At 37.4% G+C, this 72089-nt stretch overlaps 4 protein-coding genes, 1 non-coding gene and 2 pseudogenes across 6 annotated transcripts in view; 4 read left to right on the top strand and 3 right to left on the bottom strand.

Annotated features, from left to right (window-relative positions):
• The first annotated feature begins 1083 nt into the window (after window positions 1-1083).
• Window positions 1084-4884, top strand: LOC101293358 (probable acyl-activating enzyme 1, peroxisomal-like). The gene is made up of 3 exons (XM_004290462.1): window positions 1084-1164; window positions 1729-2063; window positions 3200-4884. Exons 2-3 carry the CDS (start codon window positions 1866-1868, stop codon window positions 4664-4666), a joined length of 1665 nt encoding a protein of 554 aa, XP_004290510.1. The 5' UTR covers window positions 1084-1164; window positions 1729-1865; the 3' UTR covers window positions 4667-4884.
• Window positions 4885-8109: 3225 nt separating this feature from the next.
• On the top strand, window positions 8110-11285 carry LOC101312412 (UPF0695 membrane protein C977.11/PB8B6.06c-like). Its single transcript, XM_004292474.1, has 6 exons — window positions 8110-8496; window positions 8679-8756; window positions 9115-9213; window positions 9423-9615; window positions 9814-10229; window positions 10648-11285. The coding sequence occupies exons 1-6, from the start codon at window positions 8110-8112 to the stop codon at window positions 10852-10854; spliced, it is 1380 nt and encodes a 459-aa protein (XP_004292522.1). The 3' UTR covers window positions 10855-11285.
• Window positions 11286-29597: 18312 nt separating this feature from the next.
• Window positions 29598-30947, bottom strand: LOC101293154. The gene is made up of 2 exons (XR_183970.1): window positions 30517-30947; window positions 29598-29972 (listed from the first exon to the last, which is right to left on the bottom strand). It is a non-coding gene; the product is annotated as an uncharacterized LOC101293154 (transcript).
• A 493-nt stretch (window positions 30948-31440) lies between these two features.
• On the top strand, window positions 31441-41737 carry LOC101292856 (sterol 3-beta-glucosyltransferase-like). The gene is made up of 15 exons (XM_004290461.1): window positions 31441-32027; window positions 32110-32217; window positions 32573-32721; window positions 33473-33715; window positions 34278-34389; window positions 34860-35030; window positions 35746-35809; window positions 36481-36538; window positions 36646-36823; window positions 37416-37546; window positions 37797-37899; window positions 39056-39132; window positions 39414-39461; window positions 39829-39978; window positions 41211-41737. Exons 1-15 carry the CDS (start codon window positions 31958-31960, stop codon window positions 41409-41411), a joined length of 1863 nt encoding a protein of 620 aa, XP_004290509.1. The 5' UTR covers window positions 31441-31957; the 3' UTR covers window positions 41412-41737.
• Window positions 41738-42548: 811 nt separating this feature from the next.
• Window positions 42549-43417, bottom strand: LOC101312121 (annotated as a pseudogene).
• Window positions 43418-65926: 22509 nt separating this feature from the next.
• LOC101292562 lies at window positions 65927-68846 on the top strand (annotated as a pseudogene). The gene is made up of 4 exons (XR_183969.1): window positions 65927-66000; window positions 67417-67496; window positions 68474-68580; window positions 68674-68846. The product of XR_183969.1 is annotated as an uncharacterized LOC101292562 (transcript).
• A 2750-nt stretch (window positions 68847-71596) lies between these two features.
• The window catches only part of LOC101311829 (citrate-binding protein-like), a 909-nt gene continuing 416 nt past the window's right edge, over window positions 71597-72089 (bottom strand). Inside the window, exon 2 of the mRNA XM_004292473.1 lies at window positions 71597-71989. Within this exon, the coding sequence (XP_004292521.1) occupies window positions 71597-71989 (393 nt within the window). The remainder of the gene's footprint in view (window positions 71990-72089) is intronic.

The raw sequence follows: 72089 nt of genomic DNA, 5'->3' as shown, positions 1-72089 counted from the left end.
ATGTTATCAACGAAACCACATAGGTAAGATAAATAATTATTATTTTTTGTCTCAAAATTGGAAAGCGCTGGACTACGCCTGAGTGCAGTATGCCAGGAGTGGGCTCGACCACGTGGCAGAATTTAGTCCATATAATTCAAATTTGAAGGTCAAACAAGTAAATTTCGTATTTAACCTCCGTTAACTGTAAAATCCCCTCGTTTAAGATAAACCTAAGCAAACTACTCCTCATCCCTCTCTCTCTCTCTCACGTCACGTCAAGGCTGGAGTTGGGAGGTTCTTGCCGACCATGAAGGAGCAGGTGGAGTCGGGGTCAAAGATTGGCTCGTCGAAGAAGATGACGATCGGGTCGACACGCAGCGGAGGAACTCGGTCGATTTCGATCCCGATCGAGATTCGACACGCGACGGGGAGGTTGGACCCTGCCTCCCGACGAAGCAACGATGAGCTCCTTGTTTTCGTCGCTAGCTATATATAGCTATAAGGATGGGTTGTTCAAAATTTGGAGGAGGGATGCATTCTGAGATAAACGAGTGATGGACTGATGGTGTAGGATTCTTGGCAACCGGTGGAGTAATGGTTGTGTTTGAAAGTTGAAACTTTGAAGTGGTTGAATCAGATTATTGGCTTGAGGAGATTGAGCCATTGAGTTTACAACTTGTGCAGGCGTGTAACAGTGATCGTAAACTCGTTTATCGATGATATAGAGGATCACGTCTTGGCCACGTATAAGTTATGGTGTGCTCTTTAGTGGGTTTGAAATTACTTTGTTACTGTCACTAGTTGATCATGGTGAAAACTGTTGTTTCCTCTGCAATTGAGTTTACCGGTATACCCTTCCGTTTTGACGGTGCCTTCGGCGTTAGAATTTGGGGCGTTCTTCAGCTTTTGCCCTCAAAATTTATCTTTTTCCAAATTCAAATAATATTATAATAAAATAAATCATATATTTGAAAATATAATGTGAAATCATATACGATATTTGAAAGTGCTAAAATTTGGCCCTCTCCTCGGTAAGGCCTCCACCGCTCATCTAGACTCCCACTTCTTCAATATCAACAGATGTTGATCAGATTTAAATATTGAATCTGGATTTCTGGACTCTCAGCTCAGCTCATCCAAACTCTACATGCAGCATCCGACTCTGACCCAGAACCAACCCAGGTAGCTTATCTCCTTCTAGTTCTTCATTTCTGATCACCTTCATCTCCATTCTGTTTTTTTTTGGTCAAATAAACTTCATTAAGAGACCCAAGGCCTGATCTCCATTCTGTTCTATGATGAAAGATGTAGGTGACCTTTGTTTTCATTGATTTGGGTCCTCAATTGAAGATGTGGGTAATGTATCAGTGGAAACACTACATGGATTACGTTATAAAAAAAATGAACTGTAGCTAAACCTTCCATTTTGTTGTATAATTTCATGTCTTCAGTTTTATGTTTTGCTGCTGTTGAATGGTTAATTGGTATATGTGGAGCTTACTCTTGGTGATGGACACAGTTGCCATTTACAAATGATGTTTCCAATGTCCGAAGCAGTATACGAATCGGAAAATCTACAGATTTTTTGGGCAATGACTTTAACCTCCAGCATATTATAGTCAACATTCTTTGTTGTTTTTGCCATTGCACCTACCTCCAAAATTTTGGACCGTTTGGTATACTAGTCCAATACTAACTTTATTGTTTGTTGTGTTAGTTACTTTCCTGATATTGGTCTTTGTGCAGCTATTCTAGCTAATCTCACAGTGAAGAGTTGGATAGTTTGCGTAATTGATCCTTATATGAGTCCAGATTCCTGAAGGACCAAAATCTCAGATAAAGACGTTATATTTGGTTTGTGGTTCTGCCTGATTGTGACATTGATGGAGGGTGCAATTAGGTGCTCCGCCAACTATGTTCCTCTTTCGCCTATCAGCTTCTTGGAGCGCTCAGCCATAGTCTACAGAGACAGACCATCTGTTGTGTATGGAGACATCATCCACACTTGGAGAGAGACACTTGAACGATGCACCAGACTTGCTTCTGCTCTTGCCCAACTTGGAATTTCCCGAGGCGATGTGGTAAGAAACATAACTTCTAATTTTTTTTCTCTGTTTGTTGCTATTATTGACTTCTTTGCAATTGGATGTAACTGTTTTTTTTGAGTTTGGAAGTGTTGGCTATCTCTGAATACTATGTAGTTGTACTCCTAATAGATTGCTAAGATGGGGTTTTTTCTTTCTCTTTTTTCTATCCTACTTCTGGAAAAGATTTGAAATTTTGTAACATCCCATTTGTTTATTGCCACTGTGACTGAATGAAAGCTGGTTGTGTGTCCTCCGTATATGATCTTTATTTTTTGGCTAAACTCATTCGCATGTGATTGGACTTTGAATAACATGATCAGAAACGAAAAAAGAGGCTAATCAAATGAGAAAAAAGCCACAGGACAAATACAAAGTAATAATCATGAAGCTTGTAAGATGTAAAGCATACTTAGATCAAAGGTTCAATCTCACAGTTTGCCTCGTACTTTGGATAGGATAACGAACACGCATGCTGAAGCTTGTGAGCTTGGATTAGATAGGGTTTATCCCTTGTCTATCTCTTTTCTGTTCATATTTTGTTTGGGAGTGATACAAAGTTGTGTACATCCCATTCATAGATTATCACAGTGATTGGTAGATTCCTGGTCTTGTTCTTCAATACGATTGAGCTTTGAAGACCATGATGATGACTTGCATCTGTATCACCATGTTCAGCCTACTTCGAATAAATGCAGCTGAGACTTTTGTCTTTTAAATTATCTCTGTAAGGAATGTCTGACTAATTCACAACCCCAAAATCTTACAGATAAATAGTTGAGCCCTAAATCGAACTTTTGGTGCCAAGTTGTTTGTTTGCTAATGATATCCCATCTTCGAATGGTTATCTTTCTGTGTCTTATAACATGACTACAGCTAAATGAACCTATATGCATGTTGTCAAGTATGCCTTACCAATACATGGCCATAGTGTAAAATTCCTTTGTCCTGATTTCCTTTTCTGATTACTATTTCTCCTCAAGGGCTTGAGATAAGAATCCCATTCACCTTTTCTTTCCTACACTTAGAGTCCTCTTTTCCATATTCTTGAAGCACCAATGCACATAATTGTACTTAAATAGTGATATCTCTCTTCATCTGTGCTCAGAAAGAGCTTTTGTTGATTTTCACAGGTTGCTGCATTGGCTCCAAATATTCCAGCAATGTATGAGCTCCATTTTGGTGTTCCAATGGCTGGTGCAATTTTGTGCACACTTAACATACGTCATGATTCAGAAATGGTGTCAGTATTAATGAAGCATTCAGAAACCAAAATCATTTTTGTAGACCACCAATTTCTCCAAGTTGCAAAGGGAGCAATTGATATCTTATCCAAGACCGGAACCAAGGTGCCCCTCCTAGTCTTGATTCCAGAGAGTGATCAGTCATCCCCTGACTTCTCCAAATCCCCTTCAGCAAACTTAGAATATGAGAGCCTGTTAGGAAAGGGAAATCTCGATTTTCAGATCCTACGGCCGAAAGACGAATGGGATGCAATTTCGCTTAACTACACATCAGGCACTACTTCAAGCCCAAAAGGTGTCATTTATAGCCATAGAGGTGCATATATCAATTCCCTGTCTGCAGTTATTCTCAATGAGATGCTATCAATGCCTGTGTATCTATGGTGTGTTCCAATGTTTCATTGCAACGGATGGTGCCTCACTTGGGCTGTTGCGGCTCAGGGTGGCACTAATGTCTGCCAAAGAAATGTTACTGCAAAGGGAATTTTCGCCTGTATCTCTCAGCATCAGGTGACCCACATGGGTGGTGCACCTACTGTCTTGAACATGATTGTAAATGCACCGGAAAATGATCGGAGGCCACTTCCAGGAAAGGTAGTGGTCATGACTGGGGGTGCACCACCACCATCCCAGGTACTGTTCAAGATGGAAGAGCTAGGGTTCAGTGTTACACATTCATATGGTTTGACAGAGACTTATGGCCCTGGGACAGTTTGCTCTTGGAAACCTGAATGGAATTCTCTACCTCGAGATGAACAAGCAAAAATAAAGTCACGGCAAGGGTTGCAACATATCGGAATGGAGGAACTTGATGTTAAAGATCCGGTCACGATGAAGAGTGCCCCTTTTGATGCAAAAACCATGGGGGAGGTTATGTTTAGGGGAAACCCTGTTATGAATGGATATTTCAAAGATAATAAATCAACACAGGATGCATTTAAAGGTGGATGGTTTCGCAGTGGAGACTTGGCAGTCAGACACCCAGATGGTTATATAGAGCTAAAGGATCGTTCCAAGGATATTATAATTTCCGGGGGAGAAAATATTAGCACAATAGAGGTGGAATCAGTGCTTTTCAAGCATCCAGAGATTCTTGAGGCAGCTATCGTAGGAAGGCCTGATGAATATTGGGGGGAGACACCCTGTGCTTTTGTGAAATTGAAGGATGGTTGTAACGCTAGTGCAGAAGATATCATTAAGTTCTGTAGGGGTCGGTTACCCCGCTACATGGCTCCTCGAACTGTCATATTCGAAGATTTACCAAAGACTTCTACTGGGAAGGTGCAAAAGTTTGTACTGAGAGAGAAAGCTAAGGCCATGGGAAGTCTCTCCAAGAGTAGCATCAGCAAACTGTAAAGGTTAGTATTGTAAGTTGGTGATTTCATATCACTTCATAGCAATTCAAGTTGTAAAATTGTAGCATTTACAATTTTCCTATAAAATTGTAAATGCTAAGTACCTCAATACCATAAAATTAAGTACCTCAATACCATAAAGTCCAGTGAACCTGTTGAAAGAAATACGTAGACAGGTGAATCAGCCCCATGCACATATATATACAATTGTTTTCCTTCATGAATCTTCTTTCGTTGCTTCAGTAACTGTTCAATGATTTAGCTTGCTCCTAGTTTGGAATAACCAATCTGATCCTTCAAGATTCAGTTGGATCTTGATTAGATTAAGTAAACACTTTATTTTGGTTAAAGCCAACCATATAGTAATTGTCCAAAACTCGTAGAATGAACCTATGGTGGCCTCATGTACTCAAACCACACACATCTCATGTCAATAGAAGACAGTCAGAAGACTAGAACCTGGATCAAACAAGAAGTTGGCGATATATATACATGTTTCAGACATTGAGGGTGAATGAAGGCAACACGATCCTTCTGTATTGCCTGTGTTATATTGATATAAAAGAGCAGTATAGGAGAGGCATCTCCATCTCATGGAAAGGGTTCTTGAAGACGACCTAATCAGTGTAGAACTCATAGATGTGTTTCAAGAGCTAGACTTTCCATGTGCTGTGTGACCCTGTCCTGGGTTACTGACGACCAAGAATTTTGTCCCCGACTCCCTGTACAAGTTAAAATATCTTAGTAAAACAGCTTAACTTTACAATTCAAGGCATTTTTATTTCTAAGGATAAATTGGACAGCCATAGGAAACAAAGGGCAACCAGCAGTCCCCTTAAAAAAGAAAGCCCTCCATGCCAGAGGCAAGAAAGCGAATGCAGCCTAAAATAACAGATGCAAGTAATCTGTAAACAGAAACGTAAAGCATGAACAAACGTTAACTTAGTGCTAGGAAAATTCAGGCCAGGCAGATGAATCTGATATGAGTTAAAGGACAACAGAAGTGAAGACCTATGTGCCTTGTGCAGTTCCACTTCAGCAGTTGTCAAGATGTTATATATAGTGTTGACATCTAGCATTTTGCACATATACCTTGTATCATTGTCTCTCATTTTTCATTGAAAACAAAACAAAGGAGTGACATGTAACATTCTGGAAGAAAATTAAGAACTTAATAATCAAATCTTGACCACAAGAATATGGAGTGCAGGGTGAAAGAGTGAAAAGATAACAACATAAATCACTTTCAAGCAGTTTGTGAAATCTCTCCCAAAGTCATCACATCACGCACAACTCTAATTTCTCTTGTCTCACCACCATACTTTTGCTTGATTTTGGGAGGACATGCAATGGAGTGAGAGACATGAATTTCGACGATGGCTCATAGTGTTGGCTTTGATTTTGAAACACCCTATCACCCACTTCAAGCGCCTCCTTCCAGAACCAAATTTTTACACCTTCAAAAAGTATCATGCTACAGTTTCCAAAGAGGAAGAAACATGGAAAGGAGAAGAGAAATCAGTGAACCTGCTTTCATTTGGTTTATTATTTCATGGTTTTGATTGTAAGTTTTTCAGTGATTGTAAGTTTTACTTTCTTTAGCTTTGAGGGATCTTAGGTTGACCACATGATCTGAAGTCTGAACAATTAGTTTTCGATATGGATTCTCAAGTTTGTGAATTCATTCTCATATCAGTTGTAGCTAGCTTGGTTTGTAATTCCTTCATCATCTGTGAAAAGATACAACGATTTAATATTTGTCAATGTTTCAAGTGTTAAAGATAGCTAACATATCAACCCAAAATTGATTAAAAATACCACGGGTCTATTTAGGAACCATCTGCAGATTGTATAGAACATCTGCATATATGGTAGCATTGAAAGACGAATCCGGAGGGCCACGGCCAAGGGCTGAGAACAGACATTTTTTCAGTGCTATCAAGAATGAAGAGGACGTTATCAATATATTTGTACACGACGCAGTAATCAGTAGTTGATTTTCTGATTGAGTTTCTTAACTTCGTAATGTTATATTTTTGCTGTGCAGAATCTTTTAGTAGATGCAAGTGTAGAACGATCAGTGGACGAACAAATCAGCCTAGGCTTGCTAGCTCCACCACTCTTCTGAAACATTGTAATACTATGTCATCTACGGCAACATCAAATTGTCACGCAATAAATCTTGAAAACGAAGCAAGCAAGCATGCCATTACCTACACCTGTAATAGCCAACCAGGCATTTTCACCTCTTTAACCAAACCCATGAGCCATGACACTAAGAGGGAGGGATTCGAGCTCCCTCCGCAATACTTTCAGAACCACCCTGCGCATTGGGGATCTTCCTCAGGACCGTCACCCCACATTGATAAAAAACAAAATGTCAAAAATAACATGACTACATGAGCTTTGTCATGATATGGCACATAACACTGCCTCCAAGAAATTAAACCAAGTTGTGATATATGTAGCATCAGTGATCAGTCAAATTTGAAAACCCAGTTAAACCTGGTCCATGTATTCAAAGACCCCCTTTTTTTAGAAGGCAAAACTAACCTCTCAATTCCACATTCATGAAGCCATTTTTCGAAGCTATCAAAGTTTGGCACATCCCAAGATTAGGGTACTGATCATTGAGGCCGAGTTACCACGAGTGGTAGCTCTGCCTCTCCCAAACGTTCGCCCTGAGGAATTGGAGAAGTATTGACTCGACATAAGCTTTCTTTCTAGAGAAGACCATGGCTTTTGGCCGCTGATAGTTTTCTTCTCCACAACTTTGGTATCATACTATTCCATTATTTCAATTTGTATCCCAAGTTTGACCAAGTTAATGGGTAACTGTACTGCTTGAGGCTTTGTAGTTGGTTTTAATTTTCTTCAACTTTATTAGCTTGTTCAGAAGTTATATGATACCTATTTATCTGTTACAGCTAGAACTTGTAACTTTGATGGCAGTCCCTGTTGATGGAAATCTGTGTGTAGACTTCTCCATGTTGTTAAACATATCAATGACATCATTCAATATATCTATTATCCTAATCTACAAAGTAATAGTTTAGATTATCTAAATGGATTTGTTCAGGGTTCTAGCTTGTATTATTGTTCTATGATCTGTGCACATCTTGAAGAGTCGGTTCGGCTCTCTTTCTCCCATGTCACAGCTTTCAATTATCATTTTTTAATTCCTTAGATCTGACTTCTTCTTCACATAGCTGAAATAATTGTCAGCATTTGTTCATGTACAGATGTTTGTTTGTGTTTAAACAGTAGAGCAGGTGGGAAACTTGGCATTTTCTTACAAGGAACGCATTATGACATTTCAGTATGAGAAGCAGTAGTAGTTTGGTCGATTTGACTACAACGTTTGTTCTTCTTTGTCATATCTGTTTTTTTCTGAATCACATTGTGCTCTTTAAGTTACTGAAATAAGAATCAAGCCCTGTGATCATGGAGGGTGGAGGGAACCGTGGGACTAATGACTCTGAACTCAGAGCAAGAGTATCGATCGATATAACAAGAAGTGCCAGTTCTTCATTAAGGTTTCTCTCTTTAAGTTCATTAGGTGCTCATTCATCTCAAGTAGATGATGAAACTGAAAGTGAGAGTGTGTCAGAGGTGGGAGATATTGGGGATCGAGCTCTTCACAGCAACAGGTACAGTGCAAGTGGCAGTTTCAACTTCTTGTCTGCAGAGGATATGAAATTGCAATCCTATGGATTCTGGGGTCGTGATCCTGCTGCATCTCATGCAATCTCCACGGTATCGCCTTTGCCAGAGCAAATCATTTCTCCCCTGTCAGCTAATGCAATAGTATGCAACGAGGAGAAAAACCAAGTGAGATATTGGTGATACTTTTACTGCATAAAATCTTTGTTAGGTCGAGAACTTGGATATGGTCTATGTTCTTCATGTCTCTATTGAACAGGAAACCAACAAAAGTAAAGATGTTTACATTTTATCTTTTTCTCTGTCAGATCATGCTTGTAAGAAACACTCACGGTTCTTTACATGTGCAGGCAAGTACAGCAAGAATACCAAAATTGTTGGAGTATGGTTCATGTATGACTCATCTAGCCGTCTTTGGCATTTTAGGGGTAACACACTTTAATATTGCTCAGTGTATATACTATTCAGTGCATCTTATTGCATTGCTAATACCATTTAAGTTTTATAGCTGTTAGGACTTAGGAGCATTCATTTCAAAAAAATTGGATAGTTGCATTAGTGAAACAATCTACACTTTTCATAGCTCTTATTCGTTCTGATGTACTTGAGAGAACCATCTCTTATCATATATCATGGAGAAAAGTACTTCTGGTAGAAAATTTTGTATAAAAAGAAAACGAATTATGCTGTTGTAATATACTTTCTGAGAGAACCATCTCTTTTCATAGCAGCAACTCAGCAAGCCCTACTTGCCAGATATATTATTTGACATGTTACAGTATGCAGGTCTTAACGAGATATCTACTGCAAAAATTGTTCGGCCCTGGAGTTGCAGGTGTGACAAGTGACCAAACAGTTCTCTACCTTGACCTTCCTTCTAATATGGTAGTAAGCCTCATTGTTTGTAGTAACTTATTGACAAACATGTTTTCCCATAAGATAGTTTAATTACATCAAGAGGAACTTTTATTGAACATGGTCTATAGGTTTCTATGATCTTTGGTTCCGTATTCCTTGCTCTTCTTCGTATCATTTTGAGATCATACTTGCAGGGCATTGATGTGCATAATAATTTTGTTCCAATGCATTTGTAGGTTGGCTCCTTCTTGATGGGATGGTTTGGTGTTGTTTTCAAAGCAGATATATCACATAGGTCAGAATTTTTGGCAATTGGATTGACAACTGGTTACCTGGGAAGTGTTACAACTTTTAGTGGTTGGAACCAGAAAATGCTTGAACTGAGTGTTGAAGGCCATTGGGTTTTTGCTGGTCTCGGTTTTTTGATAGGTAAGATGGAAAACTTTAACTATTATGCCACAGTAGACATGTTGATAGTTGCTGCAAGTATTGTATTTGAACTTCACAGGTATCTGGTGGGGTTCCTGCTTTGGGCATTTATAGAACTAAACCCTAAACCAAATCAAAATGTAGCTTATTAACTGACTCGGCTAATATCAGCTACTCTTGGATGTGATTGGTGCTCAGGACTGTTTCTAGCTGCCTACTCCATCATTTTTGGGGTAGAGACATCCAAGCTTTGTAGGCAGCTTCTTGTAAGGAGTTCAGGGTCTGGCAGTGCTAGCTCTGAAAAGAGCTGGAGGGTTGACAACACCAAGCGTCACTTGACAGTTTTGGCATTGTTTCTGCTCTTGCTAGCTGGATTATGGAGTATGAGTGGAATATTGATGAGGCAGGAGTTTAACAGAAAAAGCAGTGAGACACAACTATGGTTGGCTTGCATCGTTGGACCTCTAGGTGTCTGGATCAGGTGGTTCTTAGCTCGACTCAATGGACGTGGATTAGGAAAGACAGGGTTTTTGAAATGGATTCCATTCGGTACTCTAATTGCTAATGTTTCTGCAGCTTGTATCATGGCGGCACTTGCTACTGTGAAGAAAGGGGTAAGATTTATTCATCTGATATTCTATTCGGACCCCATACCATGACTACATCAGGATCCAAGACTTTTTATGTTTTATATGTCATCCTCTCATATTCGATAGGAACTGTTAAGCTGCAGTCATTTGCAATTGTAGTTTTATCTTATTTTTGTTTTAGTTTTTATATTTTTTTGTTCTTAGATGTTTAGGGCCATTCTTGAAGCTAGTTAGTTCTCTTCCAAGAATATCCAATAAAATATAGTTTATGGTGCCTATAGTTGAGCATCCATGGTGCCAAAACCATGCGAATTTCATAGCTGCCTGCATTGATATACCATGCTAGCTGGATTAACCTGGTCCATCTGCTTTGACATTTTGAACTGCATGACATAATCTTCGCAAAGCTAACGACTGAGATTATTCTCTTTGTTCTTACTAGGTAAATTCCAATACTTGCGATATTGTTGCAACAGGCATACAATTTGGATTTTTGGGTTGCCTTAGTACTGTATCTACTTTCATTGCTGAGTTTAATGCAATGAGAGAAAGTAAATACCCCTGGAGAGCATACATATACGCCTTAGTCACCATTCTCACCTCATTCTGTTTGGGGACCCTGATATATTCTGTACCTGTTTGGTCATAGGGAGACAATTAAATAGAACACTTTGGTGCTTCTCTAGTGCCCTATGGTCTTGCAGAAGAATTTTCTACAAACCACCTGCAGCCAGTTCCCTTGCCTGATCAAACTTTCTATCTTTTCACCTTTGTTTATTTTCCTCTACCGTTTCGTTGCATATTACTGGGATGCATATTATCAAGAATACTGCAATTAACAGATGAATGCTGTAGTCTACCTTGGAAGTAGTTAGCTAGGCTCTTTTTTATCAAATGAGGACGGAGGACTTCCAAAGTCAGGGTTATTAAAAGATCAAATATTCAACACAAGGAATAAGGGATCAATTCTTTGCTATAGAAGGTATATGCTTCTTCAAAGGTTTGCAGTCACACCATGAAGTCATTGAGTTTTTTGTGTTTCTATTGCATGAAACATCCAATAAAGCATGGAATTCTTTTAGTTTTGTATAATTGTGTTTAGAATGGTATCTGAGTCGCATTTGGTAATTTTGTTTGGATCATATAGTTGCAGAATTTAGAATGAACATTTTCACTTGACTCAATTATGTGCAAGTATCATACACAAAACAGATGCCATATGCTCCCTGCAGCGGTTCTTGTGATTACAAGAGTGGAGCGTGCAGGTGATGGCGTGCAGAATGGTGATTGTTACGAATAGTGGCCTGACAAGTTAATTTGGTATATGGCGGTCAATTTCCAAAGAGTAGTTCTGAATGTAATTGATAGAAAAAATAAAAATAAATAAAGGCTCTCTCTCTCTCTCTGAAATCCTTCAGTGATATCCACCAGGTTGGTATAACCAGAGCTTTGAATGACATTGGCCTTACTCTAGTTAATCTGCTATGGTCAAATCGATTGATTCTAGTAACCACGGAATGGCTTATGGTATAACCAGAGCCTTAAATCTGTGGAATAATTGCTAGTCTAGTTTTATTTTTTCTGAATAAAGGCACTCAGTTCAATATCTTAAGTTCTGAACCATTTGGATAGCCGATGTATATACACCATTCGCATCACCATTTGTTAAAATGATGCATGCATTAATATTGTGGCAACAGGGTTACTTGGTTTACAACACAGAATGAAGATGTCGAATTATATTTTCAGAAAACTAGATGGATATGAGACGAGACACTTAGATTCTATTTCGAAATTGTCTATTGATACATATGATGGAAAAAACTAATTATTTAAGATTGAAGTACACAATTCTAATTAATCATTAATTAAATCTAGCACAACGTGTGATGACACTACAACCACGCCTATAAGGATTAGCCTGCCCAGGAATACCACAATAGTAATACGAACTGCCTCGTTGACCACAAGGAACACGATTTTTCAGGAGGGCATCATAGCTTATATACCTTTTGGTTCTTCTTCTTTGGCTAGTCACAATATCCTCATCAGAATAGTCACTGAAGTCATCAAAGAAACCATTAACACCATCTTCTTCATTTTCAACAGAATAATTCTGGCAGTCACCGGAGAAGCCTTTGCTGCAAGATGCGATATTTTTAATATCTAGAAGTTCTGGTGCAGTAGTACTTGACATTGCGCCTCCATGATTGCTGGTTCTAACTGAGTAATGTTGTGGGGTTGATAATGAGTCTACGACCATTACTGTAACTGCCAAAGATATCACGCAGAGAAATTTTACTAGTGTAAATGTATTGATCTCCATCTTCATGTATAAAGAGAGATAATGAAACTATGTCAAAGAGAGAGATATATATATATATATATATATATATTTATAGCAGGATGAATAGTGAGAAACTTAGAATGCATGAATATTGATTGTTAGTTAGGATATATAGTAGTACATGATCTTGGGAGGCTCAACTAGAGCTAGTACACAAGCTTTGCATTGTCCTCAGTTTTAGTTAGGCTAGGGCATTCATTTCTCATGGGAAGAAGGTATTTGGAAAAGAAAAGGCCAGCACAAGATTTTTTAATTACTTTCCTCCCTTTTAGAACATTCCATTTCTCTAGGAAAAATAAAACAATTTTCAAAGGACGCAGCTATTGCCACCCTACTATGTTTTTTGTTCACCATATGAACATTTGAATTATTGAAATACAATATTACTCAAATATAAAATGGCTAATAAGTACACTGATTTTGTAATATCCAAGTCTAAATAGAGACTAATTACATAACAAACAAATTAAAATTTTCATAAAATAACACTAATCCTCACACTTCCCCACCCATATTTGAATCGATTACATTTTTTTTCTTCCTCACCATCGTTAATACGTTATTTAATTCGTAAATTCATTAGTGTGAATTTGATCAAAATCTTTACAATACTGTTTTAATCATTTTTTTTTTTCACAATTGGTTGCTCACAAATTAAGTCACACTGGTATGAATCTTTTGACATGAATCGAAATAGACGAATATAAAAACTGATCTAGAAATAAAATGAAAATAAATTATGTTAATTAGAGAAAAAAAATTATTGCTAAAGATTATGAGATATTTTTGTTAAAATTTACTTTTTAATTGGATATGTCATATATGGATATTATTGGAAAAGAAAATGGGTGGGTAAAGTAAATTTAGTATTGAAAATTAAAATGTATGGTGAAATGAGCATGTAGGGTGAACAAAGAAGATGACAGGGTGGAAACAGCTAGCTGCACCCTTTTCAAAACGATTTTTAAAAATAAATTTTAAAACAAAAATGAAAAAAGAGATTGTAATTTGAATTTTAAAAATGTATTTGGTATTATGAATATTGTCTAAACTAGGAGAATGAATAAGTGAAAACTTTAAATTGAAGTTTTACAATTTTTCTTTGTAAAAGTTGAAAATATTTACATTCTACGTTTTAAGACATTTTCATCTCATTTTCATTTTCAAAAGTGAAAATACAAGCATGAAAAACTTCCCAAACACCACCTTATCATTTTAGAACCTAAACCCTAAAATATGCTCCAGCGCTCACGAAACCCTAGCCTCCTTGGGCTAGAACTCCGGTGTCGTCCGTTTACGGCAGCTCTCTCTATACGTCGACGTCCGTCGACGAGTCCAAATCTTGTCCTCACCATCACCTCTCATGGCCGAATCTGGTCTAGACAAGGAATTGTCTGGATTACAACAGAGAATGAAGATGTCGAATTATATTTTCAAAGAACTAGATGAATATATATGAGACGCCACACTCTAAAATTCTACTTTGAAATTGTCCATTGATACATATGACGGAAAACACTAATTATTTATGATTGAAGTACATAGTTCTAATTGATCATTAATTAAATATAGCACAACGTGTGATGACACTACAACCACGCCTATAAGGATTAACCTGCCCAGGAATACCACAATAGTAATATGAACTGCCTCGTTGCCCACAAGGAACACGATTTTTCAGTAGGGCACCATAGCTGATATACCTTTTGGCCTCAAAAAGTTGTCTTCTTCTTCTTCTTCTCTGGCTCGATACTATTTCCTCGTCAGAATAGTTATTGCAGTCATCAAAGAAACCATTACATGATGAGAGATTGTTATTAGAATTAAATTCAGTTTAGGGTTTGAGAGTAACTTCATGTTAATCTTTATACTTTCAATTTCATCAGTTTACCCCTCAAACTTTTAAATTTTCCTCAAGCGTGACCAAATGTTCTATATTCTGTCCAAATTGGACGTTAACTGCTGATAATTTTAACCTTAACTGTGAGGCCAGTATCTAGAATTTGGGAAAATCGGATCTTATATGTCCAAATCGAACCTTAACTGCTGATAATTAAAGGTCAATTCAAACGGAATATGAGAATTTGGGCACGGCAAACAGAAATTGAAGAGTTCAAGGGGTAAATTGATGAAAATAAAAATGTAGGGACTAACATAAAGTCACTCCTAAACCACAAAGGGGTAAACTGAATTTAATTCTTATTATTATCTCGAGGTGGTGGTGTAGGCACCTCTCCAGCTTTCCACATTTGAGTTGAGAAATGATGTGGGGTTGATGACGAATCAGCTATCATTGTCATTGTCAAGGCCACCATAATAAAAAAATTTACTACTGTGAATGTTTTCATGTCCATCATCACCATGAGACAGAAAGAGAGAGTAATGTGAATCAAGTACGTTAGTAATTATGAACTTCTGAAATATAGCAATGCAAGGTTGACTTGACGTAGTTTGGTTTGAGATGTAGTGTAGTCCGATTCTCACTCATTACTTGTTAAACTAGATTATTTGTTCAAACCAAATTGTGAGCTTATACCAGAAATATAGGCTTTAGTTCAGTTATATATGACAAGATTTTTTTTAAAAGGTAATGTTAATTTCATATTTGAAGCGATTTTTGTCAAAGTACATTATATAAAAGTTTGAATAATCAAAGAACAAACGAGTGGAAGGTTGTGAATTCGACTCACAAAACATAAGTATAGTATTTTAGTTGTTTATTTGATAAAAAAAAAAAAAAAACCAAAATCCAAAGTTCTGATATGTATTTTGCATGCCATCGTGTGCAATCGATCATATAATCTCATTCACTTTTTATTTTCTTTTAGAAAACTTCTCATTGGTAAGGTCATATGTTCGTGCTCCATCATGAATGGGAAGGGGTGTAGGGCTAAAAAAGAAAATAGAGCTATGGTGGTCAATAAGAAAACAAATATATATACCAAGGCTACATCTAAACGACTTAAATTATCTAACAACATAAACAAGTTAAATCTAGTTAATAAGACATGATGGGGTTTCTCACCTACAATATTTGCCAATTAAATCACTTTAAACTTCTTTTTTTTTTTGAACTGAAGAAAGTTTATTAAAAGAGAACAGAACAAACATAAAACAACAGAGAGCTTAAACCTTTCCCAAAACAAGGAGGCAAAGGAAGCTGAGCAAGAAATAAAACTAAGTAGGTGCATCTCCTGACACGACCCACCCCGAATTTCACCCTGAAACCCGGAGTAAGTCGTGCGGGGACCACCTCCAAGGAAAATTTACTGAAAGATTAAGAAAATCTCCCTTGCAGATGGACAACCCTAACTCGAAAATTCCAAATTACACTCTTAATTCAACACGTCCAAACATCACATAATTATCATTCAGAAATTCTACACATAATATACAATAATCCCAAAGTATTCAGAGCTACTAAACACTAGCGGAAGCAAGAAAACACGAGTAGGTTGAACATGTAACCTACTGACGAAAACTGGCAGAAATGCGGGTGACTATGCCTCGCCTCCTACTAGATCCAACCCGAACTCTGCAGACTGGGCAATTTAAAACGAAGGGCCCAGGGGAAAAACATTTAATAACGTTAGAGTTAGTGGACAAAAATAAAATAATAAATAAAATATTTATGTTTCCCCAAATTAATTTCTAAGGAAAAATCGAATGCATGCCGCAAGCGATAAAACTTTTATCTCATAAAATATCGAGCCTCTCAGACTCTATAATATATGTATGTATTTACACTCGTCCATACTCCCTATATAAATTCATGGGTCTATATAGGGCTACTACGCTCGCGTCCAACGCTCACGTCACGTCTTAATACGGTGCTACAATACGCCATCAAGGTGGACAGAGGGGTGTATAAATATGTGTGCATACCCCCTATATGAATTAAACACTCAAATAGGGCTACTACGCTCACGTCCAACGCTCACGTCACACCATAATGCGGCTATATGCTACGCCATTAAGGTGGACAGACACATATGGCTAGCTAGCATTTATATACATACTCTCTCATAAATACATATTTATATCCACCGAAAATCCCATTTTCGGTAACTCTCCAAGAGAAATAAAAATCGTCAAATTAAAATGACGTTAAAATATTCCGCAACATTAATTGTTCAACCATAGACTATAGCATGCATTTATTTAAAATAAACGTCCACTCACAAATTAGGCCTAAGCCTGATGTCGATCTGGGGCCTCGTCTGCTCGAGCCTCCTCACGTCCTGTTCCAAATATAATATTAATTTCCCAACCAATAATCCAATATTTAATCAAAATAGGCAAAATTACCCGAGAGCCATAAATACGCTCATCATTGCCTAACTTCGATATTCTTAAATCGGAACGATCCGAACTTAAATATCATACTCAACAGTCGTAAATACAACCTCCCCAAAATACGACTTAAATCCTACGGCCGGATTCTACATTAATTAACCGCCAAAAATACCAAACTTCGGAAATTCACAAACCTATCCAAATCTCATCCAAAAATTCCATAAATCACTTCAATAAACTCCCCTTAATATTCCAAATTTAACAACATTAAAATCTCCCAACCAGCGGCGGCGCCAGCGGCGGCCGGAGGCCAATTCCGGCGACCTCCAAAACCTAAGAAATTTTGACAGAATAATCCTCTCATCATGCTCTACAACTTTCCTAACTAGCACAAACATCAATTCCTAGCCTAACTAGGGCAATCGAACACAAACACCTAAAAGCCCTAGAAATTTCAACTCCACATTTCTTCTTACCTAGCTCAAGAGAGAGTGAGTCCTTTTAGGGCAAGGCTGCTGGGTTGGAGGGCTACAAAACCATACCAACCTTGCCCGGATTGGTGGCCGGAGGAGGGAGTTCAGGCGAAATGCTTCTCAGCGTCTCCGGCGGGATTTCTCCTCTTCCGGTAGGTTAGAGACTCGGGGTCTAGGCCGGGGAGGGAGAGGAGGAGATGGAGGTCCGAACTGAGGTGGAGCGGCGGCCGGTGGCTGGTCGGACGACGACAGACATGGGCTGGGCGATCCGACAGGGGAGAAGACTCGGGGGGAAGGAGAAAACGGGAGAGAGGGAGAAGAGAAAAAGAGGGAGATGGGTTTGGGCCTCTCCAAACCGGTCCAATACTCATATATCAACCCACTCCAAAATAAAACATCCCGAAAAAATATAATACCCGAATAAAAATTACCTTTTACTAGCTAAAATTTACTATTTTTACCGTCGTCATATTTTCCTCGTACGAATCATCCTCCGCACATAATCGTCCCCGAAACTCCTCTAGGGACCAATTAAACTATTAACTCAATGATCGAGACGGTAAAATTCTTATTATAATCACGCTAGTAAATAAGGTAAAAATATAAGGGTCGGGATGTGACATCTCCTGTATCTAACAAAAGGATCCGAGAAAAGAGGAAGGTGGAAACTAAAACCAATCAGTTGGACACTTCCTTTGTCGAACTAACGAGGCCATATGGTCAGCTGCCTGGTTAGCAAGTCTGCTGGTCCACTCCCAGCTATGAGAACCCATATCAATGGTTAAAGCCTGAATGTGCTCTACAAGGGGCTGCACGGCCCAGTTTGTAGAGGGATTTGAATGAGAAAGCATGTTAACCAGTTGGAGAGAATCCGTTTCTAAGATAAAATGTGAAGCTGTCATTGTTCTTGCCAAAAGAACTCCCACACGAAGAGCCAAAGCCTCTGCCTCCAGAGAAGTGGGAGCTTGAGTACATAGAACCTTCCCTACAATCAGAAAACCAGAATGGTCTCTGGCTATCACTGCTATACCAGTGCATTCCATAGTCCAAGAAGCATCGGTATTTATTTTGATTTGGGAAGGCAAAGGGGGAGACCATTTTGGTTTTGGTGGAGGGCGTAAAAAAGAAGAGAGGAAAAAGCAGTCTGCTGGTTCAAAAATTCAGAAGAAGCTAGAAAGGATTGTGAGGCTATAAGGACCGGATTAGGAACAACATCATTAAAGATGCAATGACATCTGTGTTTCCAAATGTTCCAAAGAAGAAAAGAGATATGAGTAAATACAATACTACAGGATAAAAGGTTAGAAGAAGGGAATTGCAGCTGAGAGAACCAATCCCCAAAAGTTGTAAGCTGCTGGAGAGGAGGACGATATCCAAGAGGATGAAGAAACCAAGTCCTAAGAGACCAAGGACATGCTAGTAAAGCATGTTCAATTGTTTCAGGGTATTGATGACATAAAGGGCATAAGGGATCCTGAGCCAATTTACGATGACATAAATTTGCTGTAGTAGCGATAAAATTGGAAGAAGCCCTCCAGAGAAAATTTTTGATTTTGGGAAGGGTTTTTAAGGACCAAACCATTTTCCAAAGCAAGGGATTTATAGAAACAGAAGAGTGTGGGTGCACTAGAAGAGGTGTAGTTGTAAGAGCATGGACAACATGATATCCAGTTCGAACTGTGTATTCACCTGTCTTTGTCAAAGGCCATATCATCTTGTTTATTTTGTGAGGTGAAATTAGTGGGATAGCTTGGATTGCCTGACATTGAGAAGGAGTAATAGAGCCTCCAATAGCAGAAATATCCCACGAATGTGTATTCCAATTGATCAATGAGTCCACAGTCATCTTGAGATCTACTGAAGAATGAGGAGTTAAGCGCATCCCAGGTAGGTGGGGAATCCAATTAGTGTTCCACACTGGAATATCAGTCCCATTACCAATTTGCCAAGCAACATGACGATGAAGAAGCTCCCTGCCATGCAAAAGACTAGACCACAACCAAGATGGGGATGAACCTTTTCGAGCATCAAAAAAATTAGTGGTAGAAAAATACCGAGCTTTAAGAACTCAAACCCAAAGAGCCGTAGGGTTTGTAAGTAATCTCCATCCTTGTTTAGCGAGAAGGGCTTGGTTAAAGTCTTCTAGAGATCGAAATCCCATGCCTCCTTGAGATTTTGGACATCCCAAAGCAGACCATCTCAACCAATGAATTCCAGATTCTCCTTTGTTTCCCAACCAGAACTGAGCAATAAGAGAGTTAATCTTTCTGCAAATAGTTTTTGGGAATCGGGAACACATCATTGGGTATGCTGGAACTGCCATAGCAATTGACTTGATTAGGATCTCCTTGCCAGCTTGAGTTAAAGAGCCAGAATTCCAACCAGTAAGCTTACGATTGATAGATTCTCGAACATAAACCAGAGCCAAGACTTTAGAACGACCCCATACTGTAGGTAAACCAAGATACTTTCCCGGATTTGTAACAGATGAGATCCCAAATAAGGTTGAAAGGGTTTGAACCAGTGCTGAATCAGTGTTGGGGCTGGAGAACAATGTAGGCTTGGAGTAATTGATTTGCTGCCCCGAATTAATTCCATATGACCGAAGTAAAAACATGAGATATGTAGCATTGGACAGTGATGCTTCAAAGAAAAATAAAGAGTCATCTGCAAATAAAAGGTGGCTGATCTTTGGGGCTGAAGGTGTGATTTGAAGAGGAGAAAGCCAATGTAGCATACAAGCTTTACGTACCAGTGTTGATAGGACATCGCTAACAAAGAGAAAGAGATAAGGTGACAAAGGGTCACCTTGTCGTATTCCTCGCGTAGGAGTGAAATAAGGAGATGGTTTTCCATTTACTAAGATCGAAAGAGTAACTGATCGAACACAATTAATTATAAGCATGATCCAATGGGGTTGAAATTCTAATGCAAAGAGCACAGCTTGGAGAAAATCCCATTCAACAGAGTCATAGGCTTTCGAAATGTCTAGTTTCAAACCAAAAGCCCCCATACTAGACTGCTTAAGTAATTTCAAATGATGGAACATCCCATGTGCTATCACGACATTATCTTGGATTTGTCTACCTACCACAAAGGCTGCCTGGTTTTCTGAAATCAAATCTGGCATGAAAGGCTTTAGACGATTAGCCATGATCTTAGACAATATCTTATAAGAGAAGTTGCATAATCCAATTGGCCGAAACTGAAAAGCATGCTCAGGATGGGCTACTTTAGGAAGCAAAACAAGATGGGTCTTGTTAATCTCTTGTAATAGTTGCCCAGTTTGAAAGAAAGAAACTGTAGCTTCATGGATCACCTTGTTTACAATGTGTCAGTAGGTTTGATGGAATAGACCAGGAAACCCATCTGGTCCAGGAGCTTTTAGTGATCCTAAACCTAAAATAGCTTGTTTAACCTCCACCAAAGTGACTGGAGTTGACAGACAATCATTCATATAGGTGGTTACTACAGGATCAATCAACAAAAGAATGTCATCCAAATCACGGGGCCCAACTGAAGTGTATAATTGTTGATAGTAAGAGAGAAAAGTTGCAGCTATAGACGCATCAGAGTCCATCCATTGACCATGAGAATTGCGAAGACGCAGAATCCTATTCCGTTGTCTATTTTTCGTTGCAGACTGATGAAAAAAATTGGTATTTTGATCACCAAGTTTGAGCCATGAAACTCGTGATCTCTGATGCCAAAACTGTTCTTCCAAAACCCATAACTCCTCAATACATTTTGTAATGCTACAAATTTGAGTACCAGCATCAGGAATAGGATTGCTATGTAGATGATTGAGTTGAGAGAGCAAAATGTCAACCTGCTTATGAGAATTAGGAAAATGATGGAGAGACCAACTAGAGAGCGACTTCTGGCACGCCTTAAGATTAGCAATCCAGATAGGCATAGCTAAGGTTGATGAAGCCGAAACCCATGCTGATGTAATGATTTGTTCACAAGATGCTGCTGAAGTCCAGATGTGCTCAAAACGAAATATCTTAGGAGAATGAGTTTCCGTTGGGTGAGAATCAAAAAGTAAAGGCCGATGATCCGATCCAACAATAGGTAGGTTAAAAACCTGAGCATGAGGCAAAGCTACTGTCAATTCATTGTTGCCCAAACACCGATCCAAACGCTCTTTCATGATTAACTGTGAGTTCTGGAAACGAAACCAAGTAAAACAGGGGCCTTGGAAGTGCAAATCATGTCATCCCATATGATTAAGAAAATTGTGGAATAGTGCCATAGGCCATTTTGAAGGAGGGTAGCCTCCCCATTTTTCATCTGGCCAGAGAATGTCATTAAAATCACCCAAGCAAATCCATGGAATAGAAAGAACTGAGCAATAACGACACATGTAACACCAAAATAACTTCTTATTTTCATTTGGGTTGCCATACACCCATGATATTTTACACTGGAAATCCTGATTTACAAAATACACCAAAGTGTCAATTACGTTAAGGGTTTTATGCAAAACTGACACCCTGACTGAGGACTTCCACAAAATGGCTAAACCCCCCGAACTAGTATTTACAGGATTGACTACTACATGGCTATCAAACATAAGTTGAGATTGCCAAGAAGAAACCACCTTTTCCGGTTGATGAGTCTCCATGAGGAAGATGATTTCCGGGTCATATTTTCTCCATAATCTTCGTAGAGCCTTCGCTGTTAAGGATGACCCTAGGCCTTGACAGTTCCATGAGATTATCCTCATTCGGTACTCGTAGCTGCACTAGGCCAGCTACCTATGCCTTTATCAGAAGAACTTGGAGACAATGGAGACCCAGTAATCAGAATTGCCGAATGTGTCGAACCAAAATTCACAGAATTGGTAGATAGAATCGAAGCTGCCTCAGAAGGATTAGACACCAATCCATGTATATCAGAAGTTTTAGACACAGCAGTGAAAGATGTAGTGATGGGATCACACACCTGGACTCCAGTATTAGAAACCAAAGAAGCCAGATCAGTCATAATTTTTCGTGGTCGACCTCGTCGACCAGAGCCCCAACCAGAGAGAGGTTTCTGACCCTTACCCCTTAGAGATTTGGCTACTGTCTTCTTGAGAGGTTTTGAAGGATTTGGCTCAGGCTCCAGATCCATTATCTTGTACTTTTTCAGTTGGCGGTCAGTCTCCGCTAGAGCTTCTTCAAGGCGTTTGCGAACCCGCAAGTGTTGGAATTGGGTAGCCAGAGTTGCCATTGATCCAAGGGGAGGAATAGAGAGGGCTGGTTCATCAAATACTTCATAGAGTAAAAGGTTGGTGGTGGTTGGGAGAGAGGGCGTGGGAGTAGTGTTTGGGATATTGGGGATGGATGGTGATAAGTTGGGTGCAGATATCGTAGAAGGTGGATATGGGTAAAGAGAGTTTGGGTCCAAAAGCATTTCTTGATGGACCAAAAGGGTGTGTAACAGCTCCGGATCAATGGAAGGGCCCAGATAAAGTGGGTCATTTTGTTGTGCTACTAGGTTTAGATCCAACTCTCCAGCTGGAACCCCTGCATCTAGGAGAGAGAGAGAGAAATTGCTAGTTGAATATCTTCCACGTCAGGAGACATAGGATGAGCTGGCGATTGAGGTGTGAGAGGTTCAAGCCAATCCTCCATAATAGCTTTGCCCTTATCAGCTTTGCCCTTATCTGAAGGACCTGCTTTAGTTGATGTGGTGATGGACGTGGCAGGTGGGCCATGGATAGGACATTGAGGAACTTCAATATCTTGCCATCTGCCTTGTTGTGAATGGGCCAAAACTAGGGCACCAGTTTGAGATACCGGGTTCCAGGTACGAGCATGAGAACGGGCTACCGAGGAAGGAATGCGATCTCCAAAGCGGTCACGACGGCCAGCAGTTTCATGTCGTCCCGCAAACTCTTGATTGTGGAAACGATCCCAGTTGTTTGGTCCAGGTGCTAATACACGCCGAAACGCCTGTACAGCCATCCAGGGGCCGAGCTTATCAGCAGAGGGGTGAAAAGCATAGGTACAAGTGTTGACAATATGCCCTAGTCGGCCACAACGGAAGCAAAAATCAGAAAGCTTCTCATATCTGAAATCAGCCCAGGTAGTTTCGCGTTCCGTGTGTGGAAACCAAAAACCTGGAGAAAGAGGTGATCTGGAATTCATCTGAATACGAATACGAAGAAAACCTTTGTTACCTGTAGGAACACCATCCGCATCAATATCCACAACTTGACCTATTTGATCTCCAATCCAGCGAGCATTTTTTCTAGTCGTATGACCTCGTTGAAGACCATGCACTTGTACCCAAAAGGTTATCAAGTGGAGAGGAAGATCTGCAAGGCGGCTATTGAGGGGCCATGGATGGACAGTGAAACTGTTGCCCATGAAAAACCAAGGTCCTTTCTCAAGAAGGTTGAGAGTCGCAGCTGCTGAAGGGGCTGTGATAGAAAACACAGATGACCCACTGAGAAGTTCCATTTGAAATCGACCAAATTAAAGCCAGGCGTTGGTGAGAATCCGGATCACAGACGGAACATGAAGGGAGCGATCAGAAAGAATTGCTCCAACAAGCTGGACTCTTTGATCAATAAGAGGTTCCGATTCTGGGGGAGGAAGGTGGAGATAAAGTTCTCCTTTGATTTCTTCCTCATCAGATGGAAGGGACATAGGAGAGGACATATGAGGAGATTTATAGGGAGATGGGTGAGATTTTTGAGGGGAAGGGTGATGGTGATGGGGAGGGGAAGTATGTTTTGTAGGTGATTGTGCCATGACTGAGATGAATTGAAAGGAAAACGGAGGGAAAGATTTATAGAGTATGAAGAGAAGCCATGCAAACCATGCACTATTAGAGTGAGTGACACGCGGGCTAGTAGGGAGCCTAGGATGAATAGGGTAGGTTTAACAGATTGGATTAGATGGAAGAACAGGTGTTAAACAAAATGGATACATGAAGTATAGATGAGTTGCATGAAGAACATGTGTTACATGAGGTGCTAGAGAGCAGACAAGTAAGCCCAGTAATCATTACCACATAGAAAAGGACAAAGGAAAAAAGATAAGATTAAAGAAGAACTGATAGTTTTAGGTCTTAATCGAAAAAACTGATAGTTCCAGGTGAGAAAAATGAAGAACAAAAGGACAATGTGCTGAAAGATAGTTTAAGGAAGGCACTAGCTACAGTGCAAGATATTCAGAAGAACAAGGAACTCCCACTAAGAGAGAGAAAAGTTGACCTATGAGCTAAACAACTGGTTTTTTTTTTCTCTTAACTAACTTTTAAATCACTTTAAACTTAGTCATCTCTATTACAGCAGGGTATATTCGGACCAAGACTCATTTAAGGTACATCCATGGAATAAGGATGGACCGAGTTTCGCAGAGTTCTAGGATGCTAGTTTTTCAAACGCGAAACCAAGGTTCCGTACCAATGGCGAAGGGCTCCCTTCTCTTCCGACCAAGAAGTGGCTCTGAGAGTCGTGGGTTTCCATTTCTCAAGTCATGGCTACGACAATTGAGGATGTGAAAACTTGGTATCTATCATTTTTGACAAAAGATTGGGTAGCGCTAGTGGAGGCAAGGATTCTGACTAAGGTTGGATTAGTAGCTTTATGGCCTATGGTTTTTTTTTTTTTTTTTTTTTAAGGTTAGACGACTTACAACCCGGTTTCTAACAAAACAGGAGCACGTCGTGCTCTCACCGAACAAGGTTTGAAGTTGGCATTGGCGTTGTTGGCATAAGAGGGTAACAAAAGTGGATAGGTTTGGAAATGGGTTCGGGTTTGGATCTGAACTCAAGCCTAAACAAGGTCTGAGTTGGAATTATGCTGTTGGGCCTGATTTTAAACATAAAATGGCTTAAGTCGTGTCTTTGTATTTGAGATGCCAGACTATAATAGTTAGGTACATCTAGATGGTTATGATAGCTTGAGTACCGTAATTGGGCGTTTTGGCTCTTGCAATATGCTTCTGTAGTATCTCTTTGTTTCTAGTTTTCATACTCTACTAAACACCTATATCTCCCTCTCTTCCTTTGGATTGGACCTTGTTGTGGGCTTTTTGGGGTGCGAGAGACTTATTATATTTTTTTTTCTAATTAAGGATTGCAGAGTTACGATCTTTGAGTCTTTTTCATTGTGTGTTGGTTTAAGCCTTCATTTGTAGTAGGTTCGATTTGTTCGCACTTGTAATAAGGGCTACTTGTCATTTGTATTTAGCATGTTACATTTTTTTTTATAGAACTTGAGACCCTGAGCTATCCGGTTGCCTCAATTGAGATATCAGTAGAGCCTTGACCCTTAGAGTTATTACACTTATCTTCAAAAAGAATAAATTAAATAATTCGATTTGTACATAGCATGTTACGTACTTTAGGTTCACTTGGTGGCAAAACAATATTTGATATAAGCCCCTTCTGACCAATGACAAATCAATGAAATTGTTCATATTTTACTCAAAAAAAGAAATTTGAATATTACTTTTGCTTGAAAAAATTTAATTTTCTAAATTTGAATATTACAATGAATTTTTTCTTTCTAAATAAAGGACTGATTGAACACATCGCTTAGAGATCTCAGCATGCATGCCTCCTCTCTAAACCCTAGCCTTCTTGGCGAAGGGAAGCTGTCAAGGAAACCATCTCTAGCCTCCTCTCTACCATGGTGGCCTTCCTCGGCCTTCCCTCTATCAAGGAGACCATCTCCGGCCTCCCGACTATCCTTCCTGTCCACATTTTGGGATCTCTTGTCAACCCAATCGCAATCTGCATAACTCATCCTTGCAACAAAGAATTCTCTTGAAAGCTTTTGACGCAAATCTGGCCTTAGGTTGTGGAGCAGCGAGGCTGTTTGTCAGTTACTTGTAAGCAATGATGGATCGGGTCAGATCCGACCTAGTAAAGCGAGGCTTAAACATGTTCACGTACCCATGGCCGAAGTTGCATCTGGAATCATTCTTGAAGCGGCAAGGTTTGATGTCGGATTTGTTCAGAGTCGATGAATTCGGAATGAACCTGAAAACACATCAGGCGATCAAGGAGTTTTGGTACTTTACAACCCTTTACCTCAATGTTGGAAGGCAAATGGTGGCAAGGACTCCGTTTGGGACAAGGAGAGATGCCAGCGATAGGCCTAGACGACGACCCTATTTGGATTGGGTGTCCACAACAATTTCGAAGCCCAGACTCGATTTGAGGCCTAGGTGCCCAAGTTGGGCGCTCAAAGGTAAACCTAATTTGGGGCCCAATAAAAATCTGGGACCTGATTTGGAAAAGACTTGGAAATAGGCTCATCTTAAAGCTCTGATTTGGTTTTGGACCCTTTTATGGACCAAATTGAGAATCTCTGGTCTACTAGGGTTTTGTGTATGAGATCCTGGAGGTGTTGCTCCCACAAAGTACGTTTACCTTGATACTAGAATTATTTTTGGATTGCGTGAAGTACTACCGAAAGGTGATTCAAGTTCTTCATTGATAGCGGGGCATGATACGATTAAATAGCGAACGTACTTCTATGTACAACAACTTTTTGTTCTATCTGTAAATGACAGCGGAAGGGTATGTAATGACCGCTCTAGCCTTAGTCTAGTACAATCTAAAACTTTGATGACACACCATACTGATTTTTTGGATGTGTCTAGGAAAGCTTCTCACCAAGCTATATCTTGTAATCACGTTCTTTTGAGCGTATCTTTCTATTTGCAATAAATTCAGTAGCACCTTCTTTCAAAAAAATAAAGAGAGGACTAATCGGATATACTCTTAAATCTTTATTAATGAAACTCTTCTTTATTAATGAAACTCTTGAATATAAAAAAGAATGAGTATTAAACCTAATTGCCTAAACCATAATTACAATAAACATCTAAAATACGTCCGAAAATAATATCCCAGTATCGGACCGATTATACACTCAAGCATTCACCAAGCCACACCAATGATACCGTCAACATCAGTCCCGTTCACCTACTGACCAGGGAACATATGGTCAGTGACCGTTGGATCAAGCTAATTTAGATCTGATGGTTGAGAATCAAACATTCTTTTCGCTGTGTTAATCACTTTATTGATAACAGACGTTAACACCCAGACGACTTCTTCTTTTTGCAATTACCCAGACGCTGCGTTCTCTCAATCGATCTCATCGTCTTCTCCTCTCCTCTTCTCACTAATTCGTAAAATTGTGTTTCTTGTTCAGAACAAAATCCTCTGTGGAAATCGATAGGTACATGTTTTCCCTTTTTCTTCTCTCTGTTCTTATAACTAATTTATAAGTAAGAATTTTGGAGGATTTGGGCATTAATTATGTGCTAACTCTTTAGCTCTAAATTTGCAGCAGACCCGTCTAAGACGATTGAAGTCACATAAGAAGGGCTTGTTTAGAGTTTAGATGATTGGGAGCTTGGGAGGTTCTCAAAGTTTTTGTTGCTGGCACTTTGCTGTGTGTTTTTTTTTTTGGGGTCCGAGTGCTTCATAGATTAATTTTATGCAGATAGCAGAAGGAAGCATTTTGTATAGCATTTTATTGACATTTCTAGTCGATAGCTTAAAGGATTTTGGCATTGAAGAGCGTATTTGGATTTCTTGATGTGTGTTGTGCACAGTGCACTTTGGAGCTTGGTTAAGTGAGGAACATTTTATAGCATATGGAAAGTTGTATGAGAAATCTACTTTCTGAACTGGATTGTATGTAGTTGCAGAAACTTCTTTAGCTTCTAAAATGCATTTTGAAATACAGCTTTTTTTTTTTGGGTAATGATAACCTCTAAGATTGGTTCCAGCACAGATCTTCAAATACTTTTTTTCTTTGGTGATGACAGTTTCATTGAAGAAGTATAGTGTAGAGACAAGAGATCCTTAACTGTAAGGATAAGTTGCTTGTTTATGACGTATAAACATGGCAAGCCATGCCTGCAACCTGTTAATATATAACCAGTACATATCAAAATGAAAACAAGAATAGAAAGGGGACAACCTTATACTTCTTGAAATAACATTACCATAAGATTAGGGCTGCCACTTGGTTTGGTAAATACCAAACCGATCGAAAACCGACCGAAAATTTATGATTTGGTAAACCGAATTTTGGTAATCGAAATAAAAAAAACCGAAACCGAGAAATACCGAAAAAGTTGGTTTGGTTTTTGGTAAATACTGAATTTATCGAAATTCTAATTATTTAAAGACTTATATTTCTAAAAACACACAGACTAATAATCTTATCTCACGTTTTCAATTGTATATACCATTTAGTAAAAAACAAGACAATGAATAGAAAAATTCAACTATACTTGATAGCATTCGGGTATCAATTAAAGCGATCAACTTTAATTCAATGTTACTTGTTATATAAAAACGCTCTTACCTACCTGTCTTAGTCGATTCATCACACACACACATAGACAAACCCACTTAGATGACATGTTACCGCCCATGTAAAAATTTAGAAATGTTTTTACCTCTCTTGATGATAGGACGCCTCATTGGAAGCACAAGCGTAAATAGGGTTAGCCGCTTTGATGAAGGCCAAAACATTATCAAAAATACCTAATTTTTCTACCATAGTCATATTTCACTATATTGATCACATCATAGTTCACAAGGTTTTTGAAAATTTTGCTTCCTCTTTGTAGTTGGTTCACAAAGATGTACATATGCATATAACTTACTAAATAAGTTATACCACATTACCAGGCATGTTGTGGTTCCAATGTTTACAATTCACAAAATTAAAATTCGACCGTCTGATGTAATCATTATAGTATAATACAATTATGATAGAAAATTCAATTGTACTCAATAATGCTCGGGTCTTGATCAAAGCGGTCAACCATAATTTAACGTCACTTATTACACGAAAAAGCTTTTATTGCCCTTATGTGACTTATTTTGGTCGACTCTTCCACACACATACTTTCACATAGATGACACATAACTTGTTCATATAAAAATTTGGAAACATTAACATCCTGACTATTTCGGTAGAAAATTAAACCATACTCGATAATGTGTACTGAAATGACTATCTTTTGTATATGTATTATCAGACTCTAGAAACTCAAGTGATATTTAAATTTTATAGTTTTGTATTGTTTTGTTATATTTGAAAATATATTTGTTATGAAGTTTGATAATACGGAAAAACCGACATCCGAAGTTGGTAAGATTTATCTCATACCGAAGTTTTTGGTTTGGTAATTGAAAGTCATATTTCATTACCGAAAGCTTTGGTTTTAAAGTTGATAACGCCCATTACCGATTCGAACCGACCGAGTGGCAGCCCTACATAAGATGTATCGATAGCTTTGGGTAATACTAAATGAGTAAATCATGACATCATAATACACACAGTTGCATACAAAAGGTGAACGACTACAATTGGTTAATGAGAAATCAGATTAAGCTGCGTCAAATTCTTTGGTCTCTCCGATATCACAAATCATCATAACAAAGGTGTTTTCTTTACAGAAGCTCCACCTCTACTTGGAGTACTGACTGTTGTGGTCTTCCTTCCAGAACCTACAAGTTAACTTGGAGAACTGTTCTGGTCTTCTGCTTTTTCTCACACTTTATTTGCCTCCTCTTAAGACAGCAAACCGGACTCCATAATCTTGAATTTTCATTGCAAATTTGAGATGTATGAGTTTGTACAAGCAGCCTAGCAATCGATATCGTTGAATGCTGCGAGAATAATCAAATTGTAGACTTCTCTATCGATTTCATTTAAGAACAAAGTATATAATACACTATAATGTGTGTGCAGTTATGCTTATGCACCACCTTTGGAAAGTACAAGACTTCACTGATCAAATTGACCACATACATGATCACACGGCATGATCACGTATGCCATAGAGACATATAAATGGAAAGCACAGGCAGTGACAAACTACCGAATTGGCCACTTGCAAGATAAAAAAAACTCATCCATGTGGTTAAGAAATAATATAGCTATCAAAAAAACATTGGTTCACATACCAAAACACAGTTCTTCTGCTACTATACAAGATTCAAATCACATACACAACACGAATCATTGTATTAAGAGATATTGTTTCTGTATAGAAGTGATACTTCTTCTCTAATCAAACTGTCGATCTAAATTCATGACAAAACTTACAACTAGCAATATCTGTTTCATAAATCTGACAGGATGTTGTACAGAGTTTACCTCAGCAAGCTAAAACAGTGTCACAATTGAGCAAGTAGGAGCATAATCACTTACCAGACCTGTGCCATTTCGATACTGGGAAGCTGCTCAGAAAGCGTCTCTTGAAAAATCCAAAGCAGATCTCTCTGAAATTCTGAAACACAACAAAATAATCACTCATAATAACAATCCCAAACCAAAATCCATAGAGCTAAAAATTAAAACAATGAGCACTGGATACTGTCGACCAATTTGGGAATTGAGAGGAGAAGAATGGAGATATCGAACTTTGGGCTCCGTCGATTCTTCAGCGAAACGAGTTTGGATTTTTCCTCAAATTTGTGAACTTGAGAGAAAGGATAAGAGGGGTAGACTCATTCCGCTTTGGGTCTCCGTCTCCGCCGAATCCTCACTGGGTTTGCAGCAAATTTGATGGATTATATGAATTAGTGAGAAGAGGAGTGGAGAAGACGATGAGATCGATTGAGAGAAGGCAACGTCTGGGTAATCGAAAATAGGAGGAGTCGTTTGGGTGTTAACGTCTGTTATCAATAAAGTGTTTAACACAGTGAAAAGAATGTTTGATTCTCAACCATCAAATCTAAGTTAGCTTAATCCAACGGTGACTCCTGGTCAGTAGGTGACCAGGTGAATGGGATTGAACCGTCAAGGGTTATATGACTTGTATCCTTGAAATTGGCCTCGTACATGTGCAAGGTCATTCTATATTCATGGGATACATTCATTTCGGGCAAAATAAAAGATAAAAAAAGGGGAAAACTGTATTGACTAAAAAAAATTTGACCAAACAATCAAGGGAGCCAGTCCAAACTCTTCTAACTCGATGTTTCATTGCAACTCCGACACAGACTGAAGCTTCCTTTTGTTGAGCTTCTTCTATAACCAACCAACCTCTCAACTCTATTTCTTTGATTCTTCCAACCTTTAGCAGTTTCTCAAAGTCTCTTCACCATCTGGGTTGAGTGCTTTCTATCTGTACATAGAATTCAGATTGGTCTTTATTCCAAATAGAATTCAGATTGGTCTATGCAGTGTGGATTCTTTGCTCTCAGTTTCCAAAGCCGTATCTGCTAGTTTAGTATTACTTTTGGAGGCTCAAAAGGTGGTTTGAACTTTTGAGGCCACCAACTGGTCCACGCTTTGACTGGTGGCTGCTGCTGTTTTGGGTCAAAGTAGAGCTGGCAATAATGATCTGCCTAAGGCACCCAGCTCAGTTTCGATGATTTCAATTCTTCTATTATTTACAGCTTTAGTAGGTCTTGAATTTTGAGGGTTTTGGATATTTGGATTGCTTTTTGAAGGGTTTGAGAGTTGTGGGTACTTTTTTGCTGTTTGTGGTTTGTCAAGTTGTCAGATTCAAATTTTAGTGGGATTCAGGGAACTCAGCTCATGTTTCTTGTGCATTCAAGAATTTGGGAATTGGGGATTGTTACTGAGGTTTTCAGAGTTGCGGTTTTGGTGGGTTTCTGTTGTTGAGGGCTGTGCATAAGGTGAAATGGGAAGTAATGGCGTAGACCATCCGTTGAAATTATCCGAAGATGAAAGTGTTAGCAGCCCAGGACAGAGTAAGGGGTTTAAGTTACACCATTGATGCTTACTAGTCAGTAGCAATGGTTTATTGGTTCTGAAATGAGTGGTTATATGCAGGTTCTTTTCGGAAGGCAAAGACTAAGAGGATTAATTCGGGAGGGCGTTCTTCGGTTCTGGAGATTTTTCAGTCAAAAGAGTTTGATGATGGTTCTTCACCTCGGACAGGTTAGTGTTGCTTGTTTGGTTCTTATACATTTGTCGACTGAAATGAGCCCTTGCAATGAAGATATTGATGAGGGTGTTTCTGTTTACTGAAAGCTATATACCTCTAACTAACCAAATGGGATAACTTCCTTCTTAATTGGCCAAGAAGCTTGCAATCATGTATGACCAACTATGTTAGCTAGATTTTGTTGAATGGAGAGAGAGAGCTGAGAATTCATATATAGGATTGCAGAGTATTATCCGGATGTTTATTTGTCCTATCTATCTGAGTAATCACCATTTACTGCTATTTTGCTGCTTCTGTTTGGAATTATGTTATATACACCCACTGATGTCTAAGCTTATCTTCATGAAGGTTTGGACCACTGGATCACTGCACCTATTGGCACTCCCAAGAATTTGTTAATTGATGAGCATGAGATTAAATTCGCTAGATCGTTGACGGAGAGGAGGGAAAGTCGCAGGCATGATCTAATGCTGGATAGACTGTCTGAACGTGACAAGGTAGATATGAACATAATATGCATGCTGTTGAGTGTTCCGATTCTTATGTCTACTTCTAACTTATCATTTAACATAAGTTCTCAAGTTACGAAAGAGGTGCTTTAAGTTAAAGTTAGAGCATCCACCTGAAACCAATTTGCAGTGGGGGCAGAGGTCCAAAAACTTCATATTATTATGTAAGGCTTAGAGTTCTATGGTAATTAATTTTACAATCTCAGCCACCCCCTTGATGTTAGTCGACCAACTGTGTGCTCGAGTTATAATGGGCGACTTGTAGCATGTTATGCAAGTGAGTCTGACATGTAGATTGCTTGCTAAGATACAATGTTAGGGTCTTTAATCTTTCTATGTAGACCTTAGTCTTCCCAATGTCAGGTATTTCAAACTCAACATGTAATTTAAAAGTTAAAACATGCTAAGATAGTTTCCATTATGAAACTGCAACTTCGTGGTGAATAGATTGATGCCACATGCTGTTTAATTTCTGAGCATGATAGTGTAAGACGGTCCCTGCCTTGCACCATCATATAAATCTTCAATACCTGATAATGAAATCAGTATAATTACATAACTGGAGTTATATGCTGTTGAATTATTTAGCAGCTCTGATCACTGTGGCCTCTAGTTAACATCCACACCCTCGCAAGTCATTACAACCGTATTTTAAAACTATATGGCACTATTATACTGTACATTTTTCATCATGTTTAATTCATTTCTTTACTTATCATTATTTTTCTTTGGTTTTCAGAAAAAATTAATTGTTGAGATGGTCAAGATACAAAATGATGGAACAGTAGAAGTTGATTTAGAGAGAAGTGCACCTGTTGCATCTGAATTGTTAGAGCTTCATTCTGTTGAAGATGTGCCCATCAGTCTAGATGATACGACTTCCAGTATAACAAAATCAATTCCAAGATTGAAAATTGCCATGCTTGTGGTTGGAACAAGAGGAGATGTACAGCCTTTTCTAGCTATGGCGAAGAGATTTCAGGCATGTTAAACAACATAACGGGCTGATTTTTGCAATAATTTTCTTCTCATGCTTTAATATTTAATATGTATTTCTTTGTATGAGGATTTGTTTTTCTCCTAAAATCGTAAATTCATTAAACATTGTTCCATTTATGATCCATGAACATATTGGTATCTTATATATTTTGAAAGTACATTGCCTGTGTGCATTAGCAAGAGGTATTTTATTATTGAGTCTGTTTCGTGTTAGTAAAGTTAATGCACTAATAGCTATGCAATTGAAGATATTGTTTACATCTGTATAGATATTGTTTTGTTGATCAATTGAGTCACTTAGTGTTTCACCACTTCTGTATATCACATGCATTTAAATCTTTGAGCTAACATGATGGTGGAGGTTAGCAACTTAATAGTCCATGTTATAATAGATGATGCATTAATGCTAGAAAGATAGTCATATTAAGTTTCAAATGTCATTGTCTGATTACTCATATTTCTTGTATGAAATAAAATAGCATACTGCATCATCCCTTGTTTTTTTGTATGTTTTTAATTCTTGATTGTCTGATGTTTTCTTACAGGAATTTGGTCACCGTGTTAGGTTGGCGACTCATGCTAACTTCAGCACTTTTGTTAAGTCAGCTGGTGTAGAATTTTATCCGTTGGGTGGTGATCCTCGTGTTTTGGCAGGATGTAAGGGATAGTTACTATTAAAATTTCTTTTGTCTTGTCAAGTTAACTGCTTTTGGTGGTGATATTAGGTTGGTAGATCACTTTCTATGTCACTCCGTCTATTTTGCCTCATGCTGTCAGCCTTTTTGTGGTACTTCACAGGCTGTCCAAAAACATTTTCATTCCCTCTCTCTGTCTCTCTGTCTCTCTTAACAAACTGGTGTCAACCATGTACACCTCCCTCTCTCCTTCCCGTAGTTCTCAATAGGAAAAGTGAAACTGCTTAAGGCGTGGAAGGCCAACTTGAATACTAGACTATTGATTTCTTGCATGAGCTAATAAGTAATAACTAATAGTTATCTAACTTGCCTTACACCAAATTCTAGTTTTACCATCTCTTAAGCTCTATAACTAGTTCATGTTTTTTTTTCTCATACCCTTTTGTTGGAGGCTTTATTCCGTATCTGAAATCAAGTGTGTTTTAATTTTAGATATGGCCAGAAATAAAGGTCTCATTCCATCTGGACCAGGAGAAATATCTATACAAAGAAAGGAACTAAAGGCAATTATTGAATCTCTTCTGCCGGCTTGCACAGAGCCAGATATAGAAACTGGATTACCTTTTAAGGCACAGGCAATTATTGCGAATCCTCCTGCTTACGGTGAGTTCTTACAAGTTGAATGTTTGATGTCACTTCAATACAATTACAGTCTCAAGGGTTAAAAGGATATTTTATTATTATAAATTTGATAGCTGTGACTTCAGTGAACCTATGTAGTTTCTTAATTTTAATCCTTTATGTGCCTGGTAACAATTCATTTCAGGCTTCTTACATTTAAAAAATATAAAAATTGGACTTTTATCATATTAATCAAGAGTATTAAATTATCATGTACACCTTACGTCGTATTGTATGCACTGGATATAGGGTGCTATTGTGATTGAAATCAGAGTTGGATTTCTCATTTGTAGTGGAGAAGCTGTGGTTGTAGTGAGAACAGAAGTGGTTAGATGCAGGCACATAATGTATATATGGTAATAGAATCAGGAAGTATAAATGATTAATAGGAGAACGAAAACCTTATTTCTTGTGCCCTTTTAAGGAGTAACAGATTTACAGCAATGGTTGCTATTTCCTTTAAGCAATTATCTTAGGTGAATATGTTAGTTACTGTATTTGTAAATTTTTGCTGGAAGAGAAATGTTGTGCAAGTAGAGAGAGAAGGGGACTGGGGATTTACTTCACCTTGTCACCTTGTCACATAAAAAGATACACGCAACTATGAAATTATTTTAATGCTTTCCTCTTCTTTACTTCTTATATGAAAAGATAAAGTATGGTAAAAACTTGTCTGAATATATGATATGGGTTGCAGGACATGCACATGTTGCTGAAGCTCTTGGAGTACCCCTTCACATTTTCTTCACAATGCCATGGACGTGAGTGTTGACCACATTTTTCTTTCATTCTGTGGTACAAAAAGAGATTACCATAAATTATATATCTTCAATTCTAATTTTTCCTCAGTGATGAGCATAGTTTTGACTTGAATGATGGTTAGTATAGCAGTCATACTATGTTGACAATAACAAGGTTCACTTAAATGTGTCATGTAACTACCAAAAAGTTGTCACGTAATTTAATCCATCAGTTGGACCACTCATTCAAACTAGAGTTTATTTAAGCAGTGGCTCAGATTGGCAGAGTAGCTTGAGAAGAGAATTGTACTTCAAAACTCTCTTACCATAAGATGCCAAACTGTCTGGCAAAATGGTACACAATCATTTGATCTGTTTCATGTTAGACACCTGTTTGAGTATTTTAATTTTGAGTATAGATGGGAATGTGATGGCCCAGTTACGTCCTTATTTTAGATATGTCAGACATAAGTAAGAAGTTTATTTGTTGTAATGGAAGTGCAAAAGGTAGGAAAGAACTTTTCCGGTGACGTAGATTGTTGTTGGTTTAAGTTGATGATTGACATGAGAGGGGAAAAGGTAGGAAAGGACTTCCTCGGTCAAATGGAAACATGTTCTGTTCTTTAATACTGGTTTATTTTTGGGTTAAACTCCTGTTGTTATGCTATCTCACCAATCTCTTCTATAGGCAGGCCTACTTATGAATTCCCTCACCCACTGGCACGGGTGCCTCAGAGTGCTGGTTATTGGGTATGTTCTTGTTTTGTTGTTCTGCTTCTACTAATATATTTTCATATGTTTGACCAAGTTGACTAATTTAAGGAAAATACATTCCCCTTTGTCCTTGCCATATCCAGCTTTCATATATCGTTGTGGATTTACTGATATGGTGGGGTATTAGGAGTTATATAAATGACTTCAGGAAAAAAAAGTTGAAGCTTGCTCCTATTGCATACTTCAGCACATACCATGGCTCAATATCTCATTTGCCAACAGGGTATATGTGGAGTCCTCATGTTGTACCAAAACCAAGTGGTAAACAATTTTGTATTTATCATATATCATTAACTAGTGTTAGTAATGTATTTTGTATTTTGTATTTCCTTGTTGTCTTGTGCAATTGGATATAAAGAGTATCAAGAAATGACTTTACTTTGATCATTCTGTTATGGAGATCCTTTAATGCCAATTCCTGTCCACCGATAAATGTGCTTATAAAGCTGGTGTGATGGTGAGAATGGATTTTTGTTTTGCAAGCCCGGTACCTGGTTAAACATGTGACCTTATAATACTATTTTCCTGTTCAATTAACTGTTAAAAATACTATGAGTTAATCACGAACATCTTTTTCTTTGTAACTGGAAATTTGTAATACTTTACTTCTAAAGATCATAACAAGTAGGGGGTAAATGAAATTGAGCAGTTGGTATTGGAACTGAAAAAGATATTTAAACCAGACATGCACTCTAGAATTGGATGTTTTAATAAACTGCTTCTCTATATGAAATTGTGAATATAATAGCTGTCATATGATACCTTCACACTGTTCACTTTCCGTCCATCATATTTTTGCAATGTTCATGCAATATTTATGGTGGAAGGTTTTGACATGATATGAAATTTGCAGATTGGGGATCTTTAGTGGATGTTGTCGGTTATTGTTTCTTAAACCATGGGTCCAAGTATCAACCTCAAGACGAGTTTGTTCAGTGGATTCAGAAAGGGCCAAAACCTATCTATATTGGATTTGGAAGCATGGTATGTTGAGTTATACCATTTATTTTTCATTCATATATTTCCGTCTGCCAAATTCTTGTCATAACTGAGGAAATAATGACTTGATATTTGTTGTGGCTGATGGATTTTCACATGTTTCACCAATTTCATACATATCTTTCTTTCTGAAATTTTTCGACTGATTAACGTTTATGTGTTAAAAGATGTTGGTATCATACATCATGCATTTCAAATAGATTATGATTCCAAATTTTACCTGTTGCTTGTCAAGCCCCTTGAGGATCCCAAGAAAACTACTGATATTATATTGGAGGCGTTGAAAGACACTGGACAGAGAGGAATAATTGATAGAGGTTGGGGAGACCTAGGGAATTGTAAGTTTCTTTCTTTTTGTAATAAACTTTCATGTTATTGGTGTATGTGAAGATTTTGTAAAATTTCTCTACATAGTTAAAGTTCCTTGGACTGATTCAAAAGTATAGTATTATAACCTCTGGTGGGTCAATATATGCATCTGATGATCTATCACTGGACTAGTTGCCAACTGTTTGAATATTTTTTTTTTTTCCTTCTTTAGCATTTTGGTAAGTAGCAATGAAGGTTAACGAGTGTCCGAATCAAGGCATAATTCAATAGTTGTCAAATGATAAATGGTTTTTCTGAAAACTTTTTGTTTCAATCAGGATCTAGGGGTACATCATTAAAATAATATAAAAATCTGAGGTGAAATGGAAACCATAATTTCGTAAGGGGCCAAGATAGTTTTTATATTACTTTACAGATCTCACAGAAATTTATCCAGGATAGTCTCTATGCATAAGAAAGCACCTGATTGGTTGAATACTTCTTGGAATATTACTGATAATCTTAAAACACAAGCTGAATTGCACAATCATTTTGTAACTTGGAGTAATCTCTCTCTCTCTCTCTCTCTCTCTCTCTCTCTCTCTCTCTCTAGTTTTCTTTAGTATAGCAGTCCTGTTGGTAGGGAAATGAAACAAGTCACCAGTAAATTTTAAGTAGAAGATTTAAACTCTAATTTTCGTAGGTTCTTGGAAGCAGCCCTTTGTTATGTATTGAATTGTGTTGTCACAAGACCTGACATAGGAACTTTCTTTATAGAAAATCTTAAGAGGTTAAAATAACCAACTCTCTTTTAATTAAAAATAGTGCTATGATGGTTGACTACGAGTACCTGAAAAGATTCTTATAATGACAGATTATGACATGACAAGGGCCTTGTTTTCCTGTAAACGTTTCACTGTTTTAAGACTATTCTAGTAAATTATTGGTTTATACACATCTGTTTGGTATCCAGTCTTCACAGATGTTAACTGCTCTCTCTTTCTCTCACATTACATTTTGTGTTTTGACTTTTAATTCACTATAAAAATCAATATCTGTTTATGCTTTCTGCTTACACCTTATGTAATATAGTATTGATTGGAAATCAGTAGAAGTTGCTTGCCTTAAGATGATGAAAAAGCATAGGTTGTTAACTTTATATTTAATTTGATTTGCCTCTTACAGTAACAGAAGCATCCGACAATGTTTTCCAATTGGAGGACTGCCCTCATGATTGGCTGTTTCCTCAATGTTCAGCAGTGGTATGTGCACATCTTGTCAAGCTTAAGGAAACTTCTTGCCATGCAGGATTTCTTTTGATGAGTTTTCATTTTCTGTTAGATAGATTAGCTCGGCTACCATATGATTCAATTATTATTGTGTTTTGTTTTCAACCAATTAATCTTAGGGGCAGCCTGTAAAGCAATTGGACAACTTCTAACATTCTTCAGAAAGACTTGGTTTAAAATCAAATTAACAGAGAAGTATGCTATGAAATGATACTTATGGTCTAACTTGAAGCCATACTTCCACTATTATGCAGGTTCATCATGGCGGTGCTGGAACTACAGCTACCGGATTAAGAGCTGGGGTAATGCATTCAGTCAAAGTTGTCTTTTTTAATAACCTTGATTTCTGGGAGAATAGTTTTATAAGATTATTTTGACATTTTGCTGACACACGTTTGCACCAAGCACCTGAGCTATGGTTTAGATGGCAAGAATGGGGTGCAATAGGGGTAGTTTTTAGATTCAAATCATGGTGTAAACCCCAATAAAACACGGAAGTATTTTGTCATCTAGGTTTTGACAAGTACTTGAAAATCGTTATATTATGTGAAGGAAAATGAATTTAATTAAGCTATACTGTGATTAACTTTTATAGACATTTCCAGTTATCAATCAGTTAATCATCTTTTCTTATTTGATGCTATCTAATGGCAATGTTACAAAATACAGTGTCCAACAACCATAGTACCATTCTTTGGAGATCAGTTCTTCTGGGGTGATAGGATACATGCGAAAGGACTGGGACCTGCACCAATACCTATATCCCAGCTCGACGTTGAGAGTCTTTCAAATGCTATTAGATTCATGCTGGAGCCAGAGGTATTTCTAATGTCATACTGTATTTTATCAGCAAAATATTTCTTATAAATCGTTTTCTGATGGGTTCATTGCCATATAGACATAGGTTTGACTTGAATAAGTTTCATCTCCCATGCTATACTTAATGTTACTTTTAAAATTGATGACAAAAAAAAAAAATCTAGTTTTATAGATTTGGTAGGGAAAATCTAGTTTTACAACAAAGATAGTTTTTTATTTTTTATTTTTTTTTATTTATTTATTTTTGGCTGAAATAATCAAACATATGCTCGTCTATATGAGCCAGAAATATATTAACCTATCAAAAACAAGAACACAGATGGAACATTTGGTGATGCTTTATTACCTGTATATCTTTAATCTTGTAATACCAAGATGAGTGACTTGTTTAAGTTTCATATTTATAAGTATAGCGTCTGCTATCATATGAAAATATTTCTTTCAAAGCAGATGCAAGCAAGGTATACTTAGTTGAACAGTCATTGACATAGAAATGAAGAAATTTACTGGCTAGAGAAATGGCACTTTGAGGGGTATGGGCCATATGCATGTTTCTTTTTACACTGTGCCAGAAATCAAGAAATATAAGGATTAGAAAGTCTCAGAATATGAAAGGGGCATCGTAGTTGAGCATATGGCAATGACCTTTTATATATTATGTCTTGCATCGTAGTTGAGCATAAGGAATAAGTTCCAATTATATACATTATGTCTTGCATCAGGTATAATATTTGATCTCATGCGGCTATCGCCCTCAATAATAATGTTTTCTCATAGCATCTTTCACTCAACTAGCATTTATAGTATATTTCTCTTTCTTGTTGGCATTGTTTTTTCATCTAACATGTTAGTCTTATAATATTTATTTACACTTTTCTGGATAAAACCTTAATGCACCAAAAGACAGGCTGCAAATGCACAAAAAATAACTATAAGCAGGAAAATATGATTCCAATTGTACGTATATTATGTTGAAATTGATTTGAAAAGGAAAATATTTACTGTGGCTGGCCAAAACATAAAGTGACAACAGAAATTACGAATGCAACTACTTATCAGGGGCATTGTAATTGAGCATATGGCATTGACCTTTTAAGTTTTTGTTCTTTTCGGATCCTTATTGCTATCAAATTCACAATTGTTACCGGATCTTTCCTTTAGTATGAGAAGTTATACGGTTGAGAAACATAGCGACACATGTACTACTTCTAACTAAGCTGGAGTTATCCTAGGTTAAATCTCGAGCACTAGAAATAGCAAAGTTGATAGAGAATGAAGACGGTGTTGCAGCTGCAGTTGATGCATTTCACCGGCAATTACCTCCTGAGCTACCATTACCAACTGCATCTTCAGAAGAAGATGAACCTGTAAACCCCTTGCAGTGGCTCTTTCTTCAAGTTGAAAAATGGTGCTGCCTGCCATGTGGTTCGTAAGATTTGTGCTGTATCATGTACTAGTGTATAGGTTTTTTTTTTTTTTTCAATATTATTTTTAGTCATATCATATTCATATTTTTTTTTCAATATTATTTTTATAGTCGTATCATATTCATCTTGCATTTCATTCGTTCCATTCTTGGCTTCCCAGTGTGGGTTTGATTAATAATATTGTTTAGAGCTACCGTAGATTTCTGACAGCTTGTGTGAGAGTTTTAGGTTTCTTGTACTTCATTTTCGGTTTGAAAAGCTGATCTGTAGTGAGAAACTATGCGGAACTTAGCCAAATTATATTAAATTAATTTTTGGTCCCTTCTTTCTCACTGTCTCCTTATTGCTGATTATTGGGTTGAAACAAACCTTTGGGTTTGTCAAATTCCTGTACTTTTGACATGTACCTTTGATTTTCGCTTGTAACAACACCGCTGGGATCGATTTCGGATAGTTCGGTTAAATTTTGAGAAAAAAATATTGGTTATAATCTGCATCTGCAAATGCTTACAGCAATTATACCATATTGTTTGTGCATACGGTTTGATGAGTTGTGTTTTAGTTCTTTAGTTGCACTGGGGACTAGACGGTATTATGGATTGTGTAGTGCAACTAAATCCTGAATGGTTACTCCACCGATAGTGATCATCTTAACCAACATACGAGGGGTGAATAACATGGCACGGAACATTCTTGCTTCTTTGGTCTTTTTTTTAATTTTTAATTTTTAATTGATGGTCTTTACTGATTGCAATTATTCTTAACTTGTATCATTAGTTTCCCAATATCAGTAATTTTTATGGATACTTAATTTCGCAGACATCCTTATCTGAAAGAACTAGGAGAGGGAGATAGAGTTTTTTGAGTTCTAATGAAACCATATTCTTGTGATGAGTCTTTAGTTCTTTACTGATTGCAATGATTCTTTACTTGTAACATTAATTTTCCAATATCAGTAATTTTTATGGATACTAAATTAGTAAATTTCGTAGATTTCCTTGACTGAAAGAACTAGGAGAGGGAGATAGAGTTTTATGAGTTCTAGTGAAACCATATTTTTGTACATTCATATATAAAAGATGGCATAGCCTCTATACTGTCATTATATTTAGCTACAAAGATGGTAATATTGTAGTATTCTGATTACTTTTCATAAAGTTTGATCTCCTTCCACCTTGATTCCATGTAGTTACTGGAATTAAATGGTGCAGCATACACACCACATTTGAAGTAGAGGTCTCCTGGTCCCTGATCTTTGACCACAAACTTTTTAACACCGTCAATGAAAACTATGATCTTCCCCTTGCCAACATTGTGGATTATGTTTACTCTGAACCACTTATCGTAGAGACCTGTATCAACTAGGTTGTATCTGTAGTATCTGAGATCTCCACCGTCTCCTTCATACATCCTCAGTTGTAGAGTTGTAGCTCCTTCAGTTGCCCCATGAATCTGCACTATTGTAACCCCAGAAGTACCACTTGGAACATATGCATAGCCTTCAAATTGCCAGATTCCAGACGAATAATCATGTCCCTGCAACATAAAACCCGAATGAGAAAAGTGCAGCAAATGCTTATTCATCTGCTTCTCATGGATACCTAGGACATTGAGGAATATCCAGATAGGCAATTAGGGAATCGGTCTGATTCCATCTCTGTTTATCCATTGGCTGGAGGTCAGAGGATGATTCATTGCATAGCAAGAAATATACTAAACATAGAGAAACTAGACAAGGTAGAGAGAAACCTTTATGCGTAGTTCGGAGCGTGGCCTAGTTGTGTGCTGTCTGTCTTGAAGGGCTTGTCGTTGTTGTATATCCAGAAACTTCGAACTCCATCTTTGTAGCTGTACCGATCATCAAGGGGTTCGTTATATGGTTTTTGTAGGTCAAAGTTCTTATCTGTTAATGGCACAAGGGTGAACCCATCTGTAGGATCAGCACTACAGAGATGGTGGCTGTTGAAGAAGCTCAGCAAGAGCAAACATAGAAACTTGTAGAAGGAATTCATTTCGAACCAATATGGGGATTGAAGCTGTATGAAATGGATAACAACCTAGAACATGAGCAGCCCTATTTGTAGCAGCAACATGATAGTTGCTTTCATATATTGGTTGTTGTTCTTTTGCTGATAATATTATTAACAAGTCAGAATTTAAACTTTAGTATCAGTTTTCACTAATCCTAGAGGATGGGGCAACTCATCATGTCTGTTACCTACTTACCTTGTCGGATCATCAAATCCAGACCTAGCATTCCCTAAGTTGAGGACTCAAATTTCATTCATCTCAAATTTCTCTCAACATTCTTTTTTTTAATTTTTTTTTTATGGGCTGCACAAAACAGTGGTCAATGGCTTAAAAGAGAAGCTAGCTAGCTAGTCGTGCCAATAGAGCACTCTCTCTTTAGTTTCTATTATCCTTTTCTTTGTTTAAAAATCCACATCTCCATCAGTTCACATTCTTCCTTCTCTTTTCTTGTAGCCAAAGTTACTGCCATAAGCTAACATGTTTTTTAGCTCACAGTTTCGGCTCGTTTCCATTCCATTTCTGAAAACAGAAGCATATCCGTAATCCGTGCATGCTATCGAGGGTTTGGACTAACCAGGTTACAAATTTTTTGGAGACGCATCCTTCCCTGTCTGGGTTGTTTAGATGAATTAGAAGCTAATTCATGGATGTGTAAGTAAGATTAGGAAATAAAGTTACAGATGTACCATAATAAAATTACAACAACAGTTGAACTGAAGCTACCAAGGAGTCGGAGTGAACCAAACAGGTGCAGCCAATTTGGTTGAATAATGATCCATGAGAAAAGGAATTGTGTAACGTTCCATGCTTTGATCACTCGTTGAGAAGACACCAAAATCGTGCCCATGATCAAAGACAAAATAGATGCGATTTCTTTCAACTTTGTCTTTACCATGAGGACCATAATAAGTAAGACTCTTATTAGATGGCATGAATAAATGTCTTGATCGGGCTCAAGAATAATATTCGATAACCTAGGTCATCAACTCTTATCCATCGACGGCCATTACTATGCTCTAACTTGAACACCTGAAATCCTTCCGTATAATGATCATTATATCTGTCTTGATAACAAAACTCATACACAACAGAAACAACTCCTTGGTTGTAGAATCTTTGAATATATGTAAGTCCTGAGTCCAGCAGGCGAAGTAGGGATGGAGTGAAAAGGCTTAGGGTGAAGGATAACCAACCTTTCAACAGTATAGCTAGGTATGCTGGCCGCCGTTGCCATCTAACTCGATGCAAACACAAACAAAAATTCTGATGCGTTCTTAGTGAGGGCATATATTTTCCTGTCGATTAATTCTACATCATGAACATAATCGACGTCTAGCTGATCGGCCTCGGCCTCGACCTCAATGAGGGTCCATGATTTGTCTGTGGGTTTACAGAAAGCCAACCTTCCACAACCGTAACAATGAAAAGCGACAAGGCAATTCGGGCTTGTCGTTACTGAAGAGGCTACAACTTTGTTCAACAAGGAACGACGGTGATCTGGAATGGTGGTTTCTGATGGAAGCATGACTCTGGCACCTGATATTGGATTCAAGAAGAAGTTGGAAATAGACAAATAGTATAAGTGGTATGGTCTTGATCAACAGTTAACGTGGAATCGTCGGCCATGATCAACCACCCCTCGATTGATCCAACAGGAATCGTCTTTTCCATATTAAACGTTGGATTTGGTTTGTAAATTTTCTGATTCTCACTTAGACAGTAATATTGAGCTTTGGTAATATACGACGAGTAGGGAACAGAAGCCATGGTAGTTGAGGAGCCAGATGACAACCAAGTTTGCGCGCCGACATTGCTAAGTCAAGAGCTGCAGATCGCCAAGAATGACATACTGCACGACACCGAAGGTAGTCTGATGTGCATAATCGCTGTAGAATCGATTGCATGATATCTTGCGGGAGTTTCTCCGACCACTTCCTACTTGGTATGCGATTTCTGCTCTTGCTCCCCTGCTGGGTCTCATCTTCTTCACGATTATGATGATATTGTTTTTGCCTTTTGTGCTGCATGAGGCACTCCCTGATCTAACTATTAATGTAAAACTCAGCTAGTTGAATCCAAGAGTTAAACCTAGCTAGAACGCCGTATGTCTTTGTATGTTCCAAGTGAATTCCGAGTCCCTAGGTTCAATGTATGGTAATCTAAACTAATCTTCTTTTGTGTTTTTGTTCGTTGAGGTGCAATTTCATTAATCAAAAGAAAATTACATTAAAATGGTTAGTAAAATGAGGGTAGTTTTTATTTTTATTTATTTTTATTAAATACAAGGCTGGTGCAACTGTCTTCAAACATTTATTAATGAAACTGTTGAATATAAGGAGGGGGGGGGGGGCGATATAGATCGAGGTCTACATGATCCTCCTTGGCCTTGGTTATTTTTGGATATATCACTACTAGAAAAAAAACCATCTCACATGGATTCTATTCTCACATATTATTTTAGTCTCATGGATATCTGTGACAAAAAATTAGCTATATAGAAAACCGTGCGGAAAATGATTTATGGGCCCACACTACATTATACAACAATAACAGCAACAAAAATGTGTCAAATACTAATTCACACGGACAACAGTGTCAATGCGAAACATGATATTAACTATTTTCACAGATATCTGTAAGTATTGTAATGCACACAAATATTTGTAACTGTCAAAGTATAATTAAAAATTATTATTATTTTCACATATATGAACAAGGTTGAAACAGTCTTCCGTAAGTAAAGCTGTTGGCCACAGATATCCGTGTGTAATGTGAATTACACTTTCAACTGTGTGAAGTATAGACACGGATATCTGTGTGAAAAATATATTAGACACAAACTTCCGTAGAAAAAAACCTAATAATTTTGACATGACATCAATTGGCTTACCAAGGTGAGTTGCATACAGATATGTGTGAATAATGTTCTCGATTTCTCACAGAAGTCCGTGTGAGATAATGATTAAAACCTAATTTCTCAGAGGAACTTGATTACAGTTCGTCATTGATGTATTCTCTCTAAAACTTATAGCAATGGAGCTGTCAGTGGCATAGCCAGAAACCACAAGTAGAAGGGTCAAAAGTTTAAACAATAATGCTACATAAAATAATATAAAAATTTATAAATCAATAATATTTCAAAAACAAATAACAAATCTCAATCACAATAATTGCAAGTAGAATCTTCTAAAACATCTAGAGTTGCAAGTTTTTAATTATGAAGGTTGTCGACGACATGAAAAAAATTACTGAAGGACAACAAAAAGGAATACGCAATAAAACGATTAAAACTGTTTATAGAGGTACACAAGAAATCAATCATAATAATTTATTGATTAGGAAAACATATTAATTTAAAAGACAAAAAAGAAGTTAAACTAGAAATTTGTTTTAATTGCTATATTAAAGGGAGAAACAATCAATCATTTATTAGAATTAGGAATCTTTAGTAAAAAATAAAGAGACCCACACGTGATAGGAGTCTTTTTCTTGACAAACACGTGATAAGAGTTGAACACTACTAATTGCTGTAATTAATATTTTTTGTCAAACTCTTTCTCTTATTGGTTAGATTTTAGAAAGGTCATATTTAGTGTCAGCATCATATATCCATAAAAAAAACTAACCAATCATATAACACTATGATCTAATCTAATATCTGAGAGGGGCATCAGCTAACTTCTCTTGTCCCCCCTAGCTACACCATTGGGAGCTGTGGTGGTTCTTAATCTAAATTTAGGTATGTCAGTTTACTTCTCTTGATTTCATCACATCATGTATTTCATATATGGTATATTCATTCTTTTAGTTTTTATATATATATATATATAGATTTTGGATTGTGTATGAAGGTTTGTTGTTGATCATGAATGGTTGGTTGTGGTGTAGGTTGATAGATTTGATCATTTATGACATATATGAGTAGAATTTACTACAGTGCAAATAATGGAAAAATGTTAATGGTCTGATTTTATCAGAGTAATGAAAATTTGTATGCATATTGAAAGCTTGGAACATTGATTTGCAGTGATTATTTATTGAAGCAGTTGATTAGTTTAGTGACATGGACAAAAATTGGGTTTTTCTTGATTGAGAAAGTCATAAATATATTTCGGGACTTCGTGTGTTCATCAACCGTGCACAGAGAATCTCCCATGTTCTTGGTAAAATCTATTGTCCTTGTAAAGATTGTAAAAATTGGTGGAGACATAGTTTGGAGGATGTGGAGGACCATATACGTTGTGTAGGCATGTGGAATGAATATGTAAACATTCAATGGACATCATATGGTGAGCAATTGCTCTTGAGAGAGGAAGAAGCAACAAGTCTCTCATCCCCACAATAGGTTATGCCAAACTATGACATCACCGATATGTTGCAAGATGCATTTGGGTTTCATGATCATGTGATCATGCCTTCTTCTTTAGAGACAATTGGAGGTCAAGACTCTAGTAGTTCTACAAGTTACTTGATGATGCAAACACAGATCTTTTTCAAGGAGCTCGAGTAAAGAAGCTTGAATTTTTAGTGAGGTTATATAAGATTAAGTGTTCGCACTCAAATAGTGATACATCCTTTGAAGAAACTCTAGATCTATTGAGGGATACATTTCCTATAAGTACGACTCTTCCGAAGATTTTTCACAAGACCAAAAAATTGATCAAGAACATTGGGTTGTCGTATGAAAATATTGATGCATGTCCTAATGATTGTATGTTGTATTGGGGGAAGGACCATGAAAAAGATCAGGTTTGTGAGCACTGTGGTACTAGCCAATGGACTAAGAATGAAAATGGCAATGAAGTTGATGGAAAACCAAAAGCTGCTAAGACTTTACGTTATTTTCCATTGGCTCCTAGATTGCAGCATTTATATATGTCTTGCCACACTGCAGATGATATGTCTTGGCATTCTAAACTTCGGACAAAAGATGAGATACTTCGACACCCTACCGATTCTCTAGCTTAGGCACAGTTGGATGAAAAGTTTCCAGATTTTGGTAACGAGTGTCATAATGTCCGCTTAGGTTTGGCTAGTGATGGATTTAGTCCTTTTGGAATGAGTTGGAGTATACATAGTACATGGCCTGTTGTGATGCCTATTTACAATCTACCTCGGTTATGCATGAAACAACCATACTTGTTCTTGTCATCGCGTATACATAGTACATGGCCTGTTGTGATGCCTATTTACAATCTACCTCCTTGGTTATGCATGAAACAACCATACTTGTTCTTATCATTGCTTATACCAGACCCAAAGGGACCCGGTAATCATATTGATGTGTACTTACATCCATTAATTGAAGAGCTTAAGATGTTGTGGAATCAAGAGTAGAGACATATGATGCATTCAAGAAAGAAATGTTTACAATGCGAGCTGTTGTGTTATAGACTATTTATGATTTTCCTGCATATGTCATGTTATCTGGTTATAGCACAAAAGGTTTCAAAGCTTGTTCGGTGTGTGCTAAAGATATAGTCTCTTAGGCTCAAGAATGGTTGTAAGATATGTTTTCTGGGATATCGTCGTTGGTTGGATGGTGATCATCGCTACTGCGGATGGAAGAATAATTTTAATGGTACTGTTGAACGAAGATCTCACCCAAAATATAAGACGGGTTCAGAATGTCTAATAGCGACACATGGTTTGAAAAATAAATTCGGGAAAAAGAAAAAATAAAAAGCGTGTCGAAAACGTATGCAAAATGATCAACCCCCGCATGAGAAGGACTTCGGTAATTGGAGGAAGAATAGTATATTTTTTTAACTGCCTTACTGGGAGCATCTTTTATTACGCCATAATTTAGATGTCATGCACATTGAGAACAATGTCACTGATAGTGTTGTTGGTACCTTACTTTGACTGCAAAGGAAAAATAAAGACAGTAAAAATGCTAGAAACGACATGGTTCTTCTCAATGTCAAGCATGGTCTTCATCTTGTAACTGATGGGGACAATGTAATATATCCTCTAGCTAGTTTAATCTGGTAAAAGATGAGAAAACGATGATGTGTGAAGTCATGGCTGATTTTCGACCCCTAGATGGCTGGTCTTCCAATATTGGCAGTTGTGTTCGAGTTGGAGAAAGAAAGTTTATTGGCTTGAAGAGCCATAATTGTCATATCATTATGCAATATCTACTTCCAGTTTGGCAGTTAACTGTGGATATTTCCCAATTGACGTCACAGATTGGCGTCATTTTGATGTGGATGCCGACCTTGGAAAGGCATGCACACGTATTGAGGTATGTAAACTGATGATCTAAAATTATATTGATAGGTTGGTTCATCTAATTAATAACAAATTTTAATATGTGGAATTGTAGGAGGACGATTGATTGGTCTGAGGCTGACACTGTCGCTATAAAATCTAAAATCAAGAGATATGCCTTTGAGAGACTTTTAGATCGCTGGAAACACCACAAGTCAGACTTGAAGAAATTGTATTGGGTGCCCAACAAAGGGACTGATGAACGTTTTCAATGCCCTTCGTCTTCTATGAATAGTGATTAATGGAAAGCTGTCGTTAAACACTTGGATGATAAAGATACTCAGGTAATGATAAATTTCTCCAAGTTAACTGGTAATTAATATAATATGTATGATGAGTAATTTATTGTATATGTGTCCTGTACAGACCAAGGCTGACATTAATGTCAGTAATCGCTCGCAAAGGGTAATGCATGACAGTACAAGCACAATGACTTTTTCAACAGTTATGTATGAATGGGTGAGTTGTCATGTTAGTTTACAGCTTATGTGTTACTTCATCGATATTTAATTCTTTGAACAACCTACATTGCAGCAAGTTGAGAATGGGCTTAAGGAATAACCTGATAGTTGGAAATATTCAAGTTGACACACCGTAAGAAAAGAAAAAACAAATGAATACATTTACGTTGCATCTACCAAAACAAGTATTGCAATAACTAAGTTGGTAGTTATTTTGCTTTTAAATTTATGAAAGTACTAAGATGTTTATGCAACAGACTTTTTTCTAAGTTTAATGGCTTAACAGCTTTGTTATATGGTTGTGGTTAATTAGAAATGTGGGTTTACGTTATATGGCTACTTTGTAATATGTTGTCTATATATGTGGTTTTATTAGAAAGTAATGCTTATATACATAACTGTTATGTTCATGTAAAGAAACACCCAACAACAATGACTGTGCTTAAATCAGTGATGTATTTTGAAATGTTACTCGCAAGCGCACGAATTAGTTGCAATACAGATAAGCAAGAGCGAGGTCGAACCCACAAGGAATATATGAAAATAGGAAAAATTAATCAAATCCAAATTAATTTAACACTAACCTAGTTGAATGAAAGTTGATTGGGATGTAGAGCTGAATATTAAGACACTGCTAAGAGATAAAGATTACCTTGAACACAAAGCAACTAAGGTATCAGATTCCACCACATTACTTGATAAGTCTCTAAACATTATCTACTAATTCCCAAATTAGGAGTAGCAATCTAGAAATCAATATACTGTTTTCTCAAGATTTAACAATTAAGCACACCAAATAAATCTAAACTAGACTCTTCTTCGCTTCTTAATTATGAACACCAAAACATCACATGTAAACAAACTTGTTGAAACTATAAAAGATCGAAGTGTGTGCAAAGCATCAAATGTGAAACAAGCATTTGAATGACAACATATCAAAAGAGTTCATATTAAATATTTTACAAAGCTAAGCATGGATCAATAAAAGTGACTTCGAAACTACCAAAAATGCATGATATTAGAGGAGAAAGGAACAAAGATTTTATTAATGCATTTTGAAGCAAGAGTCATATGCATGAATAACATAACTATGAGAATTAATAGATAATTAAAAGAAACTTATTTCATAATGTGGTATCTTCCTTAACCTTAGTTAAAAAAATTAGTAAGACATAGTAAAAATTGAAAACATGCTTAAAACAATACCAAACCTCATAGGAAATATAGCTAATTAAAAAAAGGGAAGAACAAGAGCAACAATATGTCTCTCAATCTCCATTCTCTCTCCCCTCTCTTTATTCACTTCAAGCAACATTTATTTATAGGCCAACATAGATCTCCATTCCAACTCCATCTTCATGTGAATATGACTTTCATCCCTTCAACCTTCTCATGCTTGATGGCAACATTTTTCTTCACACATAAATGCTTTCAAACATCAATTCCTTTTCATCTACAACACATTTGCTTCTCTCATTTTTCATGTGCAAGAGTACGTACACAAACTCTGAAGGAATGAGATTTAGTTTCTAGAATCATGCATGCTTGTTTCTTTGCCACCTTCTTTCATGGTATGTTGTCTTTGACAAATTCTTCATGCATCTCTTCCATTGGAATCAATTGCATGTGCATACCTATGAATCAATGAGTAGAGTGAATTAACAAATTGATGACTAAGGTAAATATTTCCACACATTACACTTAATGCAATGAGAAAGCATTTCACCAATTGTGGACATATGTTATTGGAACAATAAGAACATATGTTGCACTTAGTTATCTAATTAAAGGGAAAATGACTCATGTTAAAAACAAGAACTGATAGCTAAATTAAAAGCTATTTATTTTCCTTATTCTCCTCTAAATTTGTCGATTGTAATATAGAGAAATAAGGGTCTCCCGCAGAGGATTAAATTAAACTAAAAGATTCAACAAATGTCACAAAACGTGACTGCAGCTCCTATTGAACAGCAGTTGAAAAATAAAATAAAAATCTAATCTAGACTGCTCAGAAAAATACAAACAATTACAAAAGTGTACTAGACTCACAGAGAGTCTAGCACACAAAATTTGAGATGATTTGGAGTTGATTTGATAGGAAAATAAAATACCGGAAGATGACGGACATAAGATAAGAAAACTGAAAACTGATTTCAAATTGGTTGAAAATCAAGATAATGAGACTAGCTAGGGAGGAAGTATCCACCCCCGACAATCACACACAACACAATTTGTCCAATTTGTGACCAACTAACTCAACTGAAGATGCTCAGATTGACTCGGTACGCTTGAGCACAATCTATTACTCTTTCTTACTTTATACATTAGGCAGGAAGTGCTCTACACCTAAACTATTCTCAAACATTGTAACCTAAAGGTACGTTTATTAGGTTAAACAAGTAGAGATCAATAAGCATGAAAAGAGTTTGAGCAATCACTAGGCATTGCAATAAACTTAGCGCCTTGCTAAACCTAGGGTTTCGTCTACTCGCTAGTGAAAACTACCGATTACTTCTCTACGTAATTTGAGGGATCCAATATTGACCCAGACATCAAATAATCAAAGTATTAGAACCCTAGCATGTATACTAAGTAGGCCTCCAAAGCACACACACAAAGAATTCATCGATGAACAATTGGTAAACAAAACCTCAATCTTATTAATTGCAAAACCAAATTGAAAATCAAAGCATGTTATGAATCATGTCTAGGGGCTTCAACAGCCCCCTAGCTACTATGAGTTTAGTTACACATAATGGAAATTAAAAATACAAAAGAGTTCATGGGAGAGGAAGACAACAATAACCGAGCTTAGAGAATCCTTGAGAAGAGATCGATCTTGTTCCGTCTGATTCTTGCGTTCTTTTTCTTCCCGACTTCTTCTTCTCCCCTTTTCATCTTGTGTATCTGATGATATTAAGGTTAGAGAACCCTCAATTTCCGTCCATGGGCTAGAAGATTTGGATTGGGCCTTGAAATTGAAGTTTTGGTCCAAATCAGAAATTCAGGCAGATCGACCTTCGGCCACTAAAATGATCATAACTTCTTCTCCAAAATAGGTATTGACGATCCGTAAAAAGTTCTAAAAAGTAGACTCTTGTAGCTTTCTATTGATATTAATTCATCATCTGGATTGTTGTGAGCTGATCACAATCCTCTGTCGAAGTTAGATAATAATTTATGGCAGATCTTCATAATTTTTTCCTTGCACGACATAAATTCTTTTTTCTTCAAGATTTCTCCTCTTTTGCTTCATATTCCCTTCTTTGCTCCGAAACACCTAATAAACATAAAAATAACTAAATCAAATGGAAAATACGATAAACTAACAAAGTAAAGAGGGGAATTAACCATCATATCGTTGCTTATTTATGCTCCTATCAAGGACTCAATTTACTATAAAAATAAATAAATTGTTTCCATAGCTTTAACATTTTATTTATTTAGACATAACATCTATAAAAACACAAAAACAAACTAAATAACTCAAATTAATTAAAACAAATAACTACACATATAAATCAGGGATAATAATATGATATAAAATGTGCTTATCAATCACCATTATTGCAATGTTCGGACTTCTAAATTTCATACTAATATATTTAATTTTAAAAAAATCAATAGAGGAAAGGTTGATTGAATACAACAAAATTTTAAGTTTACTAATAGTTTCCTGATTGATTGTAGCAAGATCTGGAAAAGGCTGAAGAGGAGAGAAGGAAATTAAATGTTGATATTACTCTAAAGGTTAGAGACGATATCTATGCAGAAGTTTTTGGGCCAGAGAAGCGTAACCGAGTGAGGGGACTTGGAGCAGAAGTCTGTTGGCATGATGTGTAATACCCCGTACCTAAAAGGTTACTGTTTGGGGTTATGAATTTCCGTGGATTTTCTTTATTCGCGCTCGGGGATTTAAATAGTGATTGCTCGAGTTTGTTTTCGAGTTTTTCTGAAAACGGCAAATAGTGGATTTAAAACTCCGAAGTCGTGGTACACGTTTATACGAGCTCACCGGTATGCTCGGATTATTTTCCGAAGCGATGAGCTATGTTCTGTGAATTTATGAAGTTTACATTAAATTTTCAATTATTGTTTTTGTAACCGTTTTACCGTAAAAAGGACCCAAAAAGTTGACTTTTCGTTAAGTCGATAATTTGGGAAAACTTCCTTCATGGAAGTCGTAGAAGACGTTAATACGAGTTCTTAGACACGTGGCACGCTCAAATCAGAGTTCGTATGAGAAAATTATGGTCTAAAAAAGAGAAAGGGATGTAGATATTTTTTTTTGAGGAAAGGAGAAAGGTCTAGAATCTGGAGGAAAAGAGGAAGAGAGAAAAGAAAAGGAAGGTTCAGGAGAGAGGCAGGGGGGATGAAAATGAGTTCAGACCCAGACCGGGTCATTCTCAACCCGAACAGAGTCAACGGGTCAACCCGATTTTTTCTTCGTCCTCCGGCGACGGCGTGGTGGAAGATTGGTGGCGATGGCTTCATCTCGTCCTTCCCGACCTCCCTGTGATTCCAGTTTGAAGAGTGGAGCTCTGGAGAAGAAGAATCGAAGAAGGAGAAGAGAGACTGTGTTTGCCGACGAGTCTCCGATTCCAACAGCATCGACGCCTCTCACTGGTATGGATAGCTTCATCTCGATCTCAGAAACCTTTCCATGTTCCTGGTGTTCGAAGAAAAGCTCGGAGGAGGGAGAATCGAATAGAAGAAATTCTGGGATTTTTCCGGTTAGGGCTCAATGTTTTTCGGCAACCTCCGAGTTCGACTCAGGTATCAAAGTTGATCTTCTCTTCGAGCTTTATCTCTGTATATACATGGAATTGAGATTGGTTGAGTTTTGTTGAATTTGAATTTGGGTAGTGTTGGCCGCGCGTGGGTGATGCTGTGTACGACGGCGGTAGGTGGTTGTTCTGGTAGTTTTTGGTTTTATTAGTATTCTGATTTTAGAGTAGGTTGAGATACCTGAATTCAATATTGGTAGAATTTTGGAGATTGTGAGATTTTGGGCAGTGTGTGCGGCTGTTGTGCTCGACGACGGCGATAGTGGTGGTTAAGTATTTCTGGGTTCTGGTGAGCTTGGCAGTAGCAGTAGAATCCAACCGTGTTGCTTGAATTGCAGAAAGGAGGAAGTTGGGTGATGGAGAAATGGCTATGTGTGTTCTGTTAGTATGAGACATCATTCTACTTGTATTGCTTTGATTCATGCAGTAGAGTTGTCGTACTGCAGGTTTATTGCTATGATCTTTTGGGAAGGTTGGACGTGCATTTGGAACTTGATTGAGACATTGAGTCTTTTAGTTTGAGATATAGAAGTACAAGGGTTTGAAAGGGAGAAAAAAAATGATAGTCTTGGGTGTTGAGAGTAAATTAGGATGTTGGTTAGGTTTCAGATTTTTTTCAAAGATTAACGATATTAACGGTTAAATTAATAACCGGGTATAAGAATATTATTGTTAGACAGTTGTTGGATTGAAGTGGATATTGAAGTGTTATGTATGGATTTGGGATTTGGTTTAGTCGAAATGGGTGTCCATAGTATATCTATTGGGTGTCCATAGTAAATCTAAGATAGAATGTTTAGTAAATTTGGGTTCAAAGTGAAAGAATGCATGTTTGATGATTTGCATAAGTTGAGTTTTATTATTCTAATGAAATTTTGATTGGGTATATATATATATACACACATGTATGTGTGCATACATATACACACTCTTTGGCTCTTGAGTAGGTTGTTTTGCGAGTTAAGTGTGGGGTTTTGATTTTTAGATTTATGGTGGTAAATGAGATGTTGTTAGGGAAGATATAGAAGTAGAATAAAATGTTGAACTATGAGTGGCTTGATCCCTTTAAAAGGGTACGTAGGCAGCCCGACCAAGTTTTGGGTGCAGCCGCAAATTAACAAAATAAAATTTAGGTTCCAAAAACTGTTTTGTTGTTTTGTTCGAGTATGAGATCCTATCTCATTTTTTATTTAGGATTTTCTTATTTATTTTATTCATTTATTTTTTTTCTAACACCTGGGTCAGGGTGTTACATGATGTTCCAAATATTCACATTGAGAAAAGAAGTATTTTATAGCACTGTGGAAGCAATGAAGACTAAACTTGATGAACAACACATAGAGACCGAAAGATTAAAGGCTGAGGCTGAAAAAGAGAGAGAAAAAAGTTGCTGAAAGGGAAGAGAGAATTATGAATGAAACCTTTGAGATGGAGAAAAGAGTCACTGTACAAATGGATGACTTTAAAAGGCAGCAAGAGACACTTGTGGCAAAGATATGAGGGAACTACCTGTATATGAAATAGGTAGGATGATGAGAGAGGCTGGTTTTTCACAAATTGAGACGGCACCACAAATAGAGCCAACAACACAAATTACACAAGGGAGTAAAAATGTGATTCTAACCCCAGACATTAGTGATGTGTATCGGCCTGAATTGCCCCTAACGGTTCATCGTTTGCAGCGTTGCTAATTTGGTTAGTTTCAACTAAAGATGTCATTATCTATTTTGATGGTTCTGTTTTAATATACTTTGATGGAACCTATTCTTGGACAAGGATTATGTTGTTCTTAGGGGAAAAATTTTAGAGGTTTTCCAACTTGAACAACAATGTATTCTAGAAAAGCAGTATATATTGTTTTTGTAATCCAAGAATTAACTAGGGTATGTATGTAAACTATGTTGGTAGGAATGTAAACTACATGTACATTTTGACGAGAATATCAAATGTTATATTTTGGATGGAGTTGTGGTTTTGTTTGCTTGATTAATTATAAATAGCATGATATATATATATAGTAGATAAATATGAGCAGAAAATTAAATTTTGACAGGTATATTATTTTTTAATGCAATCACTATTGCACACGAACTAGTGTGAATTAAGGTAAAGAAAATCAACACGTACATCTGTGAATACAGTGTCTAAGTTTTGTAACAGATTTATGTGATAATTATATTCACACATTAATTTGTGTAAATAGAGTTTACGAACTATCACTGATATTTGTGTGAAATACAGAGTTGTTCTCACTGATTGAGTATTTTATAAAACAACCACGTTTATGGAATGTGTTAGGGCCCACATAAAGTATTCGCACGGATTGTTAAATATGTGTGAATTGAGTATTAGTCCCCCTTAAGGAGAGCACGGATATCCAATTTATGTGTACCGTGAATGAAACCTTTTTTTCACTGTCATCCGTGTGAAATAGCCGCACCCCACACAAATTAAAATCTGTGTGAAGCATGGTTTTTCTAGTAGTGATAACAAGATGTTATGCTAGATTGGTTACACTATGATCGTGTGCTTTGGACAGTTGTTTGAATCACATGCCAGATTGCATGTAATCATCAAACATGCAATATATATATATATATATATATATATATAGTTGTAGATAAAAGCTAAGAATTTTTTCACAGTTCGAGATGAAATCTTTTAACAATTTGGAACAGAACATGCTTCTTTAGCTTTGGTTTTTTAAATACATACATTAGTATTACACAAAAATACATACATACATATATTTTGTGGCTTATATGAGGGATTCATTTATTAAGCCCTTCTTTTACAAGATCCCTTATTGTGGCTTATATGAGGGATTGATTATTAACCCAACTTTTTGATTACATATCAACATCTCCACCATTCAACCTCTAGGTATATATGAGTAGATCATTTCTAGAAATTTTCAGCTAAATTGGTGGTCGTTAAGGCTTCAAACTAGCTTAAATCAATGAACGGATCAAATCTGCCAAACTTGAACCGTTCATGCAAATCGCAGTTTTGAGCAACTTAATGATCACCATTTTGGATGAAATTTTGCAGAAGTGATCTACATATTAGGAACTAAAAACTGAACGGTTAAAATTGAAAAATATGATCTAAAAGTTGGTGTAATGCTCAATCCCTCATATAAGTCATAATAAGGGAGCACTCACAAAAAATTAATATTTCATATGATTAGAATATTGTAGAAGGAAGAAAAAAGAACACATTTATAAAATTATAAAAAATTCTATATAATCATTATAATGGCCCAGTACCGTTTGATCAGTGGAGCTAGATGATGAACAAGAAGCAAGCCTTTAGTTTTGGAAAAGAGGTTTTCTTTCATCTTTGACATCTTAATTACATTGATTATGTCGTGTGCGTTTCACTGCTTGATACTAACTTGCTGCTCTATATATATTGCATTGATCAACATTTTGAACAGAGGTTGCAAGGATTGATAGATTGGATTGATCTCCTCTATTTACCCCTCTGAGTTCAAGAATTGGGCCCAAAGCTGCAAGGAGCTTTCTGCGTGTTATGCCCAGGTCTCCGTGCAATGATGTTGGTTTGCTGCAGTGACATGTTTGTGACAATGTTGGCAGAAACTTAGTGTACTTTTGATATTCTGGCATATGAACAAAATATATAAAATGACTTGCAAGAAGGCATGAGGCGTGGGAGCTAGAAGTACATGAATTGCAGGAGATGAGATGCTTGATGCAGTAAGAGATTTGCTGTGGTGTAATTAGTGTAACGAGGAAAGGGAGGATTTTGGTGGTGTTTGATAGGTATAGGGTTGTTTAGAGCTTGAGAATGGTTTTGGATTGGAGGCTAGGGATGCTTAGCATGTTGCTTGAGACTTGCTTGAGAAATATGTTGTTTTGTGTTTCTGAGATAAATTGCCTGAAGGTTGTGTTGTTTTTGCAGCAGCTAAAGGCTTTAATTTATAGACTGGCGGAGGTGAGGCTAAGATACAGGTTTTTGGGATAAAACTGATGGACATTAAAGAGAAGTATGTTGTTGAATTTAAATATAAAAAACACAGCAGTGACCACAAGACTTTGATATGGTGTATGTTGTGTTGTTGCGTGATGTTGGAATTGGAGTAGCAAATCTCAAGGAAAAGCTGATGTGTTGATAGATGTGTATATTGGTATATCTTGTGGAGGCTAGAGCTTAGAACAAAGTGAAGGAAAAAGCTGATAGGGACATGCTTGGTGTAGAAAAAGATGACTTGCTGCAAGGTAAAAGCAAAACGGATTGGGACTTGTGCTTGGCGTAGAGGAAGATTAATTACTGCGGGGTAAAAGCAAGTAATATTATTTGTGTAGCTGGAAAGCTATTGGTTAAGTGGGTAAAGTAGGTAATTAATTTAAATTTATGGATTAGGATTATCTCATCTTTACAGCCCATCAAGCGATTTTAGATTGTTGGGCCTGGATTTTGGTCCCAAGTCCAAAATCGCCAACAACCAAAACCGAGAATAAGCTTCATGTACTTCCGTTACCTTCCACACCACACCCAAACTTGTAAGCCCCAAGAGCATGATTGTGGTTTGGGTCCACATGCGTGGCATGACTATTCGAATAAATATGTAACACTTTGTATTTTTGGAATGTAATTCGCATGTGTATTTTCTTATCGCGTTTGCAATATCACTTGAGCATGAATATTGATTTTTTAGATATCAACAAAGTGTCTGTTAACATAAGTTAGGCGATAGGCATAATAAGTATGACTGAAATTTCATTCAAACTAGTGTGATGCTAGACGACTAAGGGTGAGTTATTTAATAATTTAAGGAAAAAAAAATAGTGTGATGCTAAACGATATATGTTATGGATTTCATTGTAACCAGGGGTTCAGGTTCCATGTCTCCCCTTATATTCGATAGTTTCATATGAAAGGTTAAAGGCAGCCGCACTAACCCTCGGTATCCCAAAGCCCAAACACAGCCAGCAGGGCATTGCAGTCTCTCTCTTGGCCACTGTTGACAGTGTCGTGGTTCAAATCTAGGTTGAGAAGCACACCTAATTAGACAAGAACCACTAGACTAGCTACCTTGCCAATGTTTCATGTCTATTTTTTGTTTTTTTGTTTTTTGTAACGAAGTCTATTTCGATATTGAAATCTCTACTATATTAGAAAGCCATGTCTTTTTGGTGTTGTCACACCCCGGACCCGGTGTCAGTGGTTTCCAAGCACCTGATGCCAAACTCGAGACGTGAGCGGGAAAAATAAAAGAAAATAAAACAATTTCAAATACTTTTCTAGAAATAAAAGAAAATAAAACGTTTACAAATAACAAAACAAATTACAAAGGTAAAACTGGTCTTGAGATCTATCTGACTTCTAATCTTCCGTACTTCTCAACTCTTGTACACGTAAGCTAACGTCACAATTAGTCTTCTAGAAACACGTGTCCTCGTACAAACCTGAATAAGACTCATAGGAGTGAGCTTACGCTCAGTAGGGCCTAACCTTTTTAGGTTATACTTAATTAAGTCGCAAAAATCAAGTTATCACACATCAAACAATACCTTAAATATAAATAATAACAATTCAATGCATGTATGCAAATGAACTTCCTCCACTCGATTACTGGCTTATTAGTCCATACATCAAAGACATATGAGCCTACACGTCCCATACCGTGTAGATGTCTCTAATATACGACCTAACAAATCAGTAATATCTCACCACATGTACCTTCTTTTGTTAGTCGTCTTGTTATACTCATGGTCTCCCGATCCGCAACCCGATAAGATCGTTTTATCGATGTCCGCCATCGACAGGGCATACTTTCCCTATATTTGTGCACGTGTGAGCTAATCATAGATCCCGAGGACAAACCATGAGGAAACTCAACTACACAAAATGTATCTGTTCTAATAATCTCATTCTCCTCTCCATAATCTCCATTCTCATAATTTCTCACTATTCCTGTCACACCCCTGACCCGGTGTCGGTGGTTTCCAAGCACCTGACGTCGGATCCGAGGTGTGAGCGAGAAAAGTAAAAGAAAATAATACAATTTCAAATACTTTTCCAGAAATAAAAGAAAATAAAACGTTTACAATAACAAAAATAATTACAAAGACAAAACAAACAGGTCTGGCGTTTTATCTCACTTCTAGTCTTCCGTAATCCTTATTGGCTCTCTTGTACACGTCAGCTAAACTAGGCTTCTCAAAAAACGTGGCATACCTGAACAAAATTCTATAAGGATGAGCTTACGCTCAGTAGGGCCAAACCTTTTTAAGTTATACTTAACTACGTCGCACAATCAAGTTATCAAATAACAAACAATTCTTTAAATATAAATAATGACAATTCAATGCATATATGCAAATGAACTTCCTCAACTCGATTACTGGCTTATTAGTCCATACATCAAAGACATATGAGCAAAAACGTCCCATAGCGTGTAGATGTCTCCAATATACGACCTAACAAATCAGTAATATCTCACCACTTGTACCTCTTTTGTTAGTCGTCTTGTTATACTCATGGTCTCCCGATCCGCAACCCGATAAAGATCGTTTTATCGATGTCTGCCATCGATAGGGCATACATCCCCTGAATTTGTGCACGTGTGGGCTAATCATAGATCCCAAGGACAACCCATGAGGAAACTCAACTACACAAAATGTATCTATTCTATCAATCTCATTCTCCTCTCCAGAATCACCATTTTTACTATTTTCACGTTTCCTCACAATGCATAATATATGCCAATGAATATCAATACTCATATCATAACATTCAATACATGCTTTTCTGATAAACGATAACATCGATCATTTAAGTCAACGATATCAATAATATCGAAAACAATAACATTCAAGAGTTATATCAACCAATGCCACACAATGTACGGATTTCGATAATAACCTAATTATCAATTTAAAGAAAGGTTCCCCGAGAAAGACCCTACCTGGAATCCAAGCTTTGATTCTGACGCTAAAGTTAGTAACACTGCAACACACTTCTGAAATCCTTATCCTTCTGCTTCTAGAATCTTGCAACTCGTACTCAATCCTCATACTGAATCTTTGTTCCCATAGTCGGCAAATCACTCTAAATCATAAAGGTCAATTTGTCCAAATCCTCATCATAGTTAAAGTTATTGTTCTCCCAGTACGAAATCAATCTCCAAAGTAATTTCACTTACTCACATTCTCATAAGCACAAGCATCATATTTCCCCCTTTTTGATCTAGATTATATATCACCACTAGCTCCATTACTCACCACAACTCATATAAGACAAAACATGAAACTTAATCTTCACCATGATCAGCATTCCCACTTCATCTTCCATCATAATATACACGTCCAAGACTCACAATTAAACATTAGCTTCTATCAACGTAATTAGCCATACTGCCCAACTCTTTAACAAATCCATTCTTCTATTTCAACGTCTGTCTTCAAATCATGAAACAAGCAGCCAAGCCCTTATTCTTGAACAAACTAAATCAATGATGAACTGACAAAGCCAGCACGCCACCACACACTGTAGTCGAGTTCTGCCTAAATTCCAACTTCTCCCACAAACACCCAAACTCAAATTCAATTACAACAAACAATGAAATCAAGTTCCGAAGCTTCTATAAACATCAAAAGAGCTACTCCAAAACCCAAAATCACCACCACCTCCGCCGTGCACAGAGGCACTCACAGCGGTCACTCACTACCAAAAATCCAACTTCGTCATCTCTCAACCAAACACGATTTCAATTATACAAAGAGGTAGAACTCGACGAGAAGATGAAGATTGATACCTGAGTCGAACTCAGAAGTCACCGGAATCCGTCGAACCCTCGCCGGAAAATCCCAAAACTTCTTCTCTTCGATTCTCCCTCCTCCGAGCTTCTCTTCGAAAAACAGGAACATGGAAGGTTCCTGAGATCGAGATGAAGCTATCCATACCAGTGAGAGACCTCGACTTCGCCGGCATCAGAAACTCGCCGGTGGTCCCAGCCTCTCCTTCTCCACTTCGAATCTCTCTCTCCCGACCTCTTCTGAAGAAACTGAGGACATAGGGAGGACCATGAGGATGAGAGGAAGCTACCAATACCGTTCACGCTCGTCGCCGTCGCCGGAATCAGAAACCCGATCGGAGAGGCAGTCACCTTCTCTCCTCCGATTCTCTCTCGCCGGAGCTCCTCTTCAAAATCCAAGAACATAGTGAGGTAGGGGACGGCAAGATGGAGCTGTGGACACCGGTCTTGCGCCGAGAGACGGCCGGACGACGGAGGAGCGATCGGAGCTCGTCGCTGCGCAATGGCTCGAGACCGAGTCGGTCTGAGCTGTGTTCTAATGCAGTCCAAGCTAATCCATACCCATATAATCTCAAATGGACGACCCATATTTCACCGATCTTGATATTCAATTTTTAATTAAAATTTTTGGATAATACCAACACCCAAAAATCATTAAAAATAGTTTCGATGTCCAAACGATGTTCCGAAAAATCTAACGAACTCGTTACGACGTCTAGATTAATCCTATGGCTCGAAAGACAAAATTCGACAAACCAAAATTTTGAATAATTTTCGAAAACCACAAAGAATTTTGAAGAATAATAGAAATCGAAATAAAAATAGCTCGAAAATAATTTTTCTTTTAAAAATAGAAAACTGAAATTTCAAGATGTTACAATTCCTCATACCTCATAATGCATGATGCATTATGCAATCGAATATCAATACTCGTAATATATCAGACATCATGCTTTTATGGAGAACAATAATTTCAATCATATAAATCAACGATTACACATGCTTTATTGAAAACGATAACAATCAAGAGTTATATCAACCAATGCCACACAATGCACTGATTTCAATAATAATCTAATTATCAATTTAAGAAAAGTTCCCCGAGAAAAACCCTACCTGGAATCCGAGTGTCAGTTATGACGCTAACTAAAATTAGTAACATCACGGCACGCATTCTGAAATCCTTATCCTTCTGCTCCTGGGATTGCAACATGCCTCCAATCCTCGTACCGAATCCTCACTCCAAGAATGTTGACAAATCACTTCAAGTCAACAAAATCAAGTCCTTAAAATTGATAAGGACACCCATATTATTAATCCGCATTTCCTCACCTTTTCCAACAATTACTAAATCACATGCCACCACATTAAGTTGTATCCCAACTATATACGCACCAACACAGATCCAACTTGAAATAGAAATTAATCTCTATATCCAAAATTACTCTCTACACCCAAAACCCCCATTTATACATCTCATTGATCACCCTTCCGTCTTCTCCTTTGCACCATTTCACACTTTCCTTCACAGTGAGGGACCGATCACTACACAACCCAAGTTCATGAACTTCTTCCAGCTTCCATAACTTTACATAATGAAACAACCCAGCAAAGCCATCTTTCTCTAATTCAATAGCCATCTTAACCTTCATTTCACCAAACTCTTCCAATCATCTTTCTCTAACAATAATTCAATAGCATCTATATGAACTTCAAAGTATCAAACCAAATAGCTCAACACTACAAACTTGAACACTCTGCAACCCAGCTCTCTGGATCAACGACTTCAGAAACATCTAATCATCACCACCACCCCGCCGCTGTCGACCCGCCGTGCACAGCAGCACTCACGGCAGTCCTCTCTGCCAAAATTCCAACTTCTTCCAAATACTTCCAAGCTCAATTTAAAGTATATACAGAGGTAAAGCTCGACGAATGGACCAAGTTTCATACCTTGATCAAAACCAGACGTCGCCGGAAACCATGGAAACTCGCCGGGGAAAACTCAAACCACTCCTCTGCATCGATTCTCACTCACCGGACCTCATCTCTGCAAGCTGAAGGCACAGGGACGTCGACGAGACCGAGACAAAGCTACCAACACCATCCATGCCCGCCGCCGTGGCCGGAATCCAAAGTTGGCCGGCAAACCCAGCCTTTCTTCTTCTTCTTCGATTCTTCTTCACCGGACTTCATCTCTGAAAATAAATACCTTGGAGAAGACCAGGACATCGAGACAAAGCTGTCGCCACCTTTCTTTCTCCTCGCCGTCGCCGGAGGACAGAGCGGCAACCGGGTCGCCCGTCGCTGCTATTCGGGTCGGCAGAGACCCGGTCTGGGTCTGAACTGATTTGATCTCCTTCTCTCTTCCACTATGTATATACACCGTCCAACGACTATGATTAAACGGTTTAGTAGATCAGACGGCCCAGAAGATGTCAGTAAAAATTCTATTTTTAATTAAATTTTTGGATAATATTAACTTCTAAAAATCATTAAAAATATATCTGATGTTTAAACGATGCTCCGAAAAAAAATCCTACAAACTCGTAACGACGTCTAGTTTAATTCTATGGGCTCGAAAGATAAATTTTGACAAACTAAAAATTTTAATAATTTTCAAAAGCCATAAAGAAATTGAAGAATAATAGAAATCGAAATAAAAAATAACTCGAAAATAATTTTTCGTTTAAAAATAGAAATTTGAAATTCCAGGATGTTACAGGTGTCAAAAGCTTCATCAATTTTTTAAACTCTCTATATTACCCATTAATTATGAAAAAATTATTCATATACAAAATATGTTGAAATGGTACTACAGAAAACAGAAAGTAAATAAACCAAAAACAGAAATTATTATAATAAAAAAAAACATAAGACATGATAAGATGATAACAGTTTTATTTCACTTTTAACGTAACATTTAAAATAGAACCGCTCTTCAACTATTCTTAAAATTTGTTTCATTAAATAACCTATACAGTCGATCATTTTTCTTTTTTCACCGCAGAGGAGAGTGATTACAAGTAGCGGTTTTTGTTTGACATAGGAAAACACAGCTGCGGAGGAGTGGGGTTGTCTTCAGTCTTTGCTGCCCAATTTTGCCATCATCTTAATCAGGGAAAGAGAGGAAGAAAGAAAGGAGAAGGAAAGAAAGAAGGAGAGAGAGAGAGAGAGAGAGAGAGAGAGAGAGAGAGAGAGAGACAATTTGGTACGAAGTTTAGACCCAAAAGTTTGTTGGGGTTCGGCATCCTCTTGCGGTGAGTGACTGCTTTACTGATTTGTTTTGGTTTTCCCTTCTTATTTAATCTTCTGGAAATTGGGTATGTTGCTATTGCTATCTTGGTTGTGTATCGAATTTGGTTGGTGAGTGACTTTCTCTGTCTCATGTATCTTTTGATCTTGAATTTTCTGGGTTTGTTATTGTGTTCGATATGTTCTTTCCGAGATTGTCCTTGTGATTGTGAGTTTCTCGTATCAATGTTTTTATAAAGTTTGGATTTGAATGGTTTGATTTCCTGATCTGTTTTCAGTGTTTTTTTCTCGGGTGAGTGACCTTCTTTTGGTCTCGACTTTGTGTCCTCTTTTTATTGATCTTTCTGGAAATTTAGGATATTGCTGTTGTTAATATCGTGATTCATATGCAATTTGTGATTAGTTTCGGGTGTCAATTGTGGCTGTTTTTAGTTAGCAGCAAACTATTCTTGGTGAAAATTATGTGTTGACTTGTGTCTATAGTTTGGTATCTTTGTAGTGTTTTGAATTTCATTTGATTGCCCGATTTGTGCGATGGGAGCATGAAAACTATATATTTAGAATCCTCTAGCCAGTAAGAGAGTGGTACTGGCAGTGTGCGCACATTACTGATGTGACGTGACCATAATTCGTTGCACGATCATGGGGCTATTGTAGTCTGTGTGTTTTTTGTGCTGTGATAGCCTGTGTTATATATTTTGAGATTGTGGTGGCAGCTCATTGCTTATTGTGATCATGGTGTTGATCATGATTGGTTCTGGTGTTCAAATCGGTGGGTGAAATTTATTGGTTATGAGTGGTTTCATGTTATGAACAAGTCCTCTTATTTATTTATTTTTTTAGCTTTGCATTGTTGTTTGATGATCTCTTGGTCACCTTGTTTTGTTTTGGCACTCACTGAGCGTGCTTTTAGCTCACTTCCTCATTGATTTTTGTTTGCAGGTTTTTGGATTTTCTGTTGAGAAAAGTTTGAGCTGAGTAAAGAGCATGATTTCTTTATCATTTTCTTTTGTAACGTAAAACTATTTTATTTATTTATTTCTGGTTTTGTAATTTTTTTGAAATACTTCTCAGGTTTAGCTGGTAACTTCGTCATCAAATTTCTTTTACTTGCTTTACCGGCCTTTAATGTTATTTTAGCTTAAAGTTTGGGCCGGGGTTTTGCAATTAGTGTTTAGTGATTTTCAACTTGTTTACGAATTCAAACGTACTAATGTGCAGCTACACAAGATTCTAGCAATTCACTTGCTCTGAAATCAAGATTTGTAGGTAGGAACAATGTTAACACAGGAGAAGGATACAAGTAGTTGTATTTAGTTTTTATGCCACATGAACTGCTGACTATGTTTTATAGCTTTAACAAGTTTTTGCACTCGATTTTTTGGAGAATCTCGGCTAACATACCATGTTGGTCATGTCAGATGGCTTTGAGAGGTGTGTGGCAGCTGAAAAAACTGGTTGTGAGCTATTCTGATAGGGGAGGAAGCAGTAGGGGAATCAGGTATGTTCTCTTTAAATCACTAGCTGCAAACCCATGCATTGAAAAAGTATTTTAGAAGCGCAATTAGCATTTTCTGAACTGAAGAATGGCCAAGTAGTGTTCCATTTGTTCCCAAACTGGCTAATGCAACCATTCTGTCTAGGCGTCTAGTATGATGTTTGATTTCATCAACAAATCAGAAAATTTACTCTTATAAAACAACTGTTTTATTGTTTTAATATTTTTCTGGTACTATGAACGGATTCTCTTATATTTATTTCTGAATATCATTAAAATTATTGCAAAAGATAAAAAACAATGAAGAGGATCTAACCAGAATAGCTCATGTTCATCGAAATCAACTTTTGTGTGTCAAATGCAAAATGGTATCACAAGTTTGCTGAGTTTTGAAGTTGTTTTTGGCAGGTTTATTTAACTTTTGTTCTTCTTGATAATTTATACTATTGACGTAGTTATACTTTTAAAATACCATGCTGGGATAGTGGGTTGGGACTTGGGAGTAATTGCAATGCTTAGTTGCATTACGTTTTTTGTTTTTGTTTTTGGGTCACAAATTAGTTGGAGTTTAATAGCTGGTTTTATACAACTATATTTATGTATGTTTGGAATTATAAGTAGCTTTTTTTGTGTGTAGAATTGATTATCATAATTTGGTGTGTAGAAGTGATTATCATTATTTGAGTCCCACTTTTTCCAATTTCTGTTATCCTATCCAACAGACTAGTTCTCGTGCAATACTTTAATTTAGTAAAATAGAACAATTCTGGCCTGGATTCCACGCAACCCTTTTATTTACAAGTGCTGTCAAACAAATTAATCTACTATGCTACATTAGGGGTCTGTTTCTTTCCTGGTGCTCAAGAGGGGAAAAAGAATCTATCCCATTCTGTAATCTTCATGGAGTGTCATAACTTTAATATCTAGCAGTAAACTTTATTGGAGTTTGATTACCTATAACTGAACTCTTCTGGTGGTAGGTCATTTATGGAGTCACATCTACCGACCTTTAAGGAAAAGAATCCTCCGCTAGAGGTGGTTATTGAACATATTCGTGGACAGCATCCTCATTTGAAGGGCTTATACAGTTAGATCTCTCACACATACGCTCGCTAGCATGTATGTAAGTTGCTGCATATGGCATTAAACTTTTTCTGAGAGTTCTCTTGTAAACGGACAGATAATCAAAATGAAAGGGTGGTGTGTGTGAAGAATATGGATCCAGAAGAAGTTCATCAATGTGCAACCAGGCTAAGGAATTCACTGGGAAGGAAAGTGGTGAAACTGAGGACTAGACATGTAACCAAACATCCAAGTGTGCAAGGTACCTAGACGACAGACATCAAATTTTGAAGAACAAGTTACAATTTTGCAGTTTGATGTGTTTCAAAGCAGTTTAATTCAGCAAGCCAGATTGGCAACACGTGGTTACCTACTGATATTGTGGGTGTAACCTAGGGTTTTAGATTATAAACTGTTGTTTGACATGGCAATCGTGGAATTTGTTTTGATCAAATAATTCACCTGGTTCAGATTTTACTTGCGACCCTGTACTTCTATCAAAAGCACAGGTTTGCGGTTCTTTGTTCCGTGGAATCTTTTGTTCAAATTCTACTTGTGTTGTTGACTTGCACTATGGCTGCCGTTTTGTGAAGTAATATTTGTATGGATTATTAGTGTAGAATCATGATCCAAGATCAAGTCCAGCCTTAGAACTAGGATTATGCTAGTGATAACAGTACAAATTACCTGTGTTTAGTTTAAGGTGTTGATGGGAGGTGTTTACAAACATAACCGCCCTCTGAAAATATTCCAGCTTTCTGTTGAACTGCGCAATCTTTTCAAAATTGAGTTACAAGCTAGTTACCTTGTTCAATTTCGATGATCAATGACATGGGGACTGTCGGTTAGCTAGAGCACATTGTGACATTCATCAAACTTTCAAACTAATTGATAAGAATGGTTATAGATTTGGAACTCTATCCCTCTGCATCTAATTCATACATGTAAAAGAATTATTGAAACAAAGAAAGAAATCTGATCATCATAGTACTGGATCATTTTCTTCGGTGCGCCAATTCTTTTTCTTCTTGCTTTGTCATTGTTTGAAGTAGCTGGTGGTGGCATCAACCCACGAAGCATGGTCAGGACAGCGAACCCCAAGAAAGTGTAATACAAGGTTAAGACCTTATCAGATGCCTTGCCTGATCCATGAGTCCTGCTAATTTTGTCATCTGCAAATTTTCACCAAGCCACAAAATGCATGTAATGATGTAAGTTATCATTTGTATGAAGAACTTGGTATCAATCACTATGATGAAAGCATCTGTACATTTTTGCAAAAAGAGACGGTTTTTCTCTTCTATGTAATTAATTAACAATGCATCTATAACTCTTACAAAAATTCTATTGTGTAAACCTAATTGATAAACTGTAGAGTGCTAACTTAGTAAACTTATATATATCACAGACCAACTTATTGTTTATAAGGTAATTCTGGCATATATTCACTTCAGGAAGTTCCAAACTGATGCATTCTCTAGATTTTCCATTGAGAGCATATCCAGTTAGGGATAAATGGTCTAATTTGGGATACATAAACAGTGTGATAAATACAATCTAACTGTCTATTCATGTTGGTTTAAGTATATATCAATGCTTTGAATCCTCTCTTTTGTCGTTTTTTGCTTTTGAAAACACTCTTAACTACTTCCCCTAGAGCCTGCTTTTCTAATGGTTTGCTTCCATTATGGGATCGAACACATTATTGACATTGAACCGATCGATAAAAGAGCAAAACTCTCAGACTCCATTGATCTATTAGCTTCATAAAAAGATGATTATGCTTTTCTCCAGTCTCTATTAGATCTAGATAACATAATCAAGAATCCGTCAAGTTAGAATGCCTAAAACACACAAAAAGACAAATAATGGTAAGTCCATATTTTGGGAAACCATGCCCACCTTACGTGTCAGATTAGGTGACATATACACTATCCAATTAGAGTATTTCATCGTTTTGATTTATTGATTCTTTGCAAACATTTTCTCAATATCAGTTCACGGATTATCAAAATTATATTAAATTTTGTAGGGACTTATATAATCAACTATAATTTTGGAGGGAAATGTATAGGAGGGAATTTTGTAAGGACTTGTATAATTTGGTAGGGACTTGATTTAGATCTGCACGTGGGACGGTGGAGTGAGTCTGCATCGAAAAGAGCTGCGGTGAGCTTTGAAGCGGTGGCGCCAAGGAATGATATCATCGCAAGAGTCTTTGCAACCTCTTTGATCTTGAATCGAAGGGTTGTGGTTCTGTGGCGGCGGGGCGACATGGAGTGCAGATCCGGTGGTGGAAGGCTTCACCGGAGTGCAGATCCAGTGGTGGAAGGCTTCACCAGAGTGCTTCTTCACCGATTTAGCCTGGTTGGGTGCGAGGAGGGGGAGGAGGAGCTACTGGGCCTCAGTGTTCTGGGCTGCCATGTGTGGCCTAGTGTTCTGGGCCTGTGAGCTAATCCTCTTCCAACTTTCCCTGTCCCTCAAGTGGGTTGGGCCTGAGTTGGGTATTTTATAGGAGTCACACTCTTATCCTATGTGGTTGTTAGATCAGAGCTGTTCAATGGTCTTCTAGGTGGAAACATACACTATGGGGTCTTAGGAGTTAGGCTTGTCAGTACAGATGCCTTGATCTAATGATCGCACAGGAGTAGGGGTTTTTTATGTATTATGCTGTCTAGTGTAGATGTCCACATATTTTGACGTAGTTTTTTGGACTTCACTTTCAGTATTTAGTTGGAGTCAAATAATGAGTTTGCTCTAAACTTGTATCGGAGTTTGCTCCTGTCTGTCCTAGCAATAGTTTGTCGTATGGTCTTTTGGTCACTGGAGATATATCCACAAATTTTTTTTAAAAAAAAAAACTATAAGAGGGAAGTCAAATATCCTTCTTAAAAAAAAAAAAAAAAAAACTACATGAGGGAAATAGATTCTTTATTTATAGTGAAAACCATAGTTTTGTACATCCATAAATACAAAGATGAAATATATAGCCTCTGTAACACCATTTTTAGCTACTGAATGGAAATTTGGTAATCTTCCCATCATTTTTTATAAAGTTTGATGCCCTTCCACCTTGATTCCATGTAGTTACTAGAATTAAATGGTGCTGCATACACACCACATTTGAAGTAGAGGTCTCCTGGTCCCTGATCTTTCACCACAAACTTCTTAACACCGTCAATGAAAACTATGACCTTCCCTTTGTCAACATTGTGGATTATATTTACTCTGAACCACTTATCATAGAGATCAGTATCAACTAAGTTGTATCTGTAGTATCTGAGATCTCCACCGTCTCCTTCATACATCCTTAGTTGTAGAGTTGTAGCTCCCTCACTTGCACCATGAATCTGCACTATTGTAACCCCAGAAGTACCACTTGGAACATATGCATAGCCTTCAAATTGCCAGATTCCAGACGAATAATCATGTCCCTGCAAGCGAAACCGTATGCAGATGAGTTGTTACAATGTTGTGATGTTTACCTGGAGTGGAAGTTATTAGCATTGCTTGTGGATTATGTCCAAGTTGCAT

The sequence above is a fragment of the Fragaria vesca genome, linkage group LG2 (assembly GCF_000184155.1).
Source record: "Fragaria vesca subsp. vesca linkage group LG2, FraVesHawaii_1.0, whole genome shotgun sequence".
In the NCBI taxonomy this organism is placed as follows: domain Eukaryota; kingdom Viridiplantae; phylum Streptophyta; class Magnoliopsida; order Rosales; family Rosaceae; genus Fragaria; species Fragaria vesca.
Note: the sequence above shows the minus strand (reverse complement) of the source record. Positions and strands in the feature narration are given on the sequence as shown.

What these genes read in the sequence shown, in the direction of transcription:
- LOC101293358 (XM_004290462.1), top strand. Translation starts at nt 1,866, where the DNA reads ATGGAGGGTGCAATTAGGTGCTCCGCCAACTATGTTCCTCTTTCGCCT. An exon ending in GAATTTCCCGAGGCGATGTG is followed by an intron (nt 2,064 to 3,199) that starts GTAAGAAACATA and finishes TGATTTTCACAG; the next exon opens with GTTGCTGCATTGGCTCCAAA.
- LOC101312412 (XM_004292474.1), top strand. Translation starts at nt 8,110, where the DNA reads ATGGAGGGTGGAGGGAACCGTGGGACTAATGACTCTGAACTCAGAGCA. An exon ending in GCAACGAGGAGAAAAACCAA is followed by an intron (nt 8,497 to 8,678) that starts GTGAGATATTGG and finishes TTACATGTGCAG; the next exon opens with GCAAGTACAGCAAGAATACC. An exon ending in TTGACCTTCCTTCTAATATG is followed by an intron (nt 9,214 to 9,422) that starts GTAGTAAGCCTC and finishes ATGCATTTGTAG; the next exon opens with GTTGGCTCCTTCTTGATGGG.
- LOC101292856 (XM_004290461.1), top strand. Translation starts at nt 31,958, where the DNA reads ATGGGAAGTAATGGCGTAGACCATCCGTTGAAATTATCCGAAGATGAA. An exon ending in TGCGAATCCTCCTGCTTACG is followed by an intron (nt 35,031 to 35,745) that starts GTGAGTTCTTAC and finishes TATGGGTTGCAG; the next exon opens with GACATGCACATGTTGCTGAA. An exon ending in GATTCATGCTGGAGCCAGAG is followed by an intron (nt 39,979 to 41,210) that starts GTATTTCTAATG and finishes GAGTTATCCTAG; the next exon opens with GTTAAATCTCGAGCACTAGA.